Source organism: Lissotriton helveticus, chromosome 8, assembly GCF_964261635.1.
Source record: "Lissotriton helveticus chromosome 8, aLisHel1.1, whole genome shotgun sequence".
Lineage (NCBI taxonomy): Eukaryota > Metazoa > Chordata > Amphibia > Caudata > Salamandridae > Lissotriton > Lissotriton helveticus.
The window spans coordinates 588,577,076-588,649,164 of record NC_136069.1 but is presented as its reverse complement, the minus strand read 5'-3'; positions in this window follow the sequence as shown (position 1 = coordinate 588,649,164).

Here is a 72,089-nt window from a genome sequence, read left to right as displayed (position 1 = left end):
TACACTTTAAGTCGTTTTCTACAACATAATTTTATGGATGACTTTTAGGGTTTCAGAAATGAACTGGAGTATTTATACTTTTAAATATATTTATATATTTATGTGTTTTACAATTATTCTGAATTGCTGATACCAGTGTATTTTGAATCAATGTGCAAAGTTAGGTTATATTTTCTACGTTTATGAAATAATTGGCACATTGCACTTTAAAATGGGTAATCTGCCCCTATGACGTTGTCATGTGATCAAGGCCTTGTGAGGCCGAAACGCGTCATGGCGGATTGGTGTTAATCACAATAAAATTACCACGCACCATCACTGGGTTTTGCCTCATCATTTCTTGGCAGGATTTGCTGTTGGACGACAACATACCTCAACTATATTACCTACTGGCGGTCGCCAGTAGGTAGTTATAGTTAGGATTGTTTTCCATAGGAAATCCGCAACATTCTATTGGGAATAACTTTGGCGCCGGTGGACGAATTTTCGCGAATTTCTCAAAGAAGATGGCCCGCTCCTTCCCTGAAAATTTGGGGGGGATTCGTGAAGTGGGGGCCGAGATAAAAGGGGGGTCCCAAAACGTGTTTTCCCCATGTTAATTTCCATAGGGCGGTTGGACTCACTTTTAGCCCGAATGGCTGAATGGATTTCCACCAAACTTGGCAAAATTGTAGGGACTGGTAGCCCGATATGTCTTTGCTATGTGTAAAGATATCTGCTCCAGAGGATTTTGAGTAATTTAGGTTCAAAAAAATATATATATCTATAGGCGCGCCCCGGTACGCGCACCGGGGCGCGTAGCAGCGCGTAACGCGAGTTCGCGAGCGGAAAGCTGATTGACTCTCGGGTGTCTGTCAACATTCCAAACAGTCCGGAGCGGCCGCCATCTTGTATCTCGGTCGGATCGAGACACAAGAGGTGGCAAAAACAAAGGGGGAAATGACCAAAAGGGGGAAGGGTAGACCCCCCCCTGACCCCCTAGGTTTGATGTGGGGGCCATAAAAGGGCTTCGCGGGGCAAAATATATATATATTTTTTTTTTGATTTTCGCGAGGGAAGGGCTTGGTACGCGCACCGAGGAGCGTACCGGGGAGCGTACTATGGTGAAAACCCAGTGAAATAGTAAAATAATAATTTAAAGTGCTTAGAGGTAGGGTAGCTCTGAATAGAGTTGTTGTGTTGTTTGGGTGTTTTAAGTACCAACATGTAGGTACAAATGCAGAGTCTTAAATTTAATGTACACCGTTTCCTCTGTAGATATCTTGCATGTTGTTACAGAAGTTATTGTGGTATATGGAATCCATATCATAGTCTGTCAGGAAAGCAGTACTTCCCTTAGTCCCTCTGTCTACTAAGTTCCTCACTCCTTTTCCCTCAATCCTTCTATATTATCCTCGCTCCCTTCATCCCTTCACTCTGTAACTCCGCTTCACTCACTCTCACTCATCTTCCATTCCTCATTCTTGTAAATGCATCCTCAATCAAACTCCTTTCCCTCTCAGTCATTCCATTTTTACTTACTCCTGTTTTCTGATTTAGTTTTGGTAACTCACATTCTTTTAGTATCTTTCTTACCTTCAGTTCATTTCTCTCTTCTTCTCATCCTCTCTGTCACTGAACGTATCTACCTTACTCTTAGTAATTTGCTCTCCTTCTATTTCTTTTTCCCTCTTTTTGTCCTTCTACATTACTTTATTTCCCTTTCTGTGTCCTTCACTCTTACTTTATTTCTTAGTACACTTTTATGATTTTTAACCTCTTGACTTGTATCTTCTATTTTAACATATATTTTTAACTAATTATAACGTATTTTTTTTCTCTTACATAGATACAAAGTGTAGTTAAAACAGGTAATTAAATTTACATTAATTATATGGTAAGTATGACTAAATTTTTTTTATTTGTCATCACCCTTTGCTTTAACCTCATTACTATTCTCTCACCCTACCTCACTCCTGTTTCCTTACTCTGCTTTCCTCACTTATTCTTATCCTCCATGTTTACTCCTCTTTCCCTACTGTCCTACCACATTCAACTTCTTTCAGTCTCCCTGCTTTACTTCCCTTACACTCTCTTCCCTTCCTTTGCTCCCTCACTCATTCTCTTACTCATTTACTTCACTCCTCTCACTCGGTCTCTCAGTCCGTCTGTCCGCACAGTTCCTCACTTCCGTTCCCTCACTCTGTCTCTCTTACCGTCGCTGTCTCTGTCCCCTCACTCTGTCACTACTCTTTTGTCATACTGACTCCCTCTAAGTCACCCACACTGCCTTACTTACCGTTCTTTGCCGTTTCACTCAGACCCTTTCAGTCACTGTTTCCTTTACTCTCTCTGTCCTTTCTCTCTGTCACTCCCCATGTCTTACCCTAATTCAGTTTTATCCACCCTCTTTCACCCCTCTTTACTTACACTCACTGCTCTTTTCTCATCCTCCCTCACCGTTGTTCATTTATTCCGGTTCTGTCACTACCCCTCATTCCCCATCCTTTACTGTCCTTCCTTTTACTTTCAACACCCACTCACATTCTACCAGTACCTCTACTTTAGTCTTCTTCCTCTCTCTTCCCTTCTTTCGCTCCCTTATTCATTTTCCTTTTCTCACTTACACCCTATTACACCTTCTCTCTGTCTTACTATGTAATACACAGTCCCTCTGTGTTGCTCCCTCTAGCTCTCTTTCTCTTAACATCACTCTCTCTGTCCCCTTCCCTCATGCTCACTCCTTCATTATTTTTTATTTTTATTTTTTTGGTGCGTGCCCGGTGCGCGTACCCTAAGGAAAAAAGAATGACAGAGTTTTTAAAAAATGTAGCATTTTTTTATAAATTGGAGGTAGTTCTAAAAAGAACTGTTTTTTTTATTCTTTTTGTTGTTTTATATTTTTTTATTGTTTCTTTGAACATTTTTTACTTTTTTTGGCTTTTCTGAGCAGTTTTATATTTTTTTTGTATTTTTTATGGGGAGAAACAAAAGACAGGGAATTGTATACGGCTCAACTGGAGCAAAAAAAAAATCAGGAAAAAATTAGGGTCTTTTTGGGCAATTGTGGTTGTCACCAGCAAGGACGATGAGCTTTACGCTCTGCTCACCATAGGAGATAATCTTACCACAAAAAATACATGTGACCCTGAATTCACCAAACCGTGGTTGTATGCTTGGGATCATCTCCCTTGTCTCTGGTCCCGATGGAGTGGGTTGCTTTCTTTTGGAGGTGCTGGGTGACGATTGGGGAGGGTTACTGGCCAGTTCTCTCACCTCTGCAGCAGCATAGTTGTTGGGATGCTTGCGCTCCATATGCCGAATCATGGTGTAATTGCCAAATGAATATTTCTTATTAGGGTTCCCCCTTGAAAGTTCAAAGCCACAGATTCGGCAAGTCACCTTTGGCGCATTCACTTTCTTCTTGCCCTCTGGGATGGAAAAAAACTCCCATACAATGTGCTCCTTTGGCCTATATGGGGTATTGTCTTCTGGCAGGAATGTCCTTCTCCCCTCCTCCTCCTCCTCCTCCTCTTCTTCTTCTTGACCACCAATGTGATGTTGTGGTGGTCCTCTTGGTGGTGGTGGTGGTGCAGATGCTCCAGCTGCTGCTGCTACTGTAGCCATTTTAAAGTACAAAAGGTTAGTGACAGATCTCCAAACAGGTCTTCCTCAGTCAAAGGACAAAGTCAGAATAAGGAAAAAAGGTGGGGGCTTTCATCATTTGGAAAAAAAAAAACTGTCCTGGACCAATGAAAAGTGTTATTTTCAGGTCACATGACCCGGACTTTCATCATTTGGAAACCAAAACTGTTCTGCACCAATGAAAAGTGTTATTTTTAGGTCACATGACCTGACGCGCTTACGCTACGCGCCCCGGGCCACGCCCGGCGGCGCTTACGTTGCCCGATCGTATGCACTCGGGTGCTTTCGGGTGCGCTTACGCAGTGTGTCATATGACGCATCACGCGGCTACGCGATACGTCACGATGTTGTTTTCGTTCGAAGGAATAGCGCTAACGGGACGTCCACTTGTACGTGCCCCGGGGCGCGCCGTAACACTGTGCTTACCGGTGAGCGCATCGGTATGCGCCCCAGGAACGCTCCGGGGCAAAAAATAAAAAATAAAAAAATAAACATAAAAAAAATACTATTACATAATTATACAATATAAAATTCGTTATAAAAATATTACTTTTCATACCAATAGAGATTTGCTATTAAAAACCTTTGAAATTCACTGAAAAAACCATAGGTTTCACACCAGTTATAGTTAGGAATTAGCATTTAAAAAACCTATTAAATTCACTGAAAAAACCATAGGTTTCACACCAGTTATAGTTAGCTGGAAATTTCACTGGCATAAAACCATTGAAATTCCCACGTTATAGTTAGTTGGACTCACTATAACTTGCGTGTGCAATGCACTGCTGATGACGTCACATATTACATCACTCATGACATGGTCAGTGACATCACTCATGACATCACTGATGACACCATCCTTGTGACAGTGACAGACCTTCTTTCACTGTAATGTAACCCTCGAAACACATATTCAAAAATAGAAACTAAAATTTTCAAAAAAATGGAGATACCCATATCAGTTACAACAACCAATTCAGTAATTCCACCATCTATATACACATCCACTCATTCACAAACAGTTCTAAATAGTCACTCATACATATACTCACTCATCATATGTAGTGATACACCTATACATCCTGTTACACACCGACAGTCATCCAAAAGTTACTCACACATGCAAATAAACTATTGAACATCCATGTATTTGCATATAGAGCTATACACACACTACCACCTTACTTCTAAGGAAATTTACACATATTTATTCTCTTAAACAATCACTTATAGAAACACATATTTATTTAAACAGGAACTCTTACAATCTCTTACTCTCACATATACTCACTTATATACATTAAAATTCACATATACTAGATTAAAACATATGTAGTTACTGATTAAGACACTAGTGAGACAGTCATTCACTCACTAACATACACATATACACACTCATCCACCCATACAGTCCTGCACATATGCTGTGTTCAAAACACATACAGAGAGTCAGTCATTCATGCATCTATGTGCTAAGTAATACCCCCACCAAACCATATAGACACTCATACTGATATTAAAACAAACATCTAATAACCCATATACATACACATGTAGCTACTCACCAACCCATGCAACCACTTATACAGAAAGTGAAACACTAATCCTTATATTTAAATATTTAAACATTACTCACTAATATATGTATTGCCTAAGATACACTTAATAAGCCAGTTAACCAATCAATTTTAAAAAAAAAACATCCATGTAAACACCTATTTAAACATTTATTCTTCCATCAACTTTTACATATACATATATAACACATATTTATTTCTCGGAAAGACACACATTCACTGGATGGTGTCATCAGTGATGTCATGAGTGATGTCACTGACTATGTCATGAGTGATGTAATATGTGACGTCATCAGCAGTGCATTGCACGCGCAAGTTATAGTGAGTCCAACTAACTATAACATGGGAATTTCAATGGTTTTATGCCAGTAAAATTTCCAGCTAACTATAACTGGTGTGAAACCTATGGTTTTTTCAGTGAATATATATATATATATATATATATATATATATATATATATATATATATATATATATATATATATATATATATATATATATATATATATATATATTACCTACTGGCGGTCGCCAGTAGGTATATATAGTTAGGATTTTTTTCCTATGGGATTTTTGAAAATTCTATGTTGAATAACTTTGGAGTTTGAGGACGGAATTGGCTGAAATTTTCTGGAAAATGGAACATTTTGTTTCCGAGCAGCCCCTGAAAATTTGGGGGGGTTTCGTCAAGCGGGGGCCGAGAAAAAAGGGGGGTCCCAAAACGTGTTTTTAACATTGAGTTTTCCATAGGGCGGTTGGACTCACTTTTAGCTCGAACGGCTGAAAGGATTTCCACGAAACTTGGCAAAATTGTAGGGACTGGTAGCCCGATGTGCCTTTGCTATGTCTCAAGATATATGCTCCAGTGGTTTTTACGAAAATTAACTTTGAAAAATATATATTGGGCTACATTGGGCTATATATATGTTGGAGCCCAAATGTAGCCCAATGTATCCCAATGAAGCCCAATGAAGCCCAATGTAGCCCAAAGATGGCCGCCAGAGACAAAAAAAAACAAATGTAGCCCAAATATCAGCCAGATGTAGCCCAACTATAGCCCAGTGACAGAATGTCCCAGAGTGTTTTAAAGAACAACTAGAACGCTAACAGTCTTACTTATGACAAAAAGTATGGCACACCTGAAGTCATCTTGATTGGAATAAAGTGGTAACACTTAATACATTTAATTTGAAAAGGAACAAAATAAGGGGTTTCATTTTGCCATAGAAATGTTATATATATATATATATATTCACAGAAAAAACCATAGGTTATAGACCATATATAGTTAGGAATTAGCATTTACAAAACCTTGAAAATTCACTGAAAAAACCATAGGTTATAGACCATATATAGTTAGGAAATAGCATTTAGAAAACCTTATTTTACTCACACAAAACCATTGAAATTCCATATATAGTTAGTTGCACTAACTATATATCGCGCACCTGCAATCCACTGCTGATGATGTCACATATTACATCATTCATGACATGGTCAGTGACATCACTGATGACATCACTGATGACATCTCAAATGACATCACTGATGACATCACTGATGACATCTCATTTGACATTACTGATCACATCACTGATGACATCATTCATGTGATGATACAATGAACCTCTTCAGACTCTAATATAACCTTAGATACACTCAGTGTAAACAGACACTCACAGACTGTCACTCATCCATGGAGTTACTCACACACCTAGTCAGTCTTGCAAAGAATCAATCACACCTCGATTTCCTCAACTATATAGTTATACACACCTTACTTATTGGAACATATAATAACACATATTTACTCTGTTATACAATCCCTGATACAAGTTCACAATAATCCATACAGCCACTCACACATTCACTGGCTCTTATGCACAGTTATTTATATATGTCAACTATCACATGTACTGTGTTTTACATATGTACTTACTTTGACATGTAGCACTGAGATATCCATTCACTCACCAATACACTCATGCACACAGTCAACCGCCCATACAGATGTTTCCACATGCACTTTTGAACCCATACATCTAGTGAATCAACTGCTCACACATCTATGCACAGAGTCATACACCTCCCAGACACCCACACACACACTCAGTCTCCCATACAAATACTTGGGCAACTAATCAATAACCCATATAGTTAGTCATATAGCTAATGATCAACACATGCATCAGATTACAAAACAACAGACACAATGATGCACAATTTAAAACAGTTTAGTCACTAACCCATGCACTCAGTGAGACACATTTAATCACTCACTTATACAGTCAGTCATGCACCTACTAAATCCTTCATCCAGACACTTATACATCCACTCATTCTTCAATATGTAAGACATATTTTAACTTTACAGAAGCATACAGTCACTGGATGTTGTCATCAGTGATGTCATCAGTGATGTCATTTGAGATGTCATCAGTGATGTCATCAGTGATGTCACTGACCATGTCATGAATGATGTAATATGTGACATCATCAGCAGTGGATTGCAGGTGCGCGATATATAGTTAGTGCAACTAACTATATATGGAATTTCAATGGTTTTGTGTGAGTAAAATAAGGTTTTCTAAATGCTATTTCCTAACTATATATGGTCTATAACCTATGGTTTTTTCAGTGAATTTTCAAGGTTTTGTAAATGCTAATTCCTAACTATATATGGTCTATAACCTATGGTTTTTTCTGTGAATTTCATTGGTTTTTTAACAGCTAATATCTGTAGCTGTAAAATGTATTCTTCTTTAAATCCAAAAATATATTTTATATGTTTATGAATAATTTTTTTTTAAAATATTTTTTTTTCTTCGTTCCCGCTTCGCGAATCGGGAAGCTTCCCGTTAGCTGACCTTGATGCCGCGAAATAGACCGCGAGCCGGTAAACGTTTCTTTACCGCAAGTGCCGCGTTAGAAAACAACATCGTGACGCCTCCCGTCCGCATGACGTTCCACGTTGTCGCTTGATACGTCATATGACGTGCTACGTTAGCGAACTGGTACGCGAAGCGAGTGCCAAAGCGCAGGTTTCTGGAAGCAAACCGGGAGGCCCTGCAAAGCGCTTAACGTAAACACAGCAAGTCATGTGACTTGGTAATAACACTTTTCATTGGTTCATTTCACTTTTGGTTTCCTAATGATGTAAGACTAGGTCATATAATCTAAAATGAACACTTTTGATTGGTTGAGAACTCTTGTTTTTCCCAAATGATGAAAATCCCTCCTTCTTTCCTCACTCTGACTTTCATCATTGTGAGAGAAAGACCCTTTGTGATCACTGAGCAATGGCTTCTTTAGTAGCTTCAGCTGGTGCTTCCCCACCACCTCCACCACATCCAAGGAAGAGTGGACCACCTGCTCAAGTTGTAATTCAACAAGAAGAAGAAGAAGAGGAACAGGAGGACGAGCACGAAGAGAGGCAGTTTTTGCCTGAGCAGCCCAAGACGTCTCACCGGAAAGAAAACTTCATTTGGCAATTTTTTAAAATTCCCAAAGGTCAGAAAAAAGTAAATGCAAGATACGTAACTTGCCTTATATGTCAAGATAGACTGTCCAGAGGGACCGACAAAAAATACAGTTTCGGAAACTACACAATGCATCGCCATATGACTAGGTGGCATCCTAACAACTACAGTGCTGCACAGTTTCGGAACGACCTAGATAATCTCCCTATTATGGCCAGAAGATCTGTTGTACCGGAAGTAACGGGACCAGAGGGCAGGGAGATGGTGCCAAATATACAAATGAGATTTGGTGAAGTAAAACACACCTGCGTATTTTGTGATGGATTCATTTCCTACGGAGAAAGAAGCATCACTCTGATCAACAGAGCTATTGACTATCATATGCAAGTTTGTCCGAAACGCCCAAAATAATAAATACTTCTTTTTTTTGTTTTGTTGCTCCTGTTGAGCCCTTTACAATGAATCGTTTTCATTGCCCCCTCCAAGAAAAACCCAAAAAAATATAAAACTGTTCCGAAAAATTCAAAAACAGTAAAAAAATGTTCAGAAAAAAAAAAAAAAAGTTCTTTTCAGAACTACCTCCCCGTTATTAAAAAATTGGTACAATATTTGGAACTGTGCCAACCTCTATTTCTCTTAGTTCGCTTCCTAGTTCGCTCGCTGGTACGCGAACTGGAAGCGAACCAAAAACAGTAAGTATAAGGGAAGGAAACACACACTTATGTTAAAAGAAAGACAGCTATAGGGGAGTAAACTAGAGATACTATTACCCATAATCCACTACTGATGATGTCACATATTACATCATTCATGACATGCTCAGTGACATCATCAGCAGAGGATTGCGGGTTTTTTGGCAACATGCCTTATCCACGGTTTAATAACGCTGCCTTTTGCTTTATATAAGTTTTCAAATTGTATGAAATATATACCAATAGGTCTTTATGAACCTTTAGGTAGTGCTTTTGTTCATGAGGTCTGGTCGCTTCATACATACAGATGTTTCAAAGATGATCAAGAAGTTTATCTGAATGGAGAGGAATGCACTGAGACGCCAGATCATTCACTAATGTGTAGGCACATACAGTTACACGATTCATGCAACAAACACCGACCAAATATGGCTTGCGTGTTGCAAGGCACGCCAGTTCCTGCTATCATCCCCACGTTCAAGTTGTTGGAAAATGGTAGTTATTTGATGCTCAATAATGAAGATTGTTCTGAGTTAATTAAAAGTATTCCTTTTATCGTAACAGTAAGTGAACGGGTTATTTGCTGCAGAAATGTTCTATTTCCTCCCACACATGAACATAGGGAGTTTTCAATATGGCCACAAATACCAACCTTGGGACACGTTTCAACGGCATGACAAGAATAAGAGCTCTTTTGTCTCAGAGAGAGGTGGCCTTGAGTTCGGCCCGTGAAACTTTCGTACTTCACATAGCGAACACCCGTACACAGGTTTGCCTTTCAATTTCAGCAACATGTTTCCGACTATCTTTAACGCATCCTCCACAAAATCCCTGGCACACTTTTTTAAAGTTGTTACCAGTGGTCTCGTGACTTCATTTGAGAAAATCTTTGGAGTCATCCCTGCTCCCTTTCATTCCATTTTCTCCACTCTGGTTCGTGGATTGCATTTTTACTTGCATTACCAGCGGACGCTCTTGTGCTTTTTTACATTTTTAAATATGGATGTCCCTCCTATGCAACCTCCGACCCTGCAGCTGCTGACACTGTTCCGCAATCGCATGCTAGAATATTATGGCACAATGCCGTTGGCGATATTAGACACGGCATATGGATTATCTTTTCGGTTCTCCTACTTCACCTGTGTCCAGCCTGTATTTCACTGCCTGACCTGTGATTTCGATTGGGCCATTGATTTGTGTCTCTGCGGACCGGTTTCTCCTGACGTCGACTTTAATCAGCTGATGACTCCTATCATTACTCACGAGTTGATTTGTCCTGGCGAAAGGATTATGGCTGTGGCATTGATGCATGGACTACTTGGTCCCTGGAATTTACTGGCGGCAGCACAGTCTTTCTTGGAACACAGCTTTCTTGAAAACCCACCGAGCTGTCCTCTGATGGTGATAGAGGATCCGGTGCTGGGAGAGCACGTATGTTCTTTTCCGCTTTTAAATTGGATGGCTGAACTGTTTTCGGATGAAGACGGTGACTTCCTATTGGAGGCTGTTGCAGCTTATTTTGCATACACAGTTATGTCATAGACCTTTTTCATGTTTGATATGCTGAGTACTAGCATTTCATTGACAATTCATTGACTTATTTGTCAAGTTTTTATTATTTACCTTGCCTATTGGCTTAAGACTCGATAAAGTACTTGGCTGTTTTATTTTTCTTTAGCATTGAATTTTCCTAGTTTTTAATGCTTTACCTTGCGGACCGTCCACATATAAACTTGCAATCTGCTCTCATGAGATGGCACTTCTATTATCTTATTCAGTTCGTTTCCGGATCATGAGGAGGTGTCATCTAGGTCCTGGATATCTTTACACCGTGTTAAGTTAGCATGGGCTCATTACCGGTTTAAACGCCATTTTTCCTTTTTTGCAACTTCTGCACACGACACTTAGTTGTTGCTTTAGCTTTCCACCTAGTAGTTCATCGTGGTTTACATGAGAATAATATGTTATTGGTCTACTATCTGCTTTACTTGTTAAACTATATCTGCACAGCGAGTGCTAAAGTTTCAAGAACAACACGATACAGAATTGTTATGAGGTCTGATCTCCACGACTTCATACTCATAACATAAGTGCAACTTCTGCCAATTCTGGGCATGAGGCGGGTTTTATATTGCTTTGCCGAACACACATACACAACAGTTGATGCGGTTCACATGAAGAGAGAGCTGGTGTATGCTGATGTGATTCCTTCAAATCTAAGACACTAAAGTATGGACACGCCCTAAACTAACACAAAGAGACTTTCTTAGCAAATAATATAATATGTGTATTAGGGAGGGTGAGATATAAGCAGCCGCGGGCCGTGGAGGGAGTTACGATGGGGCAGGGAGGCGGGGAGGGGGAGAAGCAGGGTGGAGCCCTCTCTACCTTGCCCCTCCCCCTCCCCGCCTCCCTGCCCCACCGTAACTCCCTCCACGGCCTGCGGCTGCTTATAAGTGTTGCTAACTCTTATTCATTTACAGCATGTTAACATACTGTCACCATTCGCTTTTTATGTACTAGTAACTATGCTGGTAATTTTGCTACTGATAATATGTGTACTTGTATTCTCCACCCTGCTTCTCCCCCTCCCCGCCTCCCTGCCTCACCGTAACTCCCTCCACGGCCCGCGGCTGCTTATAAGTGTTGCTAACTCTTATTCATTTACAGCATGTTAACATACTATCACCATTCACTTTTTATGTACTAGTAACTATGCTGGTAATTTTGCTACTGATAATATGTGTACTTTTATTATCTAAGGTACTACGCCTGAGAAGACGGCATTAGTAAATAAACATTTCAAATACACATGTGTTCTTCTTAACTCCATGTTCTGGTTTCTAAGAAATATATAACGACCGACTGTTCATGAGTTCCACGTATCCTGAGGTACTATAAGTTCATATTCTGGATTGTCTAAACATTGAGAGTTTGTTATATCCAATGTGACACTGTACCTAGCTTGCTAAATAGTATTTGATTACTAACGTGAGTTTTGGGACACCCTAATTCGCCGAGGTTCCAATCCTCTGTCCACAGTTCTGTGTGAGAACAGAAACCCTGCGACAGGGGCACCCCCGACCCTTGCTGGAGCTTCATCACACTTGCGATACAACTCCAGCAATGCGCCACCTTTACGGCACAGATACATCACGCATCTGTGCTGTTTTTGCCCCATGATGCGCCGCATTGTAAATGCAGCACACCATAGGTGACGGAACAGCGGCACAGAATGACTAACACATCCCTGGTGATGCGCCAGTCATCATAAATCTATCCCTATGCTTCTTATCTTGTTAGAGATGAACCGCCATATGTATCATCAAAGTTATTTGCATTTCCTAAATAGCGAACTTTAAGGAATAAATAGCGATTCTTTACCATTCCTAGTTTGCGATGAGCTATTTGCTAATTAGCCGAATGTAGCCCAATGAAGCCCAATGTAGCCCAATGTAGCCCAAAGATGGCCGCCAGACACACAAAAAAACAAATGTAGCCCAAATATCAGCCAGATGTAGCCCAACTATAGCCCAGTGACAGAATGACCAATCAGCTTTGCAAACCTCCGTTACGCGAAGCGGAGCGCTGTTACAGATATATATCTTTTTTTGAACGTTAATTTCTCAAAATCCACTGGAGCACATATATTGAGACCTAGCAAAGGCACATCGGGCTACCAGTCCCTAATATTTTGCCAAGTTTCGTGCAAATCCATTCAGCCGTTCAATTATTATTTTTATTATTTTTTTTTGCCCCGCGGGGCCCTTTTAAAACCTCCACATCAAACCTAGGGGGTCAGCGAGGATCTACTATGCCCCCTTATAGTTATTTCCCCCTTTGTTTTGACCTCCTCTTGTCTCTCGATCCTACCGAGAGACAAGATGGCGGCCGCTACGGACTGTTTGGAATGTTGACAGACGCCGGAGAACCAATCAGCTTCGCTTCACAAAGCTCCGTTGCGCGAAAAGTCCGCGAACCAGAGCGCTAACCGGTCCGCTGTTACAGATATATATCTTTTTTTAAACGTTAATTTCTCAAAATCCACTGGAGCACATATATTGAGACCTACAAAAGGCACATCGGGCTACCAGTCCCTACAATTTTGCCAAGTTTCGTGCAAATCCATTCAGCCGTTCGGGCTAAAAGTGAGGCCAACCGCCCTATGGAAAACTCAATGTTAAAAACACGTTTTGGGACCCCCCTTTTTTCTCGGCCCCCACTGGACGAACCCCCCCCAAATTTTCAAGGGCTGCTCAGAAACAAAATGTGCCATTTTCCTGAAAATTTCAGCCAATTCCGTCCACAAACGCCAAAGTTATTAGACATAGAATTTTCAAAAAACCCATAGAGAAAAAATCCTAACTATATATACCTACTGGCGACCGCCAGTAGGTAATATATATATATATATATATATATATATATATATATATATATATATATTCACAGAAAAAACCATAGGTTATAGACCATATATAGTTAGGAATTAGCATTTACAAAACCTTGAAAATTCACTGAAAAAACCATAGGTTATAGACCATATATAGTTAGGAATTAGCATTTAGAAAACCTTATTTTACTCACACAAAACCATTGAAATTCCATATATAGTTAGTTGCACTAACTATATATCGCGCACCCGCAATCCACTGCTGATCATGTCACATATTACATCATTCATGACATGGTCAGTGACATCACTGATGACATCACTGATGACATCTCAAATGACATCACTGATGACATCACTGATGACAACATCCAGTGACTGTATGTTTCTGTAAAGTTAAAATATGTCTTACATATTGAAGAATGAGTGGATGTATAAGTGTCTGGATGAAGGATTTAGTAGGTGCGTGACTGACTGTATGAGTGAGTGATTAAATGTGTCTCACTGAATGCATGGGTTAGTGACTAAACTGTCTTAATTTGTGCATCATTATGTCTGTTGTTCTGTAAACTGCTGCATGTGTTGATCATTAGCTATACGAGAGGCTATATGTGTTATTAATTGGTTGCCCAAGTATTTCTATGGGAGATTGAGTTTGTGTGGGGGTGGCTGGAAGGTGTGTGACTCTATGCATAGATGTGTGAGCAGTTTATTCACTAGGTGTATGATTTCAAGAGTGCATGTGGAAACAGCTACATGGGCAGTTGACTGTGTGCATGAGTGTATTGATGAGTGAATGGATATCTCAATGCTACATGTCATAGTAAGTACATATGTAAAACACAGTACATGTGAGAGTTGGTATATATAAATAACTGTGCATGAGAGCCACTGAATGAGTGAGTGGTTGTATCGATCATTGTGAACTTGTATCAGGGATTGTATAAGAGAGTAAATATGTGTTAGTATATGTTTCAATAAGTAAGGTGTGTTTAACTGTATAGTTGAAGAAATGGAGGTGAGATTGTTTCTTTGCATGACTGACTGGGTGTGTGAGTAACTCCATGGATGAGTGGCAGTGTGTGAGTGTCTGTATACACTGAGTGTATCTAAGGTTATATTAGAGTCTGAAGAGGTTTATCGTATTAGCACAAGAATGATGTCAAATGAGATGTCATCAGTGATGTCATCAGTGATGTCATTTGAGATGTCATCAGTGATGTCATCAGTGATGTCACTGACCATGTCATGAATGATGTAATATGTGACATGATCAGCAGTGGATTGCGGGTGCGCGATATATAGTTAGTGCAACTAACTATATATGGAATTTCAATGGTTTTGTGTGAGTAAAATAAGGTTTTCTAAATGCTAATTCCTAACTATATATGGTCTATAACCTATGGTTTTTTTAGTGAATTTTCAAGGTTTTGTCGGCACATCGGGCTACCAGTCCCTAATATTTTGCCAAGTTTCGTGCAAATCCATTCAGCCGTTCAATTATTATTTTTTTTTTTTTTTTTTGCCCCGCGGGGCCCTTTTAAAACCTCCACATCAAACCTAGGGGGTCAGCGAGGATCTACTATGCCCCCTTATAGTTATTTCCCCCTTTGTTTTGACCTCCTCTTGTCTCTCGATCCTACCGAGAGACAAGATGGCGGCCGCTACGGACTGTTTGGAATGTTGACAGACGCCGGAGAACCAATCAGCTTCGCTTCACAAAGCTCCGTTGCGCGAAAAGTCCGCGAACCAGAGCGCTAACCGGTCCGCTGTTACAGATATATATCTTTTTTTAAACGTTAATTTCTCAAAATCCACTGGAGCACATATATTGAGACCTACAAAAGGCACATCGGGCTACCAGTCCCTACAATTTTGCCAAGTTTCGTGCAAATCCATTCAGCCGTTCGGGCTAAAAGTGAGGCCAACCGCCCTATGGAAAACTCAATGTTAAAAACACGTTTTGGGACCCCCCTTTTTTCTCGGCCCCCACTGGACGAACCCCCCCCAAATTTTCAAGGGCTGCTCAGAAACAAAATGTGCCATTTTCCAGAAAATTTCAGCCAATTCCGTCCACAAACGCCAAAGTTATTAGACATAGAATTTTCAAAAAACCCATAGAGAAAAAATCCTAACTATATATACCTACTGGCGACCGCCAGTAGGTAATATATATATATATTCACAGAAAAAAACCATAGGTTATAGACCATATATAGTTAGGAATTAGCATTTACAAAACCTTGAAAATTCACTGAAAAAACCATAGGTTATAGACCATATATAGTTAGGAAATAGCATTTAGAAAACCTTATTTTACTCACACAAAACCATTGAAATTCCATATATAGTTAGTTGCACTAACTATATATCGCGCACCTGCAATCCACTGCTGATGATGTCACATATTACATCATTCATGACATGGTCAGTGACATCACTGATGACATCACTGATGACATCTCAAATGACATCACTGATGACATCACTGATGACATCTCATTTGACATTACTGATCACATCACTGATGACATCATTCATGTGATGATACAATGAACCTCTTCAGACTCTAATATAACCTTAGATACACTCAGTGTAAACAGACACTCACAGACTGTCACTCATCCATGGAGTTACTCACACACCTAGTCAGTCTTGCAAAGAATCAATCACACCTCGATTTCCTCAACTATATAGTTATACACACCTTACTTATTGGAACATATAATAACACATATTTACTCTGTTATACAATCCCTGATACAAGTTCACAATAATCCATACAGCCACTCACACATTCACTGGCTCTTATGCACAGTTATTTATATATGTCAACTATCACATGTACTGTGTTTTACATATGTACTTACTTTGACATGTAGCACTGAGATATCCATTCACTCACCAATACACTCATGCACACAGTCAACCGCCCATACAGATGTTTCCACATGCACTTTTGAACCCATACATCTAGTGAATCAACTGCTCACACATCTATGCACAGAGTCATACACCTCCCAGACACCCACACACACACTCAGTCTCCCATACAAATACTTGGGCAACTAATCAATAACCCATATAGTTAGTCATATAGCTAATGATCAACACATGCATCAGATTACAAAACAACAGACACAATGATGCACAATTTAAAACAGTTTAGTCACTAACCCATGCACTCAGTGAGACACATTTAATCACTCACTTATACAGTCAGTCATGCACCTACTAAATCCTTCATCCAGACACTTATACATCCACTCATTCTTCAATATGTAAGACATATTTTAACTTTACAGAAGCATACAGTCACTGGATGTTGTCATCAGTGATGTCATCAGTGATGTCATTTGAGATGTCATCAGTGATGTCATCAGTGATGTCACTGACCATGTCATGAATGATGTAATATGTGACATCATCAGCAGTGGATTGCAGGTGCGCGATATATAGTTAGTGCAACTAACTATATATGGAATTTCAATGGTTTTGTGTGAGTAAAATAAGGTTTTCTAAATGCTATTTCCTAACTATATATGGTCTATAACCTATGGTTTTTTCAGTGAATTTTCAAGGTTTTGTAAATGCTAATTCCTAACTATATATGGTCTATAACCTATGGTTTTTTCTGTGAATTTCATTGGTTTTTTAACAGCTAATATCTGTAGCTGTAAAATGTATTCTTCTTTAAATCCCAAAATATATTTTATATGTTTATGAATAATTTTTTTTTAAAATATTTTTTTTTCTTCGTTCCCGCTTCGCGAATCGGGAAGCTTCCCGTTAGCTGACCTTGATGCCGCGAAATAGACCGCGAGCCGGTAAACGTTTCTTTACCGCAAGTGCCGCGTTAGAAAACAACATCGTGACGCCTCCCGTCCGCATGACGTTTCACGTTGTCGCGTGATACGTCATATGACGTGCTACGTTAGCGAACTGGTACGCGAAGCGAGTCGCAAAGCGCAGGTTTCTGGAAGCAAACCGGGAGGCCCTGCAAAGCGCTTAACGTAAACACAGCAAGTCATGTGACTTGGTAATAACACTTTTCATTGGTTCATTTCACTTTTGGTTTCCTAATGATGTAAGACTAGGTCATATAATCTAAAATGAACACTTTTGATTGGTTGAGAACTCTTGTTTTTCCCAAATGATGAAAATCCCTCCTTCTTTCCTCACTCTGACTTTCATCATTGTGAGAGAAAGACCCTTTGTGATCACTGAGCAATGGCTTCTTTAGTAGCTTCAGCTGGTGCTTCCCCACCACCTCCACCACATCCAAGGAAGAGTGGACCACCTGCTCAAGTTATAATTCAACAAGAAGAGGAAGAAGAGGAAGAGGAAGAAGAGCAAGAAGAGAGGCAGTTTTTGCCTGAGCAGCCCAGGACGTCTCACCGGAAAGAAAACTTCATTTGGCAATTTTTTAAAATTCCCAAAGGTCAGAAAAAAGTAAATGCAAGATACGTAACTTGCCTTATATGTCAAGATAGACTGTCCAGAGGGACCGACAAAAAATACAGTTTCGGAAACTACACAATGCATCGCCATATGACTAGGTGGCATCCTAACAACTACAGTGCTGCACAGTTTCGGAACGACCTAGATAATCTCCCTATTATGGCCAGAAGATCTGTTGTACCGGAAGTAACGGGACCAGAGGGCAGGGAGATGGTGCCAAATATACAAATGAGATTTGGTGAAGTAAAACACACCTGCGTATATTGCGATGGATTCATTTCCTACGGAGAAAGAAGCATCACTCTGATCAACAGAGCTATTGACTATCATATGCAAGTTTGTACGAAACGCCCAAAATAATAAATACTTCTTTTTTTGTTTTGTTGCTCCTGTTGAGCCCTTTACAATGAATCGTTTTCATTGCCCCCTCCAAGAAAAACCCAAAAAAATATAAAACTGTTCAGAAAAATTCAAAAAAAGTAAAAAAATGTTCCGAAAAATAATAAAAACAATATAAAACAACAAAAACAATAAAAAAAAAAGTTCTTTTCAGAACTACCTCCCCGTTATTAAAAAATTGGTACAATATTTGGAACTGTGCCAACCTCTATTTCTCTTAGTTCGCTTCCCAGTTCGCTCGCCGGTACGCGAACCGGAAGCGAACCAAAAACAGTAAGTATAAGGGAAGGAAACAGACACTTATGTTAAAAGAAAGACAGCTATAGGGGAGTAAACTAGAGATACTATTACCCGTAATCCACTGCTGATGATGTCACATATTACATCATTCATGACATGCTCAGTGACATCATCAGCAGAGGATTGCGGGTTTTTTGGCAACGTGCCTTATCCACGGTTTAATAACGCTGCCTTTTGCGTTATATAAGTTTTCAAATTGTATGAAATATATACCAATAGGTCGTTATGAACCTTTAGGTAGTGCTTTTCTTCATGAGGTCTGGTCGCTTCCATACACATACAGATGTTTCAAAGATGATCAAGAAGTTTATCTGAATGGAGAGGAATGCACTGAGACGCCAGATCATTCACTAATGTGTAGGCACATACAGTTACACGGTTCATGCAACAAACACCGACCAAATATGGCTTGCGTGTTGCAAGGCACGCCAGTTCCTGCTATCATCCCCACGTTCAAGTTGTTGGAAAATGGTAGTTATTTGATGCTCAATAATGAAGATTGTTCTGAGTTAATTAAAAGTATTCCTTTTATCGTAACAGTAAGTGAACGGGTTATTTGCTGCAGAAATGTTCTATTTCCTCCCACACATGAACATAGGGAGTTTTCAATCTGGCCACAAATACCAACCTTGGGACAGATTTCAACGGCATGGCAAGAATAAGAGCTCTTTTGTCTCAGAGAGAGGTGGCCTTGAGTTCGGCCCGTGAAACTTTCGTGCTTCACATAGCGAACACCCGTACAGAGGTGCACACCCTTTTCAATTCAGATTTGCCTTTCAATTTCAGCAACATGGTTCCGACTATCTTTAACGCATCCTCCACAAAGGCCCTGGCGCACTTTTTTAAAGTTGTTACCAGTGGTCTCGTGACTTCATTTGAGAAAATCTTTGGAGTCATCCCTGCTTCCTTTCATTCTATTTTCTCCACTCTGGTTCGTGGATTGGCATTTTTACTTGCATTACCAGCGGACGCTCTTGTGCTTTTTTACATTTTTAAATATGGATGTCCCTCCTATGCAACCTCCCACCCTGCAGCTGCTGACACTGTTCCGCAATCGCATGCTAGAATATTATGGCACAATGCCGTTGGCGATATTAAGCACGGCATATGGATTATCTTTTCGATTCTCCTACTTCACCTGTGTCCAGCCTGTATTTCACTGCCTGACCTGTGATTTCGATTGGGCCATTGATTTGTGTCTCTGCGGACCGGTTTCTCCTGACGTCGACTTTAATCAGCTGATGACTCCTATCATTACTCACGAGTTGGTTTGTCCTGGCGAAAGGATTATGGCTGTGGCATTGATGCATGGACTACTTGGTCCCTGGAATTTACTGGCGGCAGCACAGTCTTTCTTGGAACAGAGCTTTCTTGAAAACCCACCGAGCTGTCCTCTGATGGTGATAGAGGATCCGGTGCTGGGAGAGCACGTATGTTCTTTTCCGCTTTTAAATTGGATGGCTGAACTGTTTTCGGATGAAGACGGTGACTTCCTATTGGAGGCTGTTGCAGCTTATTTTGCATACTGTCAGACGAAGTCTTCCTCGGGGTCTGTCGTGAAGTTATAAGGACCCACCTCTCGACACCTCCAATTCCGAATGTAATAATTACACAGAATCTTGGAGTGATCAAGCGGGGGGGAAAAGGGAATTAGGAAGGGAACAGCAGGGAAGGAGATCTGAAAAGGAAAAGTCAAACAACCAATACTTTCAAGTCTAATACCAGACTATGAACCTTTAAATCAAAACTTAGAGTTTTCCTAACTCAAGCCTTAGCAACAAAAAGGATTCCAAAATCCCTGCAATTAACAGAGACTAACTGTATTCTGGGCCTTTGCCACTAGTTCACAATCACTAGTTCAAGCCTTTTCTTTATAGTTTGTAAATTGCGACTTTTTGTTGTAAATAGCGACAGAAATTCTTCTTCAATGAAACAAAATAATACACCTTTCCAGTAAATAGACTTCTTTACCATGGGCATAGATTGGTGTTGACAATTTGCTGAGATTCTTACTCAGAACACAATCAAAACAAAGTTTTCACACTATCACATGAGAAATCACTCAATGAAGATTTTTACGAATTGCGCCAAAACTGTTCCATAAATTAGCAATACAATTGCGCGTTGTAATGATCAAAGAATAAATAGTTCAAAAGCTTTTACTCTGTTTTCAGATGTGGAACATAGTATTGCGCAAAGATAATTCACAACATGGATCAAGACTCGTGACCTTCAATATGCAAATTGAGCTTAGATTAATTACTTCCTTATTTGTAGATCCACAGCAATATAGCTAATTAACTTCAAGTACTCTCCCCTACCTGTAGAGTACGACCTACTCTACTGAAATGAAGATCAGGAAAGCCTCTGCACACCCTCGGCGCTCTCCTCAACTCAGCTGGACGATCGCCGAAGAAACTGCATGCTGCCACGCCCCCTGGAATCTCTCCGACGCCTCCGACAGAAATCAGCTCCTGGAAGGCCAAAAGACAAACAGCGCAGCGGAGAAACAAGAACCCCCAGCTTCCTCTCTGAAGCGCTAAGAATAGTGAGCACGGCAGCTTGGGCGCGGTCGCGTAAGATAACGTGACAACGCCCAAGCGCGAGCTCACGCATGCGACCTGACAGGGAAAGCTCACGCATTAGGCGGACGCTTTCAGGGTGCAAAACCTCACGCATTAGGCGGAGAGGGAGAAAACATTGGTTTAAACACACAGGAACACTCAAACACTGAATGACAGTTCTACAAGGGGGGCTAACAGTGTTTTGCAGCAGGTTTTGCACACATCAGCCACCAACGCCCACCCAATGTTGCCAGATGCATCTTGCCACACAAGGGCACGCTACAGAGTGGGGCGGGCCCTAGACCGCAAGCCACCCTAGCCCTGACAGTATTCCCCCCTCCCAGGAGCGGTCTAGGGCCCGGCTTTGAAGGATGAAGGAGGTGGAAACGTCGCAACAGGCGAGAGGCATGTATATTCTCAGCAGGCTCCCAAGAATCGTTCTCAGAACCATATCCTTTCCATGAAACAAGATACCATAACTTGGAGCCCCTACGCTTGGAATCCAGTATGTTTTGCACTTCAAACTCCCACGCACCATGAACCAAAACCGGAGCTGGTCGAGGAACCAAGTTTTGACCAGCAGGTTTCAGAAGGGAAGTATGAAACACAGGATGGATCCGCAAAGATCTAGGTAGCAACAATTTAAAAGTCACAGGGTTGACCTGACGAAGCACTGGATATGGACCAATGAATTTGGGTTGAAACATACTTTTATGCTTAAAGTGCAAGTTTTTTGTGGACAGCCAGACCTTATCCCCAGGAACGTACGTCGGACCTGGACGATGTCTTTTATCATACTGTTCTTTGTACTTCTCTTTGCTGTGCAATAAGCGTTTGTGAATCTGTTGATGTATTGTCTGCATGAGTTGCACAGTGTCTCTTACGGCTGGTGTATCACTCATATCTTTAGGCAGAGTCAAAGGAATAGTATTAGGTACATATCCATAAAGAGCCTCAAAAGGAGAAGATCCCGTGGAAGAATGGGGCGAAGTATTGTATGCAATTTCTGCAATCCAAAGTAAATCCAACCAAGATCTCTTGGAATCCGCAACATAACATCTTAAGTACTGTTTTAATGTCTGATTTAGTCTTTCGGTTTGCCCATCAGTTTGTGGGTGATAACTGGTGGACATGTTAGAGGTAATCTGCAAACTTCGACACCATTGTTGCCAAAACTTTGAGGAGAACTGTGAACCACGGTCTGAAAGTAAAACTGAAGGCAAACCATGTAATCGTACCACATTTTGCAGAAACAGTTGAGCCAATTGACCAGCAGTGGGTAGTCGTTTACAAGCAATAAAATGAGCATACTTTGTTAAACTATCAACGACCACTAGAATCACTGAATGTTGATTGACAGAGGGCAGATCGGTAATGAAGTCCAAAGAAATGTGTTTCCATGGTTCAGATGGCGTTGGCAGTGCTTGTAACAAACCTTTTGGTTTAGTATGATCAGTTTTGAATCTAGCACAGGTTTCACAGTCTTGAGACATCTTAAGCACATCTTTTTGTAGAGTTGGCCACCAAAATAAATTTTGTATCTTTTCCACAGTTTTTTTGGAACCAGGATGCCCAGCCATGGGGTGCGAATGTAACCAATTGAACACAGTTTCTTGCAATTCTTTGGAAGGCAAATAAACCTGTTTTCCATGAAAAGGTATCCCTTCTTTGATTGTCTGATTACAACCTGGGTTCAACCATTGTTTCCACTGAGAAGGAGGAAAACTTTCGTGAATATTCTCCAAAAATTGATCTGCAGATAGTACACAGATTACTTTGTCAGGGTCAATAATTGATTGCGGTGTTCCTTCAAATCTATGTAAAGAAGAGTCTTTTCTGGATAAAGCATCAGCTTTTTTATTGTCTTGACCAGGACGATAAGTCACGATAAAATCATATTCAGCAAAGAACATCATCCATCTCAGTTGTCGAGGAGTTAACATTCTGGCAGAACTCATGAACTGCAAATTTCTATGATCCGTATACACCGTCACAGTAAATCTTGCACTCATTACATAATGTCTCCATTCTTTAAAGGCTTCAAGAATAGCTAATAGTTCTTTTTCAGCTATAATGTAATTTTGTTCAGCTGGATTTAATTTTCGAGACATATAGGCGACTGGGTGCATTTGTCCGGTAGTGCGGTGCCTTTGAGATAAGATGGCTGCAATGGCTACATCAGAGGCATCAGCTTCTACAATGAAAGGTTCCTCGACATTGGGATGCATTAGAATTGGTGCTTCCGTGAAGGCTTTCTTCAGGGTCTGGAAGGCTTTTTCAGCTTCAGGAGTCCAATCGAATTTCACCTTTTTCCTCAACAATCGTGTGATGGGAGCCACCACAGAGGAGAAATGGTCAATAAAGCGACGATAAAAGTTTGCAAATCCCAGGAAACATTGTATGTCTCGGACTGATCTTGGAGTTGGCCATTCAGCAACCGCCTTAATTTTTCTGTCAGTCATTTTCATGCCAGTTGGTGTAAGGAGAACCCCAAGAAATTCTACTTCTCTAACGTGGAAATCGCATTTAGATAGCTTGCAATATAAGTTGTGCGACTGGAGAGTGCTCAACACCTTTTTAACATGCTCTTCATGTTCTGCTACTGAATCGGAGTAAATCAAGATATCGTCTATATAGACGATAACGAAAAGGTCTAAAAATTCCTTTAAGGCATCATTTAAGAAAAACTGAAAAGCTGCTGGTGCATTGCACAGACCAAATGGCATTACCAAATACTCGAATAAACCATATCGAGTCTTAAATGCAGTCTTCCACTCATCACCGTTTCTTATGCGCACCAAATGGTAGGCTCCCCTTAGATCCAGTTTCGTGTAGATCACTGCCCTCTTGACTTGGTCTAATAGAACGGGAATGAGCGGCAAAGGATATTTATTTTTGATTGTGATTTTATTCAAAGCCCTAAAGTCAATGCAAGTTCTTAATTCTCCGTTTGCCTTAGGAATGAAGAATAACGGAGATGCTGCCGGGGACTTGGAAGGACGGATGAAGCCATTTTCTAAATATTGATCAAGATATTTTCTTAAATGTTGATTCTCTTTTTCAGACAAAGCATAGATTCGACAATTTGGGACACTAGAACCAGGCACAAGATCAATTTGACAGTCGTAGCTACGATGCGGAGGAAGGAGGGCTGCCTTTTCTTCACTAAAAACCTCTGCATATTCCTTATAAATTTTAGGTAGGACTGTCTCTTTTTCTTCAGCAGTGGCCAATTGACTTATGGTTGGTTTAGTAATTTTTAAACAAGTAGAATGGCAGTATTCAGACAGGAAGTTCAGTTCTCTTTTTTGCCAATCGATGAACGGATTATGTAAACAAAGCCAAGGCATCCCGAGGATAAAGCCATATTGAGGTGCTTGAATAACATCAAACTGTATCTCTTCCTTATGCAACTGCTGCTTCACATCTTCACAGTACATAGTCACTTTAGTAGTTTGCATGGTTACAGGACCTCCAGCAAGTATTTTCCCATCAACTGCTTGAACAATCTCCGGAGTTTCCTTTTGTTCACAGATTATTCGCAGGCGTTGAGCAGTTTCTAAATCTACAAAATTACCTGTTGCTCCAGAATCGATTAGAACCTCCATTTGGCACGTTTCATGAGTTAACCGAATTTGGACAGCTAATCTGAAATGTGCTTTGTAATTGGACACACAAGAATTGACTTAAGGGAAGGCAATGGTTCCCAAGAGATCTCCCTTAAAACATCTTGGGCAAGTTAGTTTTCCGACTTCTGATCGGTTTTTTCTATTGCTGCTGTCTTATTGAGATTTGAAAACTTGCCTTTTGGTTTCGTCAAACAATCCTTCACAAAATGACCCTTGCGACCACAATAAAGGCATTGTCCATTCTTGCGCCTATTGTCTTTTTCTTCTTTAGATAAAGGTTGTCTAAGGGTCCCGATTTCCATTGGCTCAGAACTAGATTCAGAATGTGCAAATTGAGGTCTGGATTTAGTTTCCGTTCTCCAAGTAGGTTTATCAACTCTTTTCCTATCTGATCTTCGTTCAGAGAGTCTATGATCTCTAAACGTAGGGTTAGATTGATCAATTCAGAACACACTGTTGGTTGTGGATCAATTTGCGCCAGAACATCCTTTAGATCGTCTTTTAACCCTTGATAGAAAAGAGCCGCTCTCTTTTCTTCTGGCCAAGAAGTTTCAGCTATTAATCTGTTAAAATGTGACAAGTAAGCAACCAGATCCCTGTTTCCTTGTTTTAATTGGAGTAGTTCTCGATCAGCAGATAAGGTCACAGTACGTCGATCAAAAACTTTTTCAAATTCTTCAACAAAGCGTTTCCAATTATATAACAAGGTATCATCTTGTCTAACCAAAGGAACTGCCCAGTTTGCTGCATCTCCAGTTAAATAAGAAATTAGAAATGCTATTCTGGACTGAGGGGTTGGAAACGCAGCTGGTCTGCAAGCAAAGTGTAGTTCTATTTGAGTCAAGAAGATCTGTACCTTGGAAGAATCCCCAGAAAAACGCTCGGGAGCTGCTAAAGGGATCTGGGGTGGAACAGTAACGGCAATGTTTGTAGCTGCCCTACCAGTACCAGTGTCTTGAACATCTTCTGGAAGAGGGGTTCTTTGCAGTTGAATATTATCTACTTTAGCAGCTAATACAGAGGTTGCATTCATAGTTTCTTTTAAATCTGCCTGCATACGCACAATGGCCGACATTAAATCATTGATTGTAGCCATTATGACTTCACGATCAGACCGGGAGGAAAATAATTCGTGGGCTCACTATTCTGTCAGACGAAGTCTTCCTCGGGGTCTGTCGTGAAGTTATAAGGACCCACCTCTCGACACCTCCAATTCCGAATGTAATAATTACACAGAATCTTGGAGTGATCAAGCGGGGGGGAAAAGGGAATTAGGAAGGGAACAGCAGGGAAGGAGATCTGAAAAGGAAAAGTCAAACAACCAATACTTTCAAGTCTAATACCAGACTATGAACCTTTAAATCAAAACTTAGAGTTTTCCTAACTCAAGCCTTAGCAACAAAAAGGATTCCAAAATCCCTGCAATTAACAGAGACTAACTGTATTCTGGGCCTTTGCCACTAGTTCACAATCACTAGTTCAAGCCTTTTCTTTATAGTTTGTAAATTGCGACTTTTTGTTGTAAATAGCGACAGAAATTCTTCTTCAATGAAACGAAATAATACACCTTTCCAGTAAATAGACTTCTTTACCATGGGCATAGATTGGTGTTGACAATTTGCTGAGATTCTTACTCAGAACACAATCAAAACAAAGTTTTCACACTATCACATGAGAAATCACTCAATGAAGATTTTTACGAATTGCGCCAAAACTGTTCCATAAATTAGCAATACAATTGGGCGTTGTAATGATCAAAGAATAAATAGTTCAAAAGCTTTTACTCTGTTTTCAGATGTGGAACATAGTATTGCGCAAAGATAATTCACAACATGGATCAAGACTCGTGACCTTCAATATGCAAATTGAGCTTAGATTAATTACTTCCTTATTTGTAGATCCACAGCAATATAGCTAATTAACTTCAAGTACTCTCCCCTACCTGTAGAGTACGACCTACTCTACTGAAATGAAGATCAGGAAAGCCTCTGCACACCCTCGGCGCTCTCCTCAACTCAGCTGGACGATCGCCGAAGAAACTGCATGCTGCCACGCCCCCTGGAATCTCTCCGACGCCTCCGACAGAAATCAGCTCCTGGAAGGCCAAAAGACAAACAGCGCAGCGGAGAAACAAGAACCCCCAGCTTCCTCTCTGAAGCGCTAAGAATAGTGAGCACGGCAGCTTGGGCGCGGTCGCGTAAGATAACGTGACAACGCCCAAGCGCGAGCTCACGCATGCGACCTGACAGGGAAAGCTCACGCATTAGGCGGACGCTTTCAGGGTGCAAAACCTCACGCATTAGGCGGAGAGGGAGAAAACATTGGTTTAAACACACAGGAACACTCAAACACTGAATGACAGTTCTACAAGGGGGGCTAACAGTGTTTTGCAGCAGGTTTTGCACACATCAGCCACCAACGCCCACCCAATGTTGCCAGATGCATCTTGCCACACAAGGGCACGCTACAGAGTGGGGCGGGCCCTAGACCGCAAGCCACCCTAGCCCTGACACATACACAGTTATGTCATAGACCTTTTTCATGTTTGATATGCTGAGTACTAGCATTTCATTGACAATTCATTGACTTATTTGTCAAGTTTTTATTATTTACCTTGCCTATTGGCTTAAGACTCGATAAAGTACTTGGCTGTTTTATTTTTCTTTAGCATTACATTTTCCTAGTTTTTAATGCTTTACCTTGCGGACCGTCCACATATAAACTTGCAATCTGCTCTCATGAGATGGCACTTCTATTATCTTATTCAGTTCGTTTCCGGATCATGGGGAGGTGTCATCTAGGTCCTGGATATCTTTACACCGTGTTAAGTTAGCATGGGCTCATTACCGGTTTAAACGCCATTTTTCCTTTTTTGCAACTTCTGCACACGACACTTAGTTGTTGCTTTAGCTTTCCACCTAGTAGTTCATCGTGGTTTACATGAGAATAATATGTTATTGCTCTACTATCTGCTTTGCTTGTTAAACTATATCTGTACAGCGAGTGCTAAAGTTTCAAGAACAACACGATACAGAATTGTTATGAGGTCTGATCTCCACGACTTCATACTCATAACATAAGTGCAACTTCTGCCAATTCTGGGCATGAGGCGGGTTTTATATTGCTTTGCCGAACACACATACACAACAGTTGATGCGGTTCACATGAAGAGAGAGCTGCTGTATGCTGATGTGATTCCTTCAAATCTAAGACACTAAAGTATGGGCACGCCCTAAACCAACACAAAGAGACCTTCTTAGCAAATAATATAATATGTGTATTAGGGAGGGTGAGATATAAGCAGCCGCGGGCCGTGGAGGGAGTTACGGTGAGGCAGGGAGGCGGGGAGGGGGAGAAGCAGGGTGGAGCCCTCTCTACCTTGCCCCTCCCCCTCCCCACCGTAACTCCCTCCACGGCCCGCGGCTGCTTATAAGTGTTGCTAACTCTTATTCATTTACAGCATGTTAACATACTATCACCATTCGCTTTTTATGTACTAGTAACTATGCTGGTAATTTTGCTACTGATAATATGTGTACTTGTATTATCTAAGATACTACACCTGAGAAGACGGCATTAGTAAATAAACATTTCAAATACACATGTGTTCTTCTTAACTCCATGTTCTGGTTTCTAAGAAATATATAACGACCGACTGTTCATGAGTTCCACGTATCCTGAGGTACTATAAGTTCATATTCTGGATTGTCTAAACATTGAGAGTTTGTTATATCCAATGTGACACTGTACCTAGCTTGCTAAGGAGTTTTTGATTACTAACGTGAGTTTTGGGACACCCTAATTCACCGAGGTTCCAATCCTCTGTCCACAGTTCTGTGTGAGAACAGAAACCCTGCGACAGGGGCACCCCCGACCCTTGCTGGAGCTTCATCACACTTGCGATACAACTCCAGCAATGCGCCACCTTTACGGCACAGATACATCACGCATCTGTGCTGTTTTTGCCCCATGATGCGCCGCATTGTAAATGCAGCACACCATAGGTGACGGAACAGCGGCACAGAATGACTAACACATCCCTGGTGATGCGCCAGTCATCATAAATGTATCCCTATGCTTCTTATCTTGTTAGAGATGAACCGCCATATGTATCATCAAAGTTTTTTGCATTTCCTAAATAGCGAACTTTAAGGAATAAATAGCGATTCTTTACCATTCCTAGTTTGCGATTAGCTATTTGCTAATTACAAATTACCCATTCATTTCCTTCATTTCCATAGGGCGGTTGGACTCACTTTTAGCTCGAACGGCTGAATGGATTTCCACGAAACTTGGCAAAATTGTAGGGACTGGTAGCCCGATGTGCCTTTGCTATGTCTCAAGATATATGCTCCAGTGGTTTTTACGAAAATTAACTTTGAAAAATATATATTGGGCTACATTGGCCTATATATATGTTGGAGCCCAAATGTAGCCCAATGTAGCCCAATGAAGCCCAATGTAGCCCAATGTAGCCCAAAGATGGCCGCCAGACACACAAAAAAACAAATGTAGCCCAAATATCAGCCAGATGTAGCCCAACTATAGCCCAGTGACAGAATGACCAATCCTCCGTTACGCGAAGCGGAGCGCTGTTACAGATATATATCTTTTTTTGAACGTTAATTTCTCAAAATCCACTGGAGCACATATATTGAGACCTAGCAAAGGCACATCGGGCTACCAGTCCCTAATATTTTGCCAAGTTTCGTGCAAATCCATTCAGCCGTTCGATTATTATTATTATTATTTTTTTTTGCCCCGCGGGGCCCTTTTAAAACCTCCACATCAAACCTAGGGGGTCAGCGAGGATCTACTATGCCCCCTTATAGTTATTTCCCCCTTTGTTTTGACCTCCTCTTGTCTCTCGATCCTACCGAGAGACAAGATGGCGGCCGCTACGGACTGTTTGGAATGTTGACAGACGCCGGAGAACCAATCAGCTTCGCTTCACAAAGCTCCGTTGCGCGAAAAGTACGCGTCCTGGGCCGCTGCCCAGTCCGCTGTTACAGATATATATCTTTTTTTAAACGTTAATTTCTCAAAATCCACTGGAGCACATATATTGAGACCTACAAAAGGCACATCGGGCTACCAGTCCCTACAATTTTGCCAAGTTTCGTGCAAATCCATTCAGCCGTTCGGGCTAAAAGTGAGGCCAACCGCCCTATGGAAATTAACATGGGAAAAACGCGTTTTGGGACCCCCCTTTTTTCTCGGCCCCCCCTTGACGAACCCCCCCAAAATTTTCAGGGGCTGCTCAGAAACAAAATGTGCCATTTTCCTGAAATTTCAGCCAATTCCGTCCACAAACGCCAAAGTTATTAGACATAGAATTTTCAAAAATCCCATAGGGAAAAAATCCTAACTATATATACCTACTGGCGACCGCCAGTAGGTAATATATATATAATATATATATAATATATATATATATATATATATATATATATATATATATATATATATATATATATATATATATTACCTACTGGCGGTCGCCAGTAGGTATATATAGTTAGGATTTTTTCTCTATGGGTTTTTTGAAAATTCTATGTCTAATAACTTTGGCGTTTGTGGACGGAATTGGCTGAAATTTTCAGGAAAATGGCACATTTTGTTTCTGAGCAGCCCTTGAAAATTTGGGGGGGGTTCGTCCAGTGGGGGCCGAGAAAAAAGGGGGGTCCCAAAACGTGTTTTTAACATTGAGTTTTCCATAGGGCGGTTGGCCTCACTTTTAGCCCGAACGGCTGAATGGATTTGCACGAAACTTGGCAAAATTGTAGGGACTGGTAGCCCGATGTGCCTTTTGTAGGTCTCAATATATGTGCTCCAGTGGATTTTGAGAAATTAACGTTTAAAAAAAGATATATATCTGTAACAGCGGACCGGTTAGCGCTCTGGTTCGCGGACTTTTCGCGCAACGGAGCTTTGTGAAGCGAAGCTGATTGGTTCTCCGGCGTCTGTCAACATTCCAAACAGTCCGTAGCGGCCGCCATCTTGTCTCTCGGTAGGATCGAGAGACAAGAGGAGGTCAAAACAAAGGGGGAAATAACTATAAGGGGGCATAGTAGATCCTCGCTGACCCCCTAGGTTTGATGTGGAGGTTTTAAAAGGGCCCCGCGGGGCAAAAAAAAATAATAAAAATAATAATTGAACGGCTGAATGGATTTGCACGAAACTTGGCAAAATATTAGGGACTGGTAGCCCGATGTGCCTTTGCTAGGTCTCAATATATGTGCTCCAGTGGATTTTGAGAAATTAACGTTCAAAAAAAGATATATATCTGTAACAGCGCTCCGCTTCGCGTAACGGAGGTTTGCGAAGCTGATTGGTCATTCTGTCACTGGGCTATAGTTGGGCTACATCTGGCTGATATTTGGGCTACATTTGTTTTTTTGTGTGTCTGGCGGCCATCTTTGGGCTACATTGGGCTACATTGGGCTTCATTGGGCTACATTCGGCTAATTAGCAAATAGCTCATCGCAAACTAGGAATGGTAAAGAATCGCTATTTATTCCTTAAAGTTCGCTATTTAGGAAATGCAAATAACTTTGATGATACATATGGCGGTTCATCTCTAACAAGATAAGAAGCATAGGGATAGATTTATGATGACTGGCGCATCACCAGGGATGTGTTAGTCATTCTGTACCGCTGTTCCGTCACCTATGGTGTGCTGCATTTACAATGCGGCGCATCACGGGGCAAAAACAGCACAGATGCGTGATGTATCTGTGCCGTAAAGGTGGCGCATTGCTGGAGTTGTATCGCAAGTGTGATGAAGGTCCAGCAAGGGTCGGGGGTGCCCCTGTCGCAGGGTTTCTGTTCTCACACAGAACTGTGGACAGAGGATTGGAACCTCGGCGAATTAGGGTGTCCCAAAACTCACGTTAGTAATCAAAAACTATTTAGCAAGCTAGGTACAGTGTCACATTGGATATAACAAACTCTCAATGTTTAGACAATCCATAATATGAACTTATAGTACCTCAGGATACGTGGAACTCATGAACAGTCGGTCGTTATATATTTCTTAGAAACCAGAACATGGAGTTAAGAAGAACACATGTGTATTTGAAATGTTTATTTACTAATGCCGTCTTCTCAGGCGTAGTACCTTAGATAATAAAAGTACACATATTATCAGTAGCAAAATTACCAGCATAGTTACTAGTACATAAAAAGTGAATGGTGATAGTATGTTAACATGCTGTAAATGAATAAGAGTTAGCAACACTTATAAGCAGCCGCGGGCCGTGGAGGGAGTTACGGTGAGGCAGGGAGGCGGGGAGGGGGAGAAGCAGGGTGGAGAATACAAGTACACATATTATCAGTAGCAAAATTACCAGCATAGTTACTAGTACATAAAAAGCGAATGGTGACAGTATGTTAACATGCTGTAAATGAATAAGAGTTAGCAACACTTATAAGCAGCCGCGGGCCGTGGAGGGAGTTACGGTGGGGCAGGGAGGCGGGGAGGGGGAGGGGCAAGGTAGAGAGGGCTCCACCCTGCTTCTCCCCCTCCCCGCCTCCCTGCCTCACCGTAACTCCCTCCACGGCCCGCGGCTGCTTATATCTCACCCTCCCTAATACACATATTATATTATTTGCTAAGAAGGTCTCTTTGTGTTGGTTTAGGGCGTGCCCATACTTTAGTGTCTTAGATTTGAAGGAATCACATCAGCATACACCAGCTCTCTCTTCATGTGAACCGCATCAACTGTTGTGTATGTGTGTTCGGCAAAGCAATATAAAACCCGCCTCATGCCCAGAATTGGCAGAAGTTGCACTTATGTTATGAGTATGAAGTCGTGGAGATCAGACCTCATAACAATTCTGTATCGTGTTGTTCTTGAAACTTTAGCACTCGCTGTACAGATATAGTTTAACAAGTAAAGCAGATAGTAGACCAATAACATATTATTCTCATGTAAACCACGATGAACTACTAGGTGGAAAGCTAAAGCAACAACTAAATGTCGTGTGCAGAAGTTGCAAAAAAGGAAAAATGGCGTTTAAACCGGTAATGAGCCCATGCTAACTTAACACGGTGTAAAGATATCCAGGACCTAGATGACACCTCCTCATGATCCGGAAACGAACTGAATAAGATAATAGAAGTGCCATCTCATGAGAGCAGATTGCAAGTTTATATGTGGACGGTCCGCAAGGTAAAGCATTAAAAACTAGGAAAATTCAATGCTAAAGAAAAATAAAACAGCCAAGTACTTTATCGAGTCTTAAGCCAATAGGCAAGGTAAATAATAAAAACTTGACAATTAAGTCAATGAATTGTCAATGAAATGCTAGTACTCAGCATATGAAACATGAAAAAGGTCTATGACATAACTGTGTATGCAAAATAAGCTGCAACAGCCTCCAACAGGAAGTCACCGTCTTCATCCGAAAACAGTTCAGCCATCCAATTTAAAAGCGGAAAAGAACATACGTGCTCTCCCAGCACCGGATCCTCTATCACCATCAGAGGACAGCTCGGTGGGTTTTCAAGAAAGCTGTGTTCCAAGAAAGACTGTGCTGCCGCCAGTAAATTCCAGGGACCAAGTAGTCCATGCATCAATGCCACAGCCATAATCCTTTCGCCAGGACAAATCAACTCGTGAGTAATGATAGGAGTCATCAGCTGATTAAAGTCGACGTCAGGAGAAACCGGTCCGCAGAGACACAAATCAATGGCCCAATCGAAATCACAGGTCAGGCAGTGAAATACAGGCTGGACACAGGTGAAGTAGGAGAACCGAAAAGATAATCCATATGCCGTGCTTAATATCGCCAACGGCATTGTGCCATAATATTCTAGCATGCGATTGCGGAACAGTGTCAGCAGCTGCAGGGTCGGAGGTTGCATAGGAGGGACATCCATATTTAAAAATGTAAAAAAGCACAAGAGCGTCCGCTGGTAATGCAAGTAAAAATGCAATCCACGAACCAGAGTGGAGAAAATGGAATGAAAGGGAGCAGGGATGACTCCAAAGATTTTCTCAAATGAAGTCACGAGACCACTGGTAACAACTTTAAAAAAGTGTGCCAGGGATTTTGTGGAGGATGCGTTAAAGATAGTCGGAAACATGTTGCTGAAATTGAAAGGCAAACCTGTGTACGGGTGTTCGCTATGTGAAGTACGAAAGTTTCACGGGCCGAACTCAAGGCCACCTCTCTCTGAGACAAAAGAGCTCTTATTCTTGTCATGCCGTTGAAACGTGTCCCAAGGTTGGTATTTGTGGCCAGATTGAAAACTCCCTATGTTCATGTGTGGGAGGAAATAGAACATTTCTGCAGCAAATAACCCGTTCACTTACTGTTACGATAAAAGGAATACTTTTAATTAACTCAGAACAATCTTCATTATTGAGCATCAAATAACTACCATTTTCCAACAACTTGAACGTGGGGATGATAGCAGGAACTGGCGTGCCTTGCAACACGCAAGCCATATTTGGTCGGTGTTTGTTGCATGAATCGTGTAACTGTATGTGCCTACACATTAGTGAATGATCTGGCGTCTCAGTGCATTCCTCTCCATTCAGATAAACTTCTTGATCATCTTTGAAACATCTGTATGTGTATGGAAGCGACCAGACCTCATGAACAAAAGCACTACCTAAAGGTTCATAAAGACCTATTGGTATATATTTCATACAATTTGAAAACTTATATAAAGCAAAAGGCAGCGTTATTAAACCGTGGATAAGGCATGTTGCCAAAAAACCCGCAATCCTCTGCTGATGATGTCACTGAGCATGTCATGAATGATGTAATATGTGACATCATCAGTAGTGGATTATGGGTAATAGTATCTCTAGTTTACTCCCCTATAGCTGTCTTTCTTTTAACATAAGTGTGTGTTTCCTTCCCTTATACTTACTGTTTTTGGTTCGCTTCCAGTTCGCGTACCAGCGAGCGAACTAGGAAGCGAACTAAGAGAAATAGAGGTTGGCACAGTTCCAAATATTGTACCAATTTTTTAATAACGGGGAGGTAGTTCTGAAAAGAACTTTTTTTTTTATTTTTCTGAACATTTTTTTAATGTTTTTGAATTTTTCGGAACAGTTTTATATTTTTGGGGGTTTTTCTTGGAGGGGGCAATGAAAACGATTCATTGTAAAGGGCTCAACAGGAGCAACAAAACAAAAAAAAGAAGTATTTATTATTTTGGGCGTTTCGGACAAACTTGCATATGATAGTCAATAGCTCTGTTGATCAGAGTGATGCTTCTTTCTCCGTAGGAAATGAATCCATCGCAAAATACGCAGGTGTGTTTTACTTCACCAAATCTCATTTGTATATTTGGCACCATCTCCCTGCCCTCTGGTCCCGTTACTTCCGGTACAACAGATCTTCTGGCCATAATAGGGAGATTATCTAGGTCGTTCCGAAACTGTGCAGCACTGTAGTTGTTAGGATGCCACCTAGTCATATGGCGATGCATTGTGTAGTTTCCGAAACTGTATTTTTTGTCGGTCCCTCTGGACAGTCTATCTTGACATATAAGGCAAGTTACGTATCTTGCATTTACTTTTTTCTGACCTTTGGGAATTTTAAAAAATTGCCAAATGAAGTTTTCTTTCCGGTGAGACGTCTTGGGCTGCTCAGGCAAAAACTGCCTCTCTTCGTGCTCGTCCTCCTGTTCCTCTTCTTCTTCTTCTTGTTGAATTACAACTTGAGCAGGTGGTCCACTCTTCCTTGGATGTGGTGGAGGTGGTGGGGAAGCACCAGCTGAAGCTACTAAAGAAGCCATTGCTCAGTGATCACAAAGGGTCTTTCTCTCACAATGATGAAAGTCAGAGTGAGGAAAGAAGGAGGGATTTTCATCATTTGGGAAAAACAAGAGTTCTCAACCAATCAAAAGTGTTCATTTTAGATTATATGACCTAGTCTTACATCATTAGGAAACCAAAAGTGAAATGAACCAATGAAAAGTGTTATTACCAAGTCACATGACTTGCTGTGTTTACGTTAAGCGCTTTGCAGGGCCTCCCGGTTTGCTTCCAGAAACCTGCGCTTTGGCACTCGCTTCGCGTACCAGTTCGCTAACGTAGCACGTCATATGACGTATCACGCGACAACGTGGAACGTCATGCGGACGGGAGGCGTCACGATGTTGTTTTCTAACGCGGCACTTGCGGTAAAGAAACGTTTACCGGCTCGCGGTCTATTTCGCGGCATCAAGGTCAGCTAACGGGAAGCTTCCCGATTCGCGAAGCGGGAACGAAGAAAAAAAAATATTTTAAAAAAAAATTATTCATAAACATATAAAATATATTTTTGGATTTAAAGAAGAATACATTTTACAGCTACAGATATTAGCTGTTAAAAAAACAATGAAATTCACAGAAAAAACCATAGGTTATAGACCATATATAGTTAGGAATTAGCATTTACAAAACCTTGAAAATTCACTGAAAAAACCATAGGTTATAGACCATATATAGTTAGGAATTAGCATTTAGAAAACCTTATTTCACTCACACAAAACCATTGAAATTCCATATATAGTTAGTTGCACTAACTATATATCGCGCACCCGCAATCCACTGCTGATGATGTCACATATTACATCATTCATGACATGGTCAGTGACATCACTGATGACATCACTGATGACAACATCCAGTGATTATGTGTTTCTGTAAAGTTTAAATATGTTTTACATATTGAAGAATGAGTGGATGTATAAGTGTCTGAATGAAGGTTTTAGTAGGTGCGTGATTGACTGTATGAGTGAGTGATTAAATGCGTCTTACTAAATGCACGGGTTAGTGACTAAACTGTCTGAAAGTGTGCATCAGTATGTCTGTTGTTGTGCAAGCTGCTGCATGTGTTGATCAGTAGCTATATAAGTAGCTATATGGGTTATTGATTGGTTGCACAAGTATTTGTATGGGAGACTGAGTGTGTGTATGGCTGGCTGGGAGGTGTGTGACTCTGTGCAGATCAATGTGTACTTGTATCAGTGATTCTATAAGAGAGTAAGTATGTGTTAGTATATGTTTGAAAATGTAAGGTACTCTATGTTTAACTGTGTAGATTAGAAAATGGAAGTGTGATTGATTCTTTACAGGACTGACTAGGTGTGTGAGTAACTCCATGGATGAGTGGCAGAGTGTGAGTGTCTGTATAGGTGTATGAGTGCATATGATAGTGTTGTAAAGATGAGTGATTGTATGTATGAATGATTGTATGGGTGAATGAGTGAATGTGTGTGTAGACGTAGGAATCAGTGAATGCGTATGTAGTAACTAGTATTGGTGTGTCAATGGTTTCAAAAATTATACTCTGTATTTAACACTGGGTGTAACAGAGGTTATATTAAAGTTGAGGAGATGCATTGTATTGTCACATTAATGATATCATCATTGATGTGACCATTGATGTCAAAAGAGATATCATCAGTGATGTCATTTGAGATGTCATCAGTGATGTCATCAGTGATGTCACTGACCATGTCATGAATGATGTAATATGTGACATCATCAGCAGTGGATTGCGGGTGCGCGATATATAGTTAGTGCAACTAACTATATATGGAATTTCAATGGTTTTGTGTGAGTGAAATAAGGTTTTCTAAATGCTAATTCCTAACTATATATGGTCTATAACCTATGGTTTTTTCAGTGAATATATATATATATATATATATTCACTGAAAAAAACATAGGTTATAGACCATATATAGTTAGGAATTAGCATTTACAAAACCTTGAAAATTCACTGAAAAAACCATAGGTTATAGACCATATATAGTTAGGAATTAGCATTTAAAAAACCTTATTTTACTCACACAAAACCATTGAAATTCCATATATAGTTAGTTGTACTAACTATATATCGCGCACCCGCAATCCACTGCTGATCATGTCACATATTACATCATTCATGACATGGTCAGTGACATCACTGATGACATCTCTGATGACATCTCAAATGACATCACTGATGACATCACTGATGACATCTCAAATGACATCACTGATGACATCACTGATGACAACATCCAGTGACTGTATTTTTCTGTAAAGTTAAAATATGTCTTACATATTTAAGAATGAGTGGATGTATAAGTGTCTGGATGAAGGATTTAGTAGGTGCATGACTGACTGTATGAGTGAGTGATTAAATGTGTCTCACTGAGTGCATGGGTTAGTGACTAAACTGTCTTAATTTGTGCATCATTATGTCTGTTGTTCTGAAAACTGCTGCATGTGTTGTTCAGTAGCTATATGAGTAACTATATGGGTTATTGATTGGTTGCCCAAGTATTTGTATGGGAGACTGAGTGTGTGTGTGGGTGGCTGGGAGGTGTATGACTCTGTGCATAGATGTGTGAGCAGTTGATTCACTAGATGTATGGGTTCAAAAGTGCATGTGGAAACAGCTGTATGGGCGGTTGACTGTGTGCATCAGTGTATTGGTGAGTGAATGGATATCTCAGTGCTACATGTCAAAGTAAGTACATATGTAAAACACAGTACATGTGAGACTTGACATATATAAATAACTGTGCATAAGAGCCAGTGAATGTGTGAGTGGCTGTATGTATCATTGTGAACTTACATCCAGGATTGTATAGGAGAGTAAATATGTTTTAGTATATGTTTGAATAAGTAAGGTGTGTATAACTGTATAGTTGGGAAAATGGAGGTGTGATTGATTGTTTGCATGACTGACTAGGTGTGTGTGTAAAATGGAGGTGTGATTGATTGTTTGCATGACTGACTAGGTGTGTGTGTAACTTCATGGATGAGTGACAATCTGTGAGTCTGTGTTCACACTGAGTGTATCTAAGGTTATATTAGAGTCTGAAGAGGTTCATCGTATTATCACATGAATGATGTCATCAGTGATGTGATCAGTAATGTCAAATGAGATGTCATCAGTGATGTCATCAGTGATGTCATTTGAGATGTCATCAGTGATGTCATCAGTGATGTCATTTGAGATGTCATCAGTGATGTCATCAGTGATGTCATTTGAGATGTCATCAGTGATGTCATCAGTGATGTCACTGACCATGTCATGAATGATGTAATATGTGACATGATCAGCAGTGGATTGCGGGTGCGCGATATATAGTTAGTACAACTAACTATATATGGAATTTCAATGGTTTTGTGTGAGTAAAATAAGGTTTTTTAAATGCTAATTCCTAACTATATATGGTCTATAACCTATGGTTTTTTCAGTGAATATATATATATATATATATATATATATATATATATATATATATATATATATATATATATATATATATGTATATGCAACCACACAGTCCAACCAATCCAGTCAGAGAAAAACGGCCAGCACTCCGGTGTCAAGATGTATTAAAGTCTATTTATTCTCCAAACCCCCTTCACCCCCGACAGACGCGTTTCGCAGTTAAGCTTCGTCAGTGTCAGTTTGTGCAAACATACGATCACCATTTTAAACCCTTCGCCCTTACTCATTTCATCAACATAGAAGATGTACCCTCTATCGAAGCGGCGGCTATCTTGTAGTGTAGTATTTACAAGGATTTCACAATGGTACAAAACGGCAAAAATAAAGTGCTCTAGTGCAATATTAAAATCGTTGACAACAACAAACATTTACATGATTCTTCTGCACACTTTGTTTATGTATATGTTTAACATGATAACGTTACAGTTCCTATCTGTACAATTTTTGAATTTTGAATAGCTGGATTCATGTATGTCATTATGTAGGGGTATTTCCGCTGGTTACAGATGAAATGCATCTCCACTCAAAATTTATACAATTTCAATTGCTTTTCATTATGGGGCCCTGTATGGGCTTAAGTCCAAAATTCATATAATACAGATATTTACATATTAACAAGGCTTGGCCTAGGGATCCTGCAAGTATATACTGATCTCTTTGTCTCGAGGATGTGTGAACTCATAATCATTACCAGTCATGTGTTATAGGTGAACCCACATTTCTGCATCATTATTGAGGCCCCACGGTGTCATTGTTTTGAGGTCCATGATATACCTTGACTCTGTGATGCGAAGTGCTTTTTCCCTATCGCCGCCACGCTCTGATCTTATAATTTGGTCTAAGCAGTAGTACCTGAGTAAATCCCTGTTGCTTTTGTGAAATTGAGCAAAATGGCGGGCTACCGGGTAGGTTTTGTCATTGTTTGCGATAGCCCTTATATGCTCCAGGATTCTCAGTTTAGTGGGTTTTATGGTACTCCCTATGTAACGTTTGTTACATGGGCACACCAGACAGTAAACCGTGAATTCTGAGTTACAATTCAGATGTTTTGTGATTATCCTATTGGGTTCATCACCTCCAGATCTTCCTGGGTATTCTTTTACTTTTTTACTATACTTGCAAGCTTTACAGCGCAAGCACGGGAAAAATCCTGTGATCCTATTGGTGGCCGGGGTTAGTGTGGCAGGGGAGAAGTGGCTGTGTATCAGATGATCTGAAACTGACTGGCATCTTCGATAGGTGATATTGGGTCTATCAGAAAGATGTTTTTTCAAGATGTTATCTGTTCTTAATATGTGCCAGTTTCTCTTAAAAGACTGGACGAGATCGCCTGATTTAATGTTAAATGTGGTGATCATTCTGACCTGATCCTCTCCACTCTGGGCCTCCTTCACCAACAGGAGATCCCTCCTGTTGATGGTTTCTGCCTTCTCAGTTGCCTGATTTAATACCTTCTTTGAGTAGCCCCTAGCTCGAAATCTAATGATAGCATCTTTTCGGGCATCTCTGAAGTCTGTTTCAACTGAGCAGTTCCTTTTGAGGCGTAGACATTCTCCGTAGGGTACACTTCTGATTAGACTTCTAGGGTGGTGGCTTGCCGCGTGTAACACGGCATTCCGCGCCGTGGGTTTCCTATAAAGTCTAGTGTGGAGATTGTTGTTATCCACAAATACTTCTAAATCAAGATAACATACGCTACTTTCACTAATAGTGCTAGTGAATTTTAGGTTCAGGTCATTATTGTTGAGCGCGGATATATACTCCTCAGCCGAGGTTCTATCTCCGCGCCAAACAATAAAGAGATCATCGATGTATCTCGTCCACATCAAGACTCTCTCATTCCAAATTTCATTGTTGCCTCCCCAGGCCTCGTGCTTCTCCCACCAGCCAACAAATAAATTCGCATAGCTGGGAGAGAAGCACGAGCCCATGATTTGCTTGTACAGCTGGCCAAAAAACAAAAAGAAATTGTTATACAGACAAAATCTCATCATACACATAAGCATTTCACTATGTGCCCGAAACTTTTCTTGTTTCCTATCCAGGAACCACTTCGTGGCACTTATCCCTTTTTCATGATCAATGCATGTGTATAGATTAACAACATCCAGTGTTATTAATAACATATTCTTGTCCCAAGTGAGACTGTCCATAATGCGAAGAAAATCCTGCGTATCCCTCACAAAAAAAAGATATATATATATATATATATATATGGAAATATATATATATATATATATATATATATATATATATATATATATATATATATATATATATATATATATATTCAGGTTCACATCCTCCACGGCGCCGGGACACCGAGACAGCGGTGCAGCTCAGGGGCAAAGGAAACCCTGTCAATATTCAGGTCCACAAACGTAGCAACGTTACGGTCCTGCACTCCCCCTGAGAGACTCGAAATAATCCAATATCAAAAGCGCACTTCCAAAACCATTGATTTATTCCAGAACAGGCAACGTGATGAAAACAATGGAAACAACCCAACGCGTTTCAACGAGACAACTCGCCTTGGTCGGAGGGCGGGGAACTGTCGGGGAACTGTCGAGTGACTCCCTAAATGCTTAGGGCAATTTGATGATGATTTACTACACACGGCGGCCCGGCCGTGAGGGAAGCACCATCGGCAGTTGAAGACAAACAATGCATCAGCTGTCTGAGGCCGGAGCACCAAACGGATTGGCAGCGATGTTGGCACAGTTTCCCCATCAAACCACAGCATTCCTGCTTGCAACACAGCCTACTCAAGGCATAGAAAGACAGGCACGGATATTTTAATGAACCCCTGAACTCACTGAGAGACAATGACATTCACGCATGAGAGGACTGCAAGTCCCAGCAATCCCGGTGTGCGCTGCACTCAGCTTACGCCCCACCTTGGGGCTTGAAATAAAAGGAGCCTTTCACAAACTCATGCGCATCAGATGTCATTATTGTGCAGCCCTGGAAGAAGGGGTCCTTACCCTGAAACGCGTCGGCAAACTTACGAAAAGTGGAGCGAAACGGTAATGCTGAACATAGAAGCCCGGAGGGCGGGGAACTGTCGAGTGACTCCCTAAATGCTTAGGGCAATTTGATGATGAATTACTACACACGGCGGCCCGGCCGCGAGGGAAGCACCATCGGCAGTTGAAGACAAACAATGTATCAGCTGTCTGAGGCCGGAGCACCAAACGGATTGGCAGCGATGTCGGCACAGTTTCCCCATCAAACCACAGCATTCCTGCTTGCAACACAGCCTACTCAAGGCATAGAAAGACAGGCACGAATATTTTAATGAACCCCTGAACTCACTGAGAGACAATGACATTCACGCATGAGAGGACTGCAAGTCCCAGCAATCCCGGTGTGCGCTGCACTCAGCTTACGCCCACCTTGGGGCTTGAAATAAAAGGAGCCTTTCACAAACTCATGCGCATCAGGTGTCATTATTGTGCAGCCCTGGAAGAAGGGGTCCTTACCCCGAAACGCGTCGGCAAACTTACGAAAAGTGGAGCGAAACGGTAATGCTGAACATAGAAGCCCGGAGGGTGGGGAACTGTCGAGTGACTCCCTAAATGCTTAGGGCAATTTGATGATGAATATATATATATATATATATATATATATTCACTGAAAAAAACAGGTTTCAGGGGCGCTATAGTAAGCGGGACATTTCACTCGTACAAAACTATTGAAATTCCCCTGTTATAGTTAGTTCAGCTAAATATACCTTGCGCGCCCGCAATGCACTGCTGATGACGTCACATATTACATCACTCATGACATGGTCAGTGACATCACTCATGACATCACTGATAACTTCCCAAATTACATCACTGATGACATCATCCAGTAAATGTGTGTCTTTCTGAAAATTAAATATTTGTTATACATGTAATAATTCCAAAACTTAAAATGCGCCACAGGGCGTGTTTGCACATATATTACCTCAGGGCCCGCACCTTCGTTCACCATTGTGCAAATGCGCCCTGTCGTGCCTTTTAATTTGGGAGTGGCTTGTATTTGCGGAACCAGGACAGGAAAGAAAGCGCCTCCCTAGGATGAGATATCCAAGGTAACCAAGCTTAGAGGCAGGGGTTAGAAATGACAACACCGGTGAGGGTAGAGAGATAACTGCTCTTCTTTCTATCCAGTAGGATGCAAAGTTCTTGCCGACTAATTGCAACCCTGAGTGATTTTCCATATCTCATGTGCTAAGACTTCTGAGGTAAATAGGCTGACAGTTTAAAGTTCATGAACCCAGTGGTGGTAGAAGGGTAATGGCATTCTTTGTTCCTTCCTTTACTCAGCTAATAAGAGTAAGTATTAACAGAGTATGGTTAAAACCAATAGAGAGTGTATATGAGAGCCATGACAGTGCTAAAGGAATTTGAAGACACTTTGAGAGGCGAAATAGATTACCTCATTGCCCCGAGTAAGTGGGGGCAAAACATTAAAAGAATGTTGCTATATGTGTTGATGCAAATTATGGGTATTTTTCCTGGGTATAAGGTGGCACTGGTGGTGGTGTTTGTATATGTGTAATGAATTGCTGTTTGATCCAATCAATGTTCATATAATGTACTTGACATTGGTAAAAAAATGTATTGTGGGTCTTTTTAGATGTATTCTTACAGGAAGAACCAGGGTGTAGAGAACAAATGCTGATATTTCTGGCGGAGCCTGATTAAGATGGCTCCAAATTTTGCCGTTTGCCACCGAAATGCGTTGACCAAGTCTACCTAAAATCCTACCGTTTGTAGTAGCCCCGTGTTGGGTATTAAACAAGAACCAACGAAACGTGTAAACTTGCACATATAGTTTGGGTTGTGAATGTGTATTAAGTATGAAAGTGTGGATTGATTGTGTTAGTTCTCTACTTGGTTATGAATAGATCATTATATGAAATTGTGAGCTATATATCATGGTGTTTTTGCTGTTAAACTGTGTATATGAGGAATGAGCTGATGAATTTTGTAATGAAAATAATGTGAAAAGAAATAAGAATGAAAAAATAATTTAAATAAAAATGAAAATGAGGTTCAGAGATATGTGAATTTGTGTTTTGGTTATGCCCATGTCTGAATTTAGAGGCTAAAACCCTCAAGGAAATAGAGAGGTCACAATGGAGCTTTTCTTATATTGGTTGCTATGTTTTCCCCTCTCTCCCCTGAACTGCAAATTATTGTATTGGAGGGGGTCCCATAACTTTCATACAGTGACATCACTGATGAAATCACTAATGACACCTTAAATGACATCACTGATGCCATCATCCAGTGAATGTGGTTTGGTTCGTTATTTAAATATGTATTATATATATAGCAATCTGCATTGAAGAATGAGTGGTTATACAAATACAAATATCGAGATGGAGGATTTAGTAGCAGTGTGATTGACTGTTTACTTGACTAGTTTATAGTGTCTCACTAAATATATTGGATAGTGACTAAACGGTGTGAATATCTGTATCACTTTGTCAGTTGTTGTGTAAACTGTTGTACCAGTTGGTTACTAGCCCACCAGGTATGTCCAGTATGCGCAAGGGAGCTGCGTTGCAGAGAGGTGTTTTAGAGGCCACTCCCCTTTTTACACCTCTCTACAAAGCAGCTCTGTGGCGCTCACTGGATGTACCTAGTGGGCTAGTTTGACTCTAGGGACCCTCAGGATTGAAGGAGGAACTATTTCCCTAACTTAAAACGCGCTACAGGGCGTATTTGTACAGTGGTGAAGGAAGGGGATGATGTAGGAAAGTGGCTCTATATATACTCGACCAAAGTAAAGTCAGCCGAACTACGAATTCCGATTTACTCACCTGTTATTAGGAGAGACTTCACTACTGCATCTTTGAGCCCAGTACTGATCCTGAAAAGTAATTCTAATAGTACTTACCAGTAACTTGAATTTCCTTGCATAGGCTAACATTGCCTGGTTTTACTTGGAAATTCTTCTAAGTGTGGAGTTTTGGAACTTTAAAATATTCCTCCAAAATCAGCCGAACTACAAAATCCGATTTACTCTCCTGTTATCAGGAGAGACCTCAGTGCTGCATCTTTGAGCCCAGTACTGATCCTGAAAACTAATTTTAACCATACTTACCAGTAACTTTAATTTCCTTTCATAGGATATCATTGCCTGCTTTTTGCTGAAAAAGTTTCTAAGTGTCGATTTTTTAAACTTACAAATATTCCTCTAAAATCAGATGAACTATGAATTCTGATTTACTCACTTGTTATCAGGAGAGACCTCAGTGCTGCATCTTTGAGCCCAGTACTGATCCTGAAAAGTAATTTTAACCGTACTTACCAGTAACTTGAATTTCCTTCCATAGGCTAACATTGACTGGTTTCACTAGGAAATTCTTCTAAGGGTGGAGTTTTGGAACTTTAAAATATTGACCTAAAATCATTCGAACAACGAATTCCGGTTTACTCACCTGTTATCAGACGAAAACCCAGTGCTGCATCTTTGAGCCCAGCACTAACCCTTAAATGTAATCCTAGCCATACTTACCAGTAACTTGTATTTCCTACCATAGGAATCCATTGTCTGGTTTTCACCAGAAGAGTTTCTAAGTGTCGCTTTTCACAAACTATAAATATTCCTTACAAATTGCCAGTATGACTTAAATGCATTCTTTCAAATGTTTACTGGAGATGCAGCAGTGCGGGATCCAGGATCCAACACTGAGTAAGAAAAAGTAACGATAACACTACTTACCTGCTAAGTGAATTTCCTCCCATAGGATAACATTGGTGACTCTATGTGAAAAAGTTTCTGTCAACTTTCAAAATACAATAATATTCCTTAAAAATCACTATTGTAACTAAAATGCTTTTACTCTACTGTTTACAGGAGATGTCCCAGGGCTGAATCTAGGATCCAGTCCTGTGATTAGAAAAGTAATCCATAAAGTAACTAATTGCATTTAACTAGAAATTCCCATTGAGCTCAAAGTTGTATTGTGTTTGAAATTGTGTTGCTCGTTGCAACTGTAACTACTGTACTTAAAGGTCTAATGCCTATTTGCAAAGTATGTAAACTAAAGTAATTAATTCTGAGAAAGTATATTTTGTAATGTAATATATAATGTAATTATAATGTAAGTTAAAAATAAAATATCTAAAAATAAATAGTTTAAAAATGTACTAATTCAGTATCAAAAAATAAATATAACAATTAATACATTTAAAAATTGTCATTTACAAAACTTTTGAAATTCACTGAAAATACCATAGGTTTCAAGCATGTTATAGTTAGGAATTAGCATTTAAAAAACCTTCGAAACTCACTGAAAAAAAACATAGGTTTCAGGCATGTTATAGTTAGGAATTAACAGTTTAAAAAAACTTTGAAATTCACTGAAAAAACCATAGGTTTTAGGGATGTGATAGTTAGCAGAACATTTCACTCATACAAAACCATTGAAATTCCCCCGTTATAGTTAGTTCATCTAACTATAACTCGCGCGCCCGCAATGCACTGCTGATAACGTCACATATTACTTCACTCATGACATGGTCAGTGACATCACTGATGACATCACTGATGACATCATCCTTGTGAAAGAGTGGCAGACCTCCTCTCGCCCTATTATAAACTTTGATGCACACCTTCAAAAATAGAAACTAACATTTTCAAAAAATGGAGATACCAATACCAGTTACAACAACCTATTCAGTAATTCCAACATCTACATACACATCCACTCATTCACCAAGAGTTCTATATAGTTACTCATACATGTACTCACTCATCATATGTACTCATACATTTATGCATCCTGTTACACACCAATACTCACACACATACTCACACATGCAAATAAACTATCAAACATCAATTTATTTGCATATACAGCTATGCACACACCACTACACTTACTTCTACAGAAACGTACACATACTTACTCTCTTAAACAATCACTTATAGAAACACATACTTATTTATACAGGAACTCTTCCAATCTCTAGGCCTGCACACATGCTGTCTTCAAAACACATACAAACAGTGAGCCAGTCATTCATGCATCTGTGTGCTAAGTAATACCCCCCACCAAACCATACACACACTCATACTGATACTCAAAAAAACAACTAATAACCCATATAGACACTCATGTAGCTGCTCACCAACCCATGCAGCCACTTATACACAAAGTGAGACAATGATACAGATATTTATATATTGAAAAATTACTCCCTAATACATGTATTCACTAAGATACACTTATTAAGTCAGTTATACAATCAATTAAAAAAAATCCATCTAGACACTTATTTACCCATTTATTCTTCCATCGACCTTTAGATATACATTTAATAAAAATATTTATTTTTCAGAAAGACACACATTCACTGGATGATGTCATCAGTGATGTCATCAGTTATGTCATTTGAGATGTCATCAGTGATGTCATGAGTGATGTCACTGACCATGTCATGAGTGATGTAATATATGACGTCATCAGCAGTGCATTGCGGGCGCGCGAGTTATAGTTAGCTGAACTAACTATAACGGGGGAATTTCAATGGTTTTGTATGAGTGAAATGTCCAGCTAACTATAACATGTGTGAAACCTATGTTTTTTTCAGTGCATTTTTAAGGTTTTTTAAATGCTAATTCCTAACTATAACGTGGCTGAAACCTATGGTTTTTCAGTGAATATATATATATACATACATATATAAACATATATATAATCAGCATATCTATGTAAATACAAATATAAATGCATGCATACATATACATATATGCATACATATACATGTTATGTACATGAAAGTTGGAAAAACACTAATAAAAGCACAGCTAAAAGCCACCTAATTACAAACAGAATTACTTTAACTTAAACAAGGGCGAGACATATTACTTGTTCCATCAAGAGGGCATTCAGAAGTGTCACACATTTGCCATGAATTCTGAATGTTAGCACTCCAGTTGCTCATTAGATCACTGTAGTAAAGATACTGCTCACCAGGGAAGTCTGCTGCTGGTATTCAAAGTGCATGTTTCAGTCTGCATGTTAGAATTTTTTAATGAAATAGAAGAGGATTTGAAAAGTCAAAATATGCCAACATTTTTCTTTCTGAAGCACTAATCATAATTTCTATGGCAAAATGAAGCCCCTCATTGTGTTCCTTTGCAAATGAAATGTTTTAAGTGTTACCACTTTATCCCAATCAATATGATTTCAGGTGTTCCATATTATTGTCATAAGTAAGACTGTTAGCGCTCTAGTTGTCCTTTGGAACACTCTTGGAAATTCTGTCATTGGGCTATACTTGGGCTACATCTGGGTGATATTTGTGCTACATTTGGGCTCTTTTGTCTCTGGTGGCCGCCTTGGGAGACTTATTTGTTACGAAGTGTCCTAATTTCCTCATTTACTACAGCATCCTCAGTAGTAAATACATTCAGTTTTTCACTATGGTTCCATCAAGAAGACATTCAGATGTGTCACACATTTGCCATAAATTCTGAATGTTAGCACTGTAGTTGCTCATTAGATCACTGTAGTAAAGCTACAGCTCACCAGGGAATTTGGCTGCTGGTATTGAAAGTACATGTTTCAGTCTGCATGTCAGAATTGTTTTTAATGAAATAGAAGAGGATTTGAGAAGTCACTCAAAATGTGCCCTAATTTTTGTTTCTGCAGCACTAATCATACTTTCTATGGCACAATGAACCTCCTCATTTTGTTCCTTTTTAAATTAAATGTTTTAAGAGTTACCACTTTATTCCAATCAAGATGGCTTCAGGTGTGCCATACTTTTGTCATAAGTCATATGGCCGATAGCACTCTAGTTGTTCTTTAGAACACTCTGGGAAGCTGCAGTAGAACACAAAGGAATCAACTGACAGTCTCTGCCCTTGTTTGATGTACATGTTTTACTGAGAAAGTCAGACTTCATTCTCACATGACTGAGAAAGATAATGTGAATTTACAGAAAATATGCTCTCAGTTTAGCTTATAGATCACCTTCCAAACCTCTGTGGGAAAAGCATGAGAAACTAGTTTTCTCTCAAACATGATTCATGATATCCCAACAGAAGGCTTTTTCACATGGTAAAATCACCTTAGAACACACCACAATTCCTAAAATGAGCATGGTACCATCAACAAATGATTTATAATGTAACAAAAGTCTTAAAACCTTCTATTAACTGCAATGCTTTTTAATGAGGTGCTATCATGTATATTGGTCCCAAGATGGCTGCCAACACTTCTTGGATGAAGTGCTGACAGCCAATCAGATCTCACGAGATGTATTGTTAAGCTCCGCCCAGATATATATGTATTTTTTTCCTTTAATATCTAAAAAACTACTGAACAGATTTACACCATTTAACCAAAAGGCATGAGTGTGAACCAAGGACTACCTCATTGCCAAATTTGGTACAATCCCGTTCAGCAGTTCGGGCTGTAGCTGCGATTAAAGATTCCTAAGGAAAATTCCATGGGGAAAACACCTTTTGGGACACCCTTTTTACTCACCCCCTGCTTGATGAATCACCCCCAACCTTTCAGGATAGGAGCGGACCAGAGGGCCCCACGAATTTTGAACATTTCGCGAAGATTCGTCAACAGGCGCCAAAGTTATTGCAAATAGAATTTTGCAGATTTCCTATAGAAAATAGGTCCTAACTATAACTACCTACTGGCGACCACCAGTAGGTAATATATATATCACCTACTGGCGGTTGCCAGTAGATGGTTATAGTTAGGACCTAGTTACCATAGGAAAATCGCAACATTCTATTCCCAATAATTTTTGCGCCGATTGACAAATGTTCGCGAGATTTTCAAAACATATGCCCGCTCCTGTCAGCTCCTATCGTGGCAGTTTTTGGGTGATTCGTCCAGGGGGGGGCCGAGAAAAAAGGAGGGTCCCAAAACGTGCTTTCCCCATGCAATTTCCCATAGGAAACTTTAGACACAGCTACAGCCCGAACTACAGAACAAAATTACACCAATTTTGGCAGAAAGTTAGCCTTGGGTTCAGAAAGATCCCTTTTTTATGTTAAATGGTGTAAATCCATTCAGTAGTTACTGAGAAAATCAAATGTAAAAAAATATCGATATCTATGGCCGTGGAGGATCCGCCGGGGATCCGTGGACCCTCCCGATCACGAACTTCATGTAATTGGCTGTCAACACTCCAAACCAGGAAGTGTTGGCAGCCATCTTGTGCCTTGGTAGAACTGAGGTACAAGAAATCAGTCAAACAAATGTGAAAAAAGAGAAAAGGGGGCAGGGTAGAAACACCCTGACCCCCAAGGCCTGCTTAGGGGGTCCCACAAGGACCCCCAGAACCCCAATTTTTTTTTTTTTAATCGGCAAACTCCGTGGAGGTAAAGAAGTGGGCTAGTTGGACCCTAGGTACCCTCAGGATTCAAGGGGATGTAATCTCCCAACTTAAAACGGTCACAGGGCGTGTTTACACAGTGGTGAAGGGAGGGGACCGGGCCTGAGGTGACGTGTGCAAACACGCCCTGTGGCGCGTTTTAAGTTGGAGAAATAATTCCCCTTCAATCCTGAGGGCCGCTGGGAGCCAACTAGCCCACCAGGGCTTCCAGTAAGCGGCACTGCGCTGCTTTGCAGAGGGGTGGTCCAGGCCATGCCCCTTTTTACACCACTCTGCAAGGCAGCACTGTGAGGCTTACTGGAGGTACCTAGTGGGCTAGTTGGACCCTAGGGACCCTCAGGATTCAATTGGACTTAATCTCCCAAATTAAAATGGCCACAGGGTGTGTTTACACAGTGGTGAAGGGAGGAGACAGGGCCTAAGGTGACATGTGCAAACACACCCTGTGATGCGTTTTAAGTTGGGGAAATCATTCCCCTTCAATCTTGAGGGCCCCTGGGGGGCAACTAGCCCACCAGGTGCTTCCAGTAAGCGCTACTGTGCTGTGTTGCAGAGAGGTGGTCTACCCCGTGCCGCTTTTTACACCTCTCTGCAACGCAGCTCTGTGGCACTTAATGGAGGTACCTAGTGGGCTAGATGGACCGTAGGGACCCGCAGGATTCAAGGGGACTTAATCTCCCAACTTAAAAAGGCCACAGGGCGTATTTACACTGGTAAAGGGAGTGGACGGGACCTGAGGTGACGTGTGCAAACACGCCCTGTGGCACATTTTAAGTTGGGGAATTAAGTCCCCTTTCATCCTGAGAGTCCCTGGGTCTAACTAGTCCACCATGTACCTCCAGTAAGCACCACAGCTGCGTTGCAGAGAGGTGGTCCGAAGCCATGACCCATTTGACACCTCTCTGCAATGCAACTCTGTGGCACTTACTGGATATACCTGGTGAGTTAGTTGACCCCCAGGAACCCTCAGGATTCAAGGTCAATGGGACTTTATCCCCCAACTTAAAATGCCCACACGGCGTGTTTGCACACATGTCACCTCAGGCCCCCTCCCTTCACCAGTGTGCAAACGCACCCTGTGGCACGTTTTAAGAGGTAGTTTTAATCCCCCTGCACTATTATGTACTAGGGGCTTGCAGAGGAGGTCATGCTAATCACAGGGGTATCCCAACGCATGGTGTTCCCTAGTGTATGTAGGTGTTTTCAATGTATTCTAAGTGTCTTTTAGCATACCACTGGCTCTAGGCCTGGTCAGTTAGAATCAGTTAACACCAGTACCCGTCTGAAAAAGTTGTGGGCACACGATGATTTTGTAACAAGGCCTCTTTCTGCTCCTCTGTTAGTTCTTTTTGAACATGTCTTGCTTCTTCCTGCACTTCGTCTTGTTTCTTTCTGCATTTCTTTTGCTTCTTTCTAAGCGTTTTTTCTTCTTTCATCACATGTGCTACCTCTGTAGGGATAGTTACAAACTAGCATTTAAAAAACCTTAGAAGTTTACTTAAAAAAACATAGGTTTCAGGCACGTTATAGTTAGGAATTAGTATTTAAAAAACCTTTGAAATTCACTGAAAAAAACATAGGTTTCAGGGGCGTTATAGTTGGATATTTCACTCATACAAAACTATAGAAATTCCCCCGTTATAGTTAGTTCAGCTAACTATAACTCACGCACCCCTAATACACATCTGATGATGTCACATATTACATCACTCATGACATGGTCAGTGACATGACTCATGACATCACTGACAACATATACCACACGAAAATCACCGCTCTGTAATGGGCAATTATCCAGCACTCCACGGGGTAATTTCCACTCGACTTTATTAATACAGTGACGGCATCAACGCGTTTCGGCTGCCACACACAGCCTTGTTCATGATGCCGAACGCCATTTCAATAATGATTCAAATAATCTTCATGATGTGTAAGCATTGACAAAGGACAATATCTCATTAGCACATAGTGGGTTGTCATTTCACAGTTTTGGGCGCCATACTGGAACATGTTTAAATGTTGATACTCTCGAAACATTTACAAAGTGCAAGTGTAAGATACGTATTCCTGGCAAATTATGAGCAGTATAATTCATCACTTACTCAAAAGTATTTTACCACTAATAGATACTTAGAAAAATTAATTTCCTTATTCTTACATTAAAACAAAGTTATGAACATATTCCATGACTAACCACAATGTGTATAGGCTTCATTCTAAATTTTAAATGATATAAACCTTATATAAAATACAAGTGCTCAACCCTATTTTTATCACTGTTTTAATGTATACAGTACTATGATAATACAAGGGCTAGTGCTAGTTTATATATATATTTTATATAAAGAAGTAATTTATTAATAAAGAGATCTTCTTATATATCAGTTCGATGAATACACACACACACACAAGGTAAAAAAAAACAAGCACAGGCTCCCACACTTCTTTCTAATTACCCCCTTGGTGGGCCAGGTCCCATGGGCATGCCAGTGAAATAGGAGGGGAGGCACACAGGGGCCCCTCCTAGGTCCTATGGAAGCCCCAGGGACTGCCATCTCCTTGGACAAATGTTTACAAATGTTTACAAACGAATACAGGGGCCCAGCATGACTGCCACACCATGAGGATCGTCGCTTGCTACCTACTGAGGTGCACAACCCCAGGAGGTAGCACTTTGCTTTTACTTGGAGGGAGCTGACAGCTCTGGCTTGCAGAAAGTGGAGTTTCCATCTATTCCCCTGCACGCAAATATGCATGCAGGGAAATAGATGAAAACATTTGCTCTGACCTCTCAGCAGCCCCCTGTCTGTCACAACAATTCTGGCTCCCACATGATGTGGGGAACTGGATGGAAACGTGGGGGCCTTGAGGCTCCCTCATGTTGCAGTTGCACACTGGGAGCCCTAAGGGCACCCAGGTGATATAGCTGGGGACCAGGGGATGGGGTCCATAGGGCTGAAATTGACCCTGGGAGGGCGGACTCATTGCCATTCTCCCCTAATAAAAATGAATTAAAAATCCAAGGCCGGGCGCTGGGGGATGGGACATTGCCCACTTCCCTAATAACATTTTTATTAACAAGGCCTGGTCCTGGGGGATGCAGTCCCAGGGGCAGAAATCAGCCCAGGGAGGGGGGCCGTGCGGTCCTCCCATACAAAAATAAAAAAATTTAAAGGCCAACAACGGGGAAAGTCGTTGGAGGCCCGCCACCTTTCTCAACCACTCTGCAAAGGGGCCCCCTGGCTAACAACTGATTGGGGGATGAGGTCCCTTTGGCTGCTGAGGGTCCTTGAGAGCCAAGAATCAGTCCTCCTAACACCAATAAATCCCATTCTGTGGGATTGCTGCAAGGTCATCAGAGCCCTGTTCCCTTTCTCCGCAAACACGCAAACACGCTTCCTGACCCAATACTGGTTGGGGGATGTAGTCTCCTTTAACGCTGAAGGGTTTTTGGGGCCCCAAGAACCCCTCCTGTTACCGCCAGTTGTAGTGTAGTTCCTATATTCCCAATAGGCTCTGCGTATTGGAATAATATGTCCTAGAGATTTGACGTAGGACTTAAGTCGACTAGGTCTCTATCGAACATATTAGACTTAATTGTGAGTGACAGCTAGCTTAGAGGTCTCAGGGAACTTTCTCAAATAAACAAGAAGGGATTAGTTTCTGACAACCGCATAAACATGACAACCTTGTTTCCCCAAGAATAAAACTGATCTTCAGAGTCGTGGAAACAATAGATAGATATTTTACTCAGTCAATCGTGCATGCTTTGTTTCATCAGAGGTGCAGAGAAATAGAGAGACAGGCGTTTTCAATAAAAGTATTTATTGAACAGTCTTTTTTCTGCAGAAGAAATGAACTGCTGCAATCGTAATACAGGCTGTAAAGTATAATGCGCACAGCAAGAAGAGTATTATAAAATAATACTGTAAAAGCATGGTATGGTTTCTAAGCCATAAAATACATACATAAATAACAAAGACTAAAAGTACTGAACTGGTGCTTCTAAAATACGCCTACCCGGATGTACCTAACCTAAGTCTAGAACGAGGGAAGTAGTAATGGTGTAGCATAAGTTTTAGTTTCTTTGCCAAGAATCTATCCAAGATTTCTCTTAGGGTCTAATCAGTGCCATACCTTGGTTTAGAATGAAGGAGGTCTGGTATCTCTGTCTCCGGACTCGATTTCCCAACACTCCGCAAGGGGAGCTTGGAAACACTGGAGCTGGATTCTCAGCGAGAGAAAGTGCCCTCTCTGTCAGTGCGTCAGCTGGCGGGTCGGCTTCCTCCGGTACTTGCTGCAGCGAGATGCGTCGAGCAAGTAGATAGTCGAACTGCTCCAAACCACTGTGGGTTTGCTAGGGCAAGTGTAGGCATATTTATACCTTGAAGGTGCCCTGTTTGACGTAAGGTCGGACATAATACCATCACCAAAGAACGGTAGTTCTTTGAAAACGCCATGATTTCTACGATATATCAATATTCAAGAAAGGGGATGTCCCTGACTGCTGAAGCCGAGTTTTCCAAGAAATCGTTGTGGCTTTTTTGAACTAGTGGAAGTAACCATGCCATATTTGGACTGGATGGGTTATGTCTAAATATGGTTATGATATCTATGCCTATATAAGAGTAATGTGAATTATACCTCTATAAGGGCATGAATCTGGAAAATTACTCTAGGGTCCTAAAACGCTATACAACACAGTTAGTCCCACACAGTGGGGATTGCTGAGAGCTCATGGCAGGCCCGGCCCGCTTTCTCCACCACGCTGCAAACACGCCTCAAGTCGCAATGCTGGTTGGGGTGTGAAGTCCCCTTGAATGCTGAGAAATCTTGGGTGCCAACAACCCATCCTGTTAACTCCAGTAAGTCTCACACTGCAGGATTCCTGGGAGATTGTGGAAAGCCCTGCCTCATTTCTTCACTAGTTAGGAAATCAAATTTAAAATACCTTGGAAATGTACTGACAAAATCTAAGGTTACAGAAATGATATAGTTAGGCTCAGATTTCACTCGTACAAACCCATAGAAATTCAGGAGTTGAGGGTACCTGGCCTAACTGTATCTTTCGCCCCCACAAGGCACTGCTTATGTCCTCACATATTAAATTACTTGTGACATGGTCAGTGACATCACAAATTACTTCATTGATGACATCATCTGCAGAACCACTCACAAACTCACTCACATCCCCAGAGTTTCTCATGCACTCACTCTTCCACCCACAGAACCATTCACTTATCCATAAAACCTGTCACACTCCAACTCACTCATACATACAGCCACTCACATACCCATTTACTCAGTTATACAGCCAATCACACAACCATTCACTCACTCATACAGCTAGTCATACAACCATTTACTCATCCTTCCGACAACTTGCAGAGCCATACAATCACTTATACCGCTACTCACATACCCACTTAATCAATAATGCAAACACTCAGACGGCCAGTCACTCACTTATACAGCATCTCAACAGAGCTATTGGCACACCCATACAACTAGCAACACACCCACTCACACACTCTCACAACCACTTACATACCCATTCACTCATTCCTAAAAGCACTCAGATGACCACTCACTCACACAGACACTGTTGCAAAGTCATCCTGGGCCAACTTTTTGCTCACTGGTACTGGTGGTAACTGACTCCGACTGACCCGGGGCTCTACCTAACCAGGCCAAGGGCCAGTGATATGCTAAAAGAGACACTTAGAATACAGTGAAAACACCTACATACCCTAGGGTACATTATGGGTTGAGGTACTCCTGTGATTGGTATGACCTACCCTATAAGGCCCTGGTACATAATAGGGCTGAGGGATTGAAACTACCTCTAAGTCCCTAGTGTATAATCGGGCACAGCAGTTAAGAGCCCAGCAGCCCTTTCTGCATTTGTATATGTGTTGAAGACTGAGGTCAGTTTAAAAGTAGCTCTGTGTTGCAGCACTGCTTTTAAAAAGTAAGTTGTGCCCAAATTTGACTTAAAAATGGATAACCTACAATGTTTGGGCATATTATGTACCCCCTGGGTGACCCCTAGGCAACCCAGGGGTGGGGGTCAGGTATTTATTTTGGAGGACCCTCAAAAAATGAGTTTTATATGCCATGGATAAAGTGAAAGTGCACATTTCACTCCACACATTGTGATTAAATGCTGCACAAAATCGACGTTGGGGCTAGGATCACTGTGGATGGAGGATCTGCAATATGTTCACATATTCCGAACCCCTAAAGTCTCCCCTAGGTGTTCAAGGGGTGGGGGTCCTGTAGATATATAAGCCCTGGTGCTGGAAAATTGGCCCAAGTCATGTTTCCCTTGCAAAACCCCTGACACATAGGTTAACATGGCAAGAAGTTATTAATTAATAGATCCTGCTAGGAGAATGATAAAAAAAGCATTCAAAGACTTCCCAGAATGGTATTAATAAGTCCAGCAATATGATATTATTGAATTTCTCCTAAAATGTACAGACAAGAAGTTATAAGACTTACTTGTTTGTAAGCCCAGATTCAACCTGCCAGGGGTCTGTCCTGATTAGTCGGAGTTAAGTGGATTAGCCAGGCTCCTTTGAAGAGGTGATAAAGAGCCCCTAGAGTTAACCACCTCTGCTGGAAGGGCAGAGTTCAGTTACACAGGAATACCAGAGCAGGGGGAGGAGTCGTAAACAATGGACTTCAAGGTAAGAGGAAGACACCAGTGTAATTTACAACTCTACTCTTTTGAACCCAGCCAGGTGCTAGACTTAAGGAAGGAATGAGCAGATGCAAGGAGGAAAGACTATGGAGATTAACCATCCTAGGTGTGGGTTTAGGCAGCTCTTCTCTCTCTGCTGGAAAATCAGCCATGATGAATTTGAAAGAATTGGTGCACTCTTGGACAAATTCGTGCCACACTTTGCAGGATGTGGTTATAAATTTGGGTTTGACCCTGTCCCCATTGGACAGGAGTGATCTCCTGCTTGACCCAGTGAACTCGGAATGAGTATCTGAGAGGAGAAGAGCCTCTCAGATCTGCTGCTTGAACCCTAAGAAAGGCATGCGCGCTAAAGATTGCCCCTTCTGCACCATCTAGAACAAAAGCCTTGTGGACTACCTTGCTGTAAAAGGACTTCAGAGGGGACTCCCTGCAAGCTACAGGTTAACAGAGCTCACCTGAAGCAACACCACCAAGAATCCTCAACCTGAAGCATTACCAGTGTATTTGTAAGGGTTTTGTCCAAGTGGATTGTGGGAACTGAAGTCCTCAACTCCCAAGGACCGTCTTGGAGCTTCCAGACCCTGGAGTGAGTTTGAGACACCTTGGGACATTTGGGGAACTTCAAGAAGAAGTTCAGAAGTTTGGACAAGTTTGGAGCAACTTTGGGAAAAAGCTACATTAGTGGACCGACTCAACCTGGCCAGCCAATCTGCCTGCCTTCTACCGTGAGCCGGCCTGCAGTCCAGTTTGTCTCACTGAAAAGCTCTGTAGGCCTGATTTACTGAGTTTGACAGGGAGTAGGCAAAATCTGAGGCCGGCAAAACCCTCACCAAATCTGGCCTGGTGAAGAGCATCGAAGGACCCCGCAAGAAAAAGGTCCGTAAAAGTTTCTAAGTGCGAGCGAAGAAAAGGTGATTGGGAGGAACAGCAAGAGCCACACCACCTGCCTTCAACCATGAGTCGACCTGGATCTTTGGTTCATCCCGTTAGAACCCACCGGAGGTCGGACTTCCATAAGTTTGACCGGAAGCTCGATGCACTGCAATACAGGGAACCCTCACCGAATCTGGACTGGCTGACAGCTTCGAGGGACCCCGGAAGAAAAGCTACAGAAATGTTTGACTGAGACATGCCGTTAGGGGTAGTCAAGCAGGGCTCCATTGCGGTCAACCTAAAACTTTGACTTTGACCTGGTCTATCGCGTCCAGATGTCCCGATAAGGCGCTATAGGTTTCTATTTGCTATATAGTGCGAAATATTAAAAAATTCATATCTCCGGTTCCATACATTGGATTTTTGTTGTTTTGTTGTTGTAGGAGAGAAGGGTCTGCTTTCTATGGTCACCCCCACTTTTTGCTGTGATTTTCTGATTTTTCGACTTAAGTGTGGCTGTGGGCCTGCTAATCAGACCCACAGCCCAGCTGTTCTCTCTCTAAATTGATATCATGTACTTTAGGTACATTCCAGATTGGTTACTGGGTCACTCTTGTAAGCCCCTGTATAGTGTACCATAGGTACCCAGGGCATAGGTGTACCCTAGGCCTACCAGGGTCTGCAGCATGTATTGTGCCACCCCTGGTTTGCCTTCCAAGCTGACACCACAGGTCTGTTCACATAGCCTGGGTAAGGTGGTGTAATCACCCCTTACTTAGATATAGTATACCTATATCTACCTTATATATAGACACATATGCACCTATAAGTCACTCCAATGGTAAGCCTCGACAATCCTGGAGGCAGAGTGCTTGGTTTTATGTGAGAGGGTGCCCTAGCATGAGCTGAGCCCCTCTGCAGCTTTTGGAACCATCTCCTTATAGCTGTCCTGTGATATAGCCATACCATATACTCTTAAGTGCATTATAATCCTCGCGGTTAATGCTAACTTTGGATTGCTTTATCAAAACATGTCGTGTAAGGTGTCAAACACTTTGGAATGCTACTCCCCCGCCAATTCTGGTGGCGGGGGTAGAATTCCTCACTTCTAGGGGGAAAAGACATGTCTGTTACTGCTTTACCCGGTTAAAGTTAAACAGAGCCTCAGCATTACAAAATGGATGCTGCTGCCACAGACACGAGTCTGACCTCCTGTTGCTGGGGAAAACTCCAGCAAGGGTGGCCCGGACAATAGGTTTCCTGTCCAGGGAACTGCCAGCACCTCCCCACACAGGGGTTTTGTGTATTGGGGCAGGGAGGGCTGCATTCAGTCAATGCATCTAGACACTCCCTGGGGCACACAAGGTGCTCCATGCATAGCCCGGTTCAAACCAGTTGCTGGGGCACTCCAGCCCCAGCTCTGGCGCAAAACTGGACAAAGGGAAAGGGGTGTATCCTTCTCAGGTCTACCCACAAAAGGGACCTAGGCAGGTAATCCAGCCCCCATACTTAGTATAAGTATAGGAGCTGTGTCCCCAGGACTTTAGATTATCCTGGAACGAAACTTTGATACAGAACTCTTGGACCTTCGACATTCTATTCTGACTAGAAGACGGAAGACATCTCCCTTGTGGTCAAAGAGTGACCACCCTGTTCAAACAGGCACCAACAGCAACTTTGCCAGTCTGCCTTTTCAAGGCTCCCGCTGGAACCCAAAGACTCTGCAAGTCAAGAGCTAGACTTTCAGACTTCTCTGTCCCCGACCCACATCCGCAGCGAAGCTGAGACCCGTGGCAGACACAAGAGACGTGAGACCGGAAATCTTGAACATTCTGCATTTTGCTACCTGTACTCCTTTTCTGAAGCCTCGGATTGGGGTAAAAGAAGCCCCAACCCTGAGCACCATTTGACCCAAAGCCCTGGCCCCTACACTCCGTGAGTGTCCTGTGGGCCCCGCCTTCACATTTGTGCTTGATGCGTCTTCCCGGTGTCTGGCCTGTTAGCTAGTGAGCCCCCTGCTTGTGATCCTGATTGCTCTAGGCTTGCCCCAGCTTCCCTGCTAAAGAGAAGTGCCACAGATTTTGCTGGTCTGCAAGAGAGTCAATCTTGACATCCTGCATGGGTTGCGGTTGCCAAGGCTTGTTGGGTCCAATCCGGATACCAACACTGCAATTATCTAGGTCCATTGTGGGACAGCTTGAATCCAGCTCTTGGTCATCGTTGATGCCTCCTGGACCTTGTGGCTTAGGAGACAAACTCACCTTCTTCACCTTCAAGCACGCGACATCGCCTGGTTCCTTCCTGGTTCCTTCCTGGTCACTGGGTAGTGACCCAGACTCTGTCCCCTCTGCTTTCAGGTTCTTCACATCTCCAATCCACCCTTGGATCCACCCGGACACTTTTCCTCTGGTCGCCTGCAGCACTTCTTTGCAGCTCTCCTTAGAAAACGACGATGAAACCCGTCATCAAAAGACACCTATGCGCCCGGCTACCGTGGGTGAGGTAACACGAGTACTCTGGTAGTCTCGAGGGCATTGGCCCTCCTAGTGCCTAAGTCTAAAAGGGTTCCGTACTAGTCCATCCGGAAGTGTCCTTAAACTGTAACTTTGTAACTTTTACGAACTCCATAGAAAGTCAATGGGAGCCTGCACCTGTGTTTAGACACTAAATGTGACGCAACTCCCGTGGGTCTCCTACTTCTTAATCTTTGGTTGCTTAGTGTAGCCACAGCGATTCTACAGGTCCTAGGCCTGCTTTCTAACTCTCACGTGGTACTTATACCACTTTCTTAGTATATGGTTAGTGAGGCCTTTAGGGCATAACGTATACTGTGCAACTTATTGTGTATTAACTGTGTGACGTATTGTATTTTTACCTTTGACCTCATGAAAAGTGCAGAGGGGTTCTGTTTAGATTAAATACATATATATTTGATATATACCTTGTGTGGTGTCCTTTCATTTGGTATTCAAGGGATTATATATGATAAAACAACTTGCTTAACTCGCCTACTGAAGTCTTAGCCTGAAGACTGCTGGTCCATGCTACCACTAGGATAGCTTTCTATAAGGTTGACTTTACAACCCCCATCAATAAGGGTCGATTAGACTGGTACAAGGTGCCCACTAGAACTAGTGGACATCATATGCCAGGCTAACTTCTCACAGGTGTCATTTTAAAGATACACATATTTACTTTTTTTATAACTTGGTGTTAGATTTTTATTGTGCATTGTGTCTTCACTATTCACTGAATTGGGGTTTTTGAATGCATTACATACCTGTCTTTGCAGTTAAGCCTGCCTGCTCACAGCCAAGCTACCTAGTGTTGAGCATGGGAATAATTTTTTAAGACCAAATTTTGAGCCCTATAATGTGTTAGTGGCCTTATTGCCTGTGGCAGATATATATTTACTCCTACTAATAAGCCACTTTTCAACAGATACTCAGTCTCCAATACAGCCACTTACACACCCACAAAGTGAAACAAATACCCATCAAATAGCCACTTACTCACCCACACAGGCACTTATACCTCCACTCTCTCACCCATAAAGCCACTTATCCACCTATACATCCAGTCACACACCTGTGGAGTCACTCACACAGCCACTAACCCACCCATACAGTTACACTCACACTCACACTCACTCATTCTCCAATACAACCAGTCACACAGCCTCTCACTCACCCATACAGTTGGTCACATTTCCACTAACACGTCCATACAGTCATTCGCACATCCACTCACACACCCATACAGCCACTCACACATCTACTCACACATTGACACAGACAGAGAGCCACTCAGTTGAGATGTTAGAAATTGTACTAATACAGAAAGAGTAGGTATTTAACTCATACTGTAGCCTAGTATATATCTTTGACTTGGAAATGTTTACAAAATACTTACAGTCACAAGATGAAGTCATGAGTGATGTCATTTGAGATGTCCTCAGTGATGTCACTGACCTTGTCATGAGTGATGTAATATGTGAGGACATGAGCAGTGCATTGTGGGGACGTAAGTTACCGTTAGCTCAGATAACTATAACTGTTGAGTTTCTTTCGCATTGTATAAGTGAATATAGATATATGTGTGTATATACCTGTACATATATATGTATCTATACCTATATATCTATATCTGCATATCTATATATCTCTATATATAATAAATATATTTATATTAATAAAAAAATAATGCGGGGAGATCCTACGGCCTCCTCATCAGGGCATTGTTATGTTATGTTAAAAATATATTTCTTAAGAGTGCGTACGCCAAATGGTTTCATGGCGCTGAGAAATAAGGGGGGAGGCGGCGTCGACAGTCCAGTTAGCTTACCCGTATGCATGGGAGAATAGTAAGGTCTTGAGTTGTCTTCTGAACTGAGTATAGGTAGTCGCAGACCACAGTCCTGAAGGAAGCGAGTTCCAGAATTGTGAGGCCAAGACTGAGAATCAGAGTCCTCCATGTTTTTGCATTTGCAGGTGGGAGTAGTCAGCAGGTTCAGGTGAGAAGAGCACAATTCCAGAAGAGGGCTACAAGGCTGATTCCTTGAGGAGAGTAATGGTGTGCTTTCCCTGGCAAAGGCTTTAAAGATAGTGCAACCCAACTTGAAGGCACAGTGTTTGGCCACCAGGAGCCAATGGATACTCTTCATCAGAGGATTGACATGATGGTGTCTGGGTTGACAAAATATTAGCCTAGCTGCTTGATTTTATACCAACTGCAAGCAGTGATGTTGAAATGCAGGAATGCAAAAATATAGGGAGTTGGCATAATCAATTTGGAAGATTACCAGAGCTAAGGTGACTAGAGTCAAGGCCTCAGTGGTCAAGAATCTAGAGCCAGATGTAGGTAGGCAAATACCGGTCTGTAACAGCCGAAAATACCAAATTTCGTCCGTTACCTACCGGTATTAGGCTTTTGTGATGTAGGTGCCCAAAAAAGACCGATTCGGTAAATACGAGTCGGTAATTTACCGAATCGGTAATTACCGAATCAGAATTTACCAGTTCGGAATTTACCGAATCGGAAACTACTGAATCGGAAAATACCGAATCGGAATTTACCGAGTTCTTATTTACCAAATCGGTAAATAAGAAATGGTAAAAAATTAGTTTTGAGATGTAGGTAACTTTAAAATACCGAATTTCATGAAATTCGGTATTTAAGAGTCGGTAATTACCCTGGATTGAAAGCAGGTGGTAACCAGGTGCAGGCTATAAAAAAGTCCCCAAAATGCAACAGTGTGACCAGAATGGCGGATTTCTACATGATAGCAAGACGGCTACAGCTACAGGCAGCAGGAGAGAGGGTCTGGAGAAGGGAGGAGCAAGTCGACAGACAAAGGATAACACTCTTTCAACTCACTGAACCAGAGATATTGCAAAGATACAGGCTACACCCCCAAACCATCCTGGACTTGATCAGGGACCTTCACCCACTTTTGGAACACCCAACCCCAAGGGCGCATGCCATCCCACCCCATGTGCAGGTGCTCTGTAGCCTACTCCTGCTTGCATCTGGGAGTTACCAGGGGATGATTGCTGAGGTAGGTGGTGTGTCCCAGAGCTGCCTGTACCATTTCTTCAGGAAGTTCCTAGAGGCCTTGATGCAGAGGATGCATCATTACATCTGCTTCTCTAACACACACGCGGAACTGCTCAAGACCAAGATGGACTTTTATCAAATTGCACAGTTCCCACACGTCATCGGCTGTATTGATGGCACCCACATCCCAATATGCCCACCTGCTGCCACAGAGTACATTTACAGAAACAGGAAGTCAACCCACTCTATCAATGTACAGGTAATCTGTGATGCCAACAACATTATCACAGACATAGTCGCCAAGTTCCCAGGAAGTACCCACGACTCCTACATCTTTCAGAACAGTGGGATCTACACACGCTTGACAGTGGGGGAATTCGGGGAAGGATACCTGCTAGGTAAAACACCGTGACACACCCTGATAGATATTGCAGATGTATGTGTTTGTGTGCATGTGATTAATGGCTCTCTCATTTACAAATAGGGGATAGCGCATATGCTGTCCGCTCGTTCATCCTGACACCCTACCTCAACCCTTCAACGCCGAGCCAGAGACGATACAATGTGGCACACAAATCCACTAGGAACTGTGTGGAGCACACCTTTGGGCTGTTAAAAATCAGGTTCCGCTGCCTCCACAAAAGCGGAGGGGCACGGCAGCACTCACCACTCATTTGCTGTAATATGTTTGCAACTGCGCAATGTTGCACAACCTTGCTATAAAGAAGGGCACAGAGGTGGAATTGAGCGACTATGAGGACACGATGATGAACATGCACTGCCTGAACCCAACACAGCAGGAGTTGCACCAGCAACAGATGGCAGACAGAGACTGGCAGAGATCACACGGAACTACTTTTAAGTAAGTAAAGAGACACAGACAGGTGGAGTATGTACCCAAGTATTTTAATCATTGGCACTACGCAGGTACTCAGGGGCACAAATGTGCAACACAAATGTAATCCATGTAATAATGGTCGTCCTGGCTCACTTCCCCATTAAAGGCCATGGAGCGTGGGCAGCATGCTGCTCCTCTGTGTCGCAGCAACAGGGGGGCTTGTCATGCTGCTCCTACTGGGGCTTTCCTTGCTTTCAGGTACATCCAGAGCAGCAGTATGTGCTACAGCACTCGTCACCCTTGCAATGGCCCCTGGACACCTCATTGCTGCTTTGTGTAAGTCCCTCTTGCATATTGACGCATCGTCTGCATAGCAGGGAAGTGGCTGTGGACAGGCGGTTCACTGCCTTAGTGTGTTGCTGCGCTTGCTGCTTGTCCTTGCGCCTTGTGGACCTGTCCTGGTCCAGTTTTGTGCACAGTAGCTGCACCGATTGTTTCATGTCCCGCACCCCTGTGGCCATCTCCCTCGTACTTGATGCCATCTCTTTGTTCTCATCAACCAGTGCACTGATGCCCTTCCCTATGATTTTCATGTTTGAATTCAGGTGCCTCATCTGGCGTTGAACAGACTAGATTGCCTTCCCCTGCATTCTTAGAATCTTTACCATGCTGCCGTCCAGCCCACGGAAGACACTAGGACTCTCCAAATGTTGTGCAGCCCTGCTATCTATGGGCCTGCGGCGTCTGGTACCTGAGCGGGCACCCTCTGTGCTGGACTGCTGTGTGGCGGTGATTCCTTACCCAGCCAAGGTTGGAGTGTCATCCCCCTCCATGTCACCTGCTGATGTTTCCATTTCAACCAGTGGGGCAACTGTATGCATCCTACTCTTTTGAGCTGCAGGTGTTGTTTTCGGCAGTGACGCAGGCAGTTCAGGTGAGGACAGTAGCAGAGGGGATCCTGAACGCTCTGGGAAGGACTGCAGCTGTGGAGATATTTCAAGCTCTTGGGATGGTGTCTGTGTTGTTGGTGCACCAGTGTCCTCTGTGACATTCCCTGCACTTGTGCCTGCCTCCTGGATGTCATCCCTCTGTGGTGCAGTGCCTTCCTTCTCCCTGGTACGCCTGCGAGATGTCTCGCCTGTGGACATAAAAGCGTACATTAGCTCTGTGCTCCTGCCTCACTGCTTATACAATTAAATTCTTCTCACTGAAACACTGTACATATTGACTCAGCTTGATTATGACTGATATATTTTGCATAACTTGTACCTTGGTGTGCTGTGTGACATGGTATGTCTTTCAATGACTACATCTCCCATAATGCATTGCTCCTATATACTGCTACCTCTACTGGAGTGGGGTTAACACTGCCACATAGGGGAAAGGGAAGGTGATGGGGAGGGGGTGATTGCTGTGCATGCTTCTTACCTTTTCTGATGGCAGCTCTGGCTGAGCTGTCTGCATCTCCCAGTACACAGACACTCTCTGGTTCCATGGTGGACTCCACCAGCTCCTCCAGCTCAGTCAGGGGAGTTGCACCATTCTTCCCTCCTCCAGTTGGGTTTGCCTCTTTGTCGAGCTCTGCCATTTTCTTCTTAGTCAAGCTCCTGAGGTCGTACCACCTCTTTTTCAGGTCATCTATGTCCCGTTGAGTGACTCCTACTGCATTCACCTTGGACTGTATTTCCAGCCAAATCTTTCATTTGGCAGATTCAGCCACAGTCAGGGACTGCTTTCCAAACAATTTATGGTGTTCTTTCACCACCTCCTCCACGAGGACCCGCAGCTCCATGGTGCTGAATTTTATTTTTCTCTTCTCCTCTGGAAGTTCCTTTTCACTGCTGCTTGCCATTTTCCAAATTTAAAAGCACAACTGTTTTCCTGTGGCTCAGGGACTCAGCTCTGCTCTCACAGCCTCTCCAGAACCTTCTAATTGCTTCTAGCTGCCTGGGTGTAGCCACTTCCTGGTTGAGAAGGGGGTGGTTGCACCTGATTGGCTGACTCCTGAGTTTCACTTTTCTTTCCTAGCCAATTCGGTATTTACTTATTCGGTATTTACCGATTCGGTATTTCCCATTCCCATAGGATTGAATGGGAATTACCGAATCGGTAAATACCGATTCGGTAAATCCGAATCAGTAAATTCCGAATTGCTGATACCGAATTTTACCGAATCGGTAAAAATTACTGATTTTTTTCCTACATCCCATTTACCTATTCTAGAATACTGAATGGGTAAAATTCGGTATTTTAGAGTCGGTAAAATGGGATTACCTACATGATCTTACATATTCTACGGAGGTGGAAAAAACAAGTGGAGACCACTGAGCCGATCTGGGCTTTCATGGACAGGTCGTTGCTCATTATGACCCCTAAACTTTTTACAGAGCCTGCTGGGCATGGAGGGCTGCCCAGCAGTGGAGGCCAGAAATGAGGGTTTCACAGGTTGGCAGTTCCACCTGTGAGTATCAGCTCCGTTTTGTCCGGTGTTTAATTTCAAATGATTGGCGTACATTAATTCGCTGATAAAGCATGTAGTAGATTGAAAGTTGGATATTAAAGAGGTGGAAGAGTCAATATCAAACACCCGGTGAAGGTCGTCAGCGTAATTGAAGGTTTCAACCCTTCTTTTATGCTGAGACCAGATCAGTGGTAGCAAATACAAGTTTAAAAGAAGGGGCGAAAGGGAAGAGCCCTAGGGGACCCCACAAGACAATTTCATTTTCTTGGAAGGGAAATTGGCAAGGCGTACTGCTTGGAATCTGTTACATAGGAAAGATGAGATCCACTTCAGCACCATGCCCTGGATTCCAGTATTGCGGACACGGTCGATCAGGAGACCAGGATGACTGTGTCAAACGCAGCCCACAAGTCCAAGAGTACCAAGGCATGGGTGAGGCTTTTGTCGTCCCCTCTCCTAAACTCGTCCATGACTGCTAGGATAACTGATTCCGTGGAGTAAGCTGCCTGGTGGGTTCAAGAAAGTGGGAGTGTTCAATAAAAGAGCTAAGACAGTTTGCTACATGGGCCTCTAGAACTTTGCCTAAATAGGGGAGTAAGGAGATTGGACGAAAGTTGCTAAGGACAAAAGGGTCAGAGTTGGGTTTCCTCAAAATTGGACCAATTTCTGTGTGTTTGAAGGTGTCAGGAATAATGCCTATTTTAAGGGAATTATTCAAAAGTGAGAGGGGCAGATCAGGATAGGTGTCAAATGCTGCCTGTAAAATATGAGGACAGCAGTCAGTGGTGGAGCCAGACCCAACTTTTTTGAGTAAGACAAGGAGTTCTTCCCTGGAAATAGGGGGAATTTGTTTCAATAGGAGTGAGTTTTTACATGTGATAGGAACGGTTGAAGAAGGGGAGGGTGTGGGGATACTAGCTTTGATGGTGGCGATTTTCTCAATGAAGTAGGAGTTGGGGAAATCACATAGGGGTTGCTAGGGGACAGGTTTCGCCATCTCTCTATCCGGTTTGCAAGCTCATTGACTGTAGAAAAGATGTCCTTGGACTTATTAGCCAAGTTCATAATCTTTCAGGAGAAATAAGCTGTTTTAATCCAAAGGATAGAGTTTTTATATTCTTTTAGGTGGGATACATAGATGGCCTTTTTTCTAGGGAATAGTCCAGTCTCCAGCTTAGTTCAACTTGCCTTAAGGCAAGTTTTTTAAATTTCAGGTCATCGGAGAACCAGCGTTGTGAATCGTGGGGGCGTTTGAGCTGAATTTTTTTAAAGGGGGCGATGCTGTCATTTGGCAGATTCAAGCCACTGCTTGAGACAAATTGCCTGATTGCAGAGGGACTCCTGGTCTGCTGGCATTGTGCCCTCTAATAATGTACAGAAGTCACCAATGTTGGCTTAATTCCAGTTTCTAGCCAGGTGATTTCCCCCCTGGGAAGGTTTAGTTAGGGGAGCACAGGCCATGATAAATGTAATGAGGTGATGGTCTGACCATGTACATGGGGAAATTAGTAGCTTTGAGATATCCAGGTTGGATGTCCAGACCTAGTCCAAGATGTGCCCTTTTATGTGGGTAGCAGCATTCACATGCTGGATACAGTTCAATCCCGAGAGGAGACCTGTCCATTTAATGGAACCAGCACTCTCCTGTGTGTCATTCGGCCAATAGTTGAAATCTCTGATTATAATGATTCTGGCATGATTGATGACTAGGTGGGAGATGATATTGTCTAGCAGTTGGGGAAATGAAGGCATGTGGTAGGGGGGTCTGTAGAATAAGGCACAAATAAAGGAGGACTGAGGCAATTTGAATTTCAATATGAGGCTGTCGACTGAGGGTATGCCTGTAATCCCTAATAAAGTAAACTGGAGTTTACAGTGGATGATGGCCGCAACCCCTCCCCCAGTCCTGCCCGAGGTCGTATTGGCCTGAAGGATATAGTAACCATTGGGAACTGCTGCCAGAATATCAGGAGCAGACTCTGCTGTAAGCCATGTGTCAGAAAGAAGTAGGCTATCAGGTTTGTCAGATTCTATTAGCTGGTAAATCTCTAGCTGATGTTTCACCATTGAACGAGTATTTAAGTAGCTAATTGCGAGTCCCCCACCTCCTGTTGCTCAGAGGTGGTGGAGTCAAACAGTCCCATTTCCTCAACAGGGGCTTCCCGGTGGTTAAGTTGATCAGAGAGCTCTGGATAGGAGTCCCTGTGAGTAAGGATCCCTGCCTTATCAGCTATAGACCTGATACCGACGTTAATAGGCCAATCACCTTGCCACTGTTTCATCTCAAATGCTGAGTAGGTTAGGAACTGGGCATAGGGTTTTGTCCCCAGCCCTGGACAGACGCGGATGGCCAACTGCACACCCGCTGCATGTGTCAGCTGCACGAGGAGTAAGGCATGCTAAAAATATAGGCTGAGGGTGTTAGAGCACTAACCTTTAGCTCCGCCCCTAAACAGCCTCCAGCTGCCTGACACCGGGGCTCTGACACGTCGGCACCATCCACAACAAGCGGGGAAACCCTGTGGTGGACCAGGATGCAGGCGTTAGACCCGGCAGAGGAACAAAGTGCAAAGTGCAGGTAGGAGCAGCGTTTTATATTTCAGTTTTAAAAATGCAGTGCAAGGTGCAACAATCAATTTTAAAAGTTCAGTACTAAAACACAAAGCTAAAATCAAACTGAGGGCTTAGTATTCAAGCAATATTATCGATTTCAGCAGCAGTAACTGACTTGTGTCTGCCCATGTCTGCTGCACGAGGAAAAAGGCATGCTAGATAAATAGGCTGAGGGTGTTAGAGAGCTAACCTTTAGCTCTGCAGCTAAACAGCCTCCAGCTGCCTGACACCGGGGCTGCGACACATTGGCACCCTCCACAACAAGCGGGGAAACTCCTGTGGTGGACCGGAATGCAGGCGTCAGACCCGGGAGAGGAATAAAGTGCAAAGTGAAGGTAGAAGCAGCGTTCTATGTTTCAGTTTTAAAAATGTAGTGCAAGGTGCAACAATCAATTTTAAAAGTTCAGTATTAAAACAAAAATATAAAATCAAAGTGAGGGCTTACTATTAAAGTGATATGATCGATTTCAGCAGCAGTAACTGACTTGTGTCTGTGAGCGTATTATGCCGTGGAGCCGTGCGGCTTCTCTGCTGCCAGGGGGACTGGCACCTCCTGGGGGCACCATAGTATATAAATACGGGGTGCTCGCTCAACCCCACTTGTACCCTGGGGACTGTCTCCTCCCTGGGACTATTAAAGATTGAAGTGCAGGGGGGCTTGTTTTGCCTCCTTGGTGTTAGGTTTGAAATTCTCATTCCTACGACTGACTTGTTTAATGCTATATTAGATTATCAGTGTGTGGCTAAATAGATACCATTTGTATTCATGTTATGCAACCCACTGAGTTATCCCCGTAATGTGCAGGCTTTAGTTAGAGAGTGTGACTCCATTTTACATTTCGTAATCCCTATTGGAATGCTTAGACTGTGCCTGAACTAGGCTGCATTACTCGTATTGCCAGCCTCAGTAGAAAACTGTATTTCGTTATTATTTTCTATTCTGTTCAAGGTTCTTTCATGTACCCATCTGGCAGGTGTTTGCTCATCCTACTGTGCATCTTTGTTTATGTTCGGCCCAGGCCGGTACTTTTCCATTGTTGTCGCGGGTGAAGGCTTCTCGAGAGGAATGAATACTCACTGCAGACTGTTGGGGGCCCAGTCCCTCGGCAGACACCCTAGGGTGTAGGTCAGGATGGACTCCTCTGCAGAGTATTGCTAATAAAATGTACGCTTGTATTCTCTACTGTCTGGTCGACTCTTCATTCTTGGGAAGGCATAGCAGGTGGTTGTAAGTAACCCAGGTGGCTAGGTAAGGGCCACGTCCTTCATTGGCAGCCCGGGGGAACCACCAGCTCCCAGGGGCATTTAATATCATAAATTCACGGGGACCCATAAGGCACCCCCGGGGCCGCCACCTCCCTGGGGTTGAAACAATGTAATGGAGGGGGTCCGTTGTGGACCACCGGGGACCACAACCTGCCTGGAGCCAAAAAGAAGATTGGAGGTGGACTGGGCAGCCCCCCTCCTGGAGCCATAGATGGCCCTGGGGACTGCCACCCCCCAGGTCTGGCTCCTGCTATGTGCTTGTCCTAGGGTGTCTACCCCAGGACTTATCTGTTTGCTATGGCTTGACAGCATGTTTACCATTGCTGCCAAGAAATAGCAAACTGTGCTAGGTTTCAACAAGAGAGAGCAAGCACAATTGCTTTGAGGAGCTCCCTCTGGGTCAAAGCCCTTCAGGGACTGTAGATGCCTTGAGGCTACCCCCAAGGTCCCCAACAGTAGAAAGTGGAAGCCCTGGGTGGCTCCAGGGCACCCACAATGGAGGATGGGCCCTGGAGATCAGGTTCCCAGGGTAAAATCGACCTGGGAGGTGGGCCCATTTCTTTATTTAATAAAAAAAATTATACAAAAAGATGTCGGGCCCCGGAGGATGGGAGGCAATCACCCCCCTCCTGGGTCATTACATTATTGCAAATATTATGAAAAGAGGCGGGCCCCCTCCCATGTTCTTTAAAAAAAATATAGGGTTCCCTGGGGCTAAAATCGGCCAAGAGAGGGTCTGCCCTGCCACCCTCAATTCGTAAAAAACCTGGTCCCGTCGGATGTGGTCCCCAGGGTCAAAATTAGCCCAGGGAAGAGGGGCCACATGGCCGCCTTCCCTTATAATAAAAAACAAAAGCTAACAGTATGATGACAGAAGCTTGCCCCCTTTCTGCAGCACTCAGCAATCGCACCTCCTGGCCTAGAGTCCCCTAGCTGCAGAAGGTCCTTGGGGCCAACAAAAACTCCTGGTACCTCTCATTAGTCCCACACAGTAGGATTACTGAGAGGTGTTCAGAGACATCGCCCCCTTTCTCCTACAGTC